The sequence below is a fragment of the Amphiura filiformis genome, chromosome 4 (assembly GCF_039555335.1).
Source record: "Amphiura filiformis chromosome 4, Afil_fr2py, whole genome shotgun sequence".
Classification (NCBI taxonomy): Eukaryota; Metazoa; Echinodermata; class Ophiuroidea; order Amphilepidida; family Amphiuridae; genus Amphiura; species Amphiura filiformis.
Window position 1 is genome coordinate 23116568 of NC_092631.1, and position 72089 is coordinate 23188656.

Here is a 72089-nt window from a genome sequence, read left to right on the forward strand (position 1 = left end):
ACTTTGAATTTGTGTGTAAAAAAAAAAATAATAAAATAAATAAATAAATAAATAAATAAATAAATAAATAAATAAATAAATAAATAAATAAATAAATAAATAAATAAATAAATAAATAACCGATCAGGAATTGTGCATATTTGAACGTGTTCCTAATGTTCCTAAAATATCTGAGCCAAACTTTCCTTGCCCTTCCCCACCCAACTTTCGACCTGCAAAAAAATGCTTGCCCTCCCCTTTGACCTGCCAACCAATCTTTGACCCCCCTATAATACTTCACCACCTCGGGGATACACAAAGATATTGCACCACCCTCAGCAGTACAAAAAACACATGATATTTTGACTATAACATTCGTAGTGAAACACTCGTTCTCTACGTTTCCTTTACCTAGACTCGAGGTAAAATCAGCCTATTTCCACGTGGAACCAAGGTGGAACGTACGTTTTAATGCTACGTTGAGCCCAAAATGTCAAATCGCAAGGTAATTTTTTATACGCAAAGTATCACACACATTTCAATAGACAATCTCTGCGTGTGAATATTGCGTTTAAATTTAGTCCATTTTAACACATCGCTGTACCTTTATTATAATGATTTGTTACAAACAAAAAGGATCATAATAATAATTAGACTTTCCTTCGTATGTTCATTATCCTTGACTGTCTTTAACCTATTGTGAAATGGACAAATTTTGTGCATTTTCAACGATGTATCTACGTCGATTTCGCACGTGGAATATCTTCAAAAATAGCTAAATACGTGACCTCGCTTCGATACAGGAGAGTGGTTTTGAATAGATCAACGTACGTCCGATGTCTACGTTTGGAAATCGCAACCTCTCTATTATATCCGTATATTTGTAGCTCAACCAGAGTTCCTTGTAACGCTGTCACTTGAAGAATACATGTGTAATCAACGCTCCCGTTGAAGAAAACTCCTTCGGTCTCGACATGGTTATCAACAAAACATGGGTTTGTTTCATTGAGAGGCACATCCCAAAGTGGTTCAATTAACAACTGAGCTGCAACGATGATTCCATTCATCACTGTGTTGTTGATAAAAGACAGTGTCATGATAATGACAGAACGTTTAAGGACGAGACAGAACCAATCACGTTTACTAGCCATTTCGATCTGGTTGCCTTCAGATCGCTATGTAAGAAATGATATCAGTCATATCCCAAATATCGAACATCGAATTAATCTTCAGAAAAATGCAGATTTTGAAGTTTATCAGTGTTCGTGTCCATTTGTTTGCTGTTCAAGTAAATGCAGATTATGAGATCATAAAAGTTTGTTTTTTTCAAGAATTACGGAAGAAAATCATAGCTTGTCATAGAGAACATGACAATGGCCCATAGAAGTATTTATTCAGAGCAAATCCGGAATATCAAATACACTGTATACTTATTTTCGTTCTTACAATGCTTAACATACCACGAGTACCTGAGTACGAGTTCTGTAACCACACGTTCGGAGACGATAAACTTTACTTAATTTAATAAACAACCAGAAAATTCAAAACAAAATATGATTCAGTTCATTTCAGCACTCTTGCATCGGTGTACTTCATCCTCAACTGCTCGGTAGAAAGTTGGTTAAGTTCGTTGAACTGCTAAGAGAAGTAACCGATACCGTTCTGTTCATGCAGGACAAGTGCTCTTCTGCCCACAATTGGCAATGCAAATGGCGAAAAGATGGTAATCGTATAAACGGTAACGCTGATACAAAAACGATATTCTGTCGGTAGTTGAAATCAATGTAGATAGATGGTTGTTCACTGGAAATGGAACTCAACAATTATCCAAGAAAAAACCTTTTTCAGCACAAGCATGCTATGTGCTCTTCCGCCAATTTTTTCCATATAATATCAATATAACTGAAACGGTGAAAAGATGGAAATAACGAGAAGGCTGTCGCAGGCTATCGCTAGTTAAATCAATATACATCAATGTTCACTGGAAATAGAACTCAACAACCAAGAAAATAGTTTTGAAATCCATCTTATTTAGGCGGTTTGTCTATAACTTCATCTAGAAATTCACAATCAGATCATCTAAAATATATCGAGTCATCTGTCCGACATGTCGGTGGTATTTTACGACAAGCTAGGTACTTTTCAACTAACGAGTCATTGAAGTACAGTGTTTTATGAGGCTGGTATTTGACAGAAAGTATTTGGACGGAACGAATCATAAACGTGCACATCGACATAACAAAACGAATTTACATCCTCTATCACTAACGTTTGATATATATCCCGGTCGTAATTCTGATTGGGCGAGCGTGAGTTGGGCGAGTCTATTTTTCACCTACTCTAAATTTCTGATTTTTAAAAATTTGATTTAAATAAATACGTTTGTTTCTTGCATTATTACTAAATTGCTGTTAAATATAATACACATCACAATATGTGACCTTACACTACGAATGAGCCGTAAATGTCCTAAATTAAATTCTGAGTTACAGTGTAAAATGTGCATGAAGGTCGTATTATAGGTACCTCAAGTTAGTGCTATAATTGTATCTCATTTTGACAGCGTTAGTCAAACACATTTTAAACCAATCAATAATCCTATTGTTGAAGAGGCTAATATTGGCTTCTATCTAGCTCTATAGAATTTTTAAATATCTCTAGTCTTTGTTTGCTTTGGCTAAATCCTGTTCAAGTGGTGGGTTTACTTACAAAGCATTGTATTTTGTCTAGGTATGTATAACCAACAATATTAACAATGAGAGGACATTCCTGAAACTCGTTAGCTTGGGGTTGATTCGAAATGACCGCCAATTATGACTGACTGTTTGATATTTATTACCAGCAATGTGGGAAAAGAGACACATGTAGAACCGAAAAAGGTATACCATTTTGGAAAAGAAGTACAATTCAACAATATCGTTGAAGTCAAAGGATATACCATTTTAAAGCTTATGATATATCACAGATGCAGTTATAAAAGCCTTTGCAAGTCCATACTTTGACCCAGTACTTCTTAAACACACCAGAGCAACTGGCCTTATTATACTCTAATCCCACATGGCTTACATTCTTGGTTACATTTTGACTATACATTGAAAATGTCCTAATATTCTTTAGACTAATGTCTTTTGCACTTTTCCATTGACATTAGTGTAGTGTGTGTTTTAATCAATTGCTCAAAATTAGCTCACAGACATAAAGATATGATATTAGTAGGTTACCCCCTTTACCTACCAATATTAACCCATTAGCTTAGCCATTGAATTCAATACTAATCTAATTTAGTATAAACTGTGTTGCCTTTTTTTAAAAGACAATTTTTGTTTTTTTAAAATTTTACTTACAATTTATTATAAATATTATGATTTATGACACTAAATAGCATTTAGCATGATTTTAGATAGTAAATTGTGTATGAAGTGAAAAATATCATGGAACAAAAGAATAGAAGTCTTAAAACTTGCTGATAACAGATACTACGTGATCCTAATTGGATTTTACCTTGCACTTGGAATAGAAAAGTTGTGTTAAGTTGTTTTAAAATAGCTTATAAATCAATAATACTTGATGCTATTTCTCAAAAATTCGTTATTTCTGAGGTTGTTTTAAAGCCACGTGCTGCTCAAAATGCATTAAATCTAAAAGCTTTGGTAAGAAAGAGATAATTCACATATCGGAAAAGGACTAACATAATGAAAGGTTTCTATACAAAAACGATTCTTTTATAAACCATCATGCGCAGTTTCCACCTCGATACACCTGAGCACACATTTTCGTCCCAAGAGCTTCCAAGCAAAGAACAACACGCAGAGAATGTCTCCACCACAGTCTTTGATTACACTACACGGTTGAGTGCAGAGCAATGTAGGAGCTGTGAAGCTTCTAGCTAAAAAATGGGCCTCTTTGATTGGTTTTTGTCAATCTGAATTTTATTTATATCAAACGAAAGCTAACACTTCCCCCTAAAAACACTTTTAGTCACTAGGTCAACAGATAACACAATATTCAATGTTATAGCAAGGCGATTGTGGAAAATCTGTTGAAAACTACCTATCCAAGCACATCTTTTGACGAAAATGTAGGTGTTAAAAGTCAAAACCTTACATGTTCCTTACAATATTTTTCAAATTTTATGTCATTAAATGAAAAAGCACACTTATATTGTCCATATACTAGAGTCACTAGAATGAACAATGGTCAATTTTCTTTGTATTGCAAATCTTGTGCAAAAAGTTACTATTTTCGCCTGTTTTGTCATACGGTTGTAAATTCAATGAACTATGACTTTTAAAAAAGAGCGCTTACAAATTGATATGGTATGGAAGCTTAACTGGCGTTTTTTGATTTTCTTGTAAGTGTCTATTTTGATTGACACAGTGGACGTGAGTGTCGAAATTCTTTGTCTGCAACAATTACTTACAGTTTACTTGTAAAACCTTTACTTTCTAAAAGTGCCTATTTTGATTGACACGGTTGATGTGAGAGTCGAAATTCTTTATCTGCAACCATTTAAAGCTATTTTTAAAATCAAGCATTGCCCTTTATTTAACGAAAATCTTATTCATTAATGCTCTGCGTGCTAGCCATGCGCTTCAACGGAAAAAGTTGAAGTTTTGAAATATTTTCTCAAAATATCAAGGGCTATCTTAAAATCTACTGGACCAATACTAGGCTTGTTTGTACTCATTTTAATGCATTTTTCATGCTTATTCCAAATATGGGCATGAAAATTTACATTTCTGAAATATTTGAATTTTGAAATTTTTTTGAAACATGTCGTCTGCAGTCGACACCCGCGTGAAGAGAGTTAAGGGGTCGGCCAAGGTTTGAACAATTTTAACAACAATGGAAGAGGAGTATCCCCTGTTAACTGTGAATTTTTGCCTAGAAATATTGGATCACAGGTACAAAATTGATGGGGGGAAACGTGAAACGTAGAGGAGGCGTTACAGAAATGCATCTCCTTCAGGTTTATCGTCATTGTCAACACCACTTAGGGCCTACCTCCTGGTACATATTTTTTGTGTGGCATGAGACCACTTCGGACATACCAAAAGGCTTTCTGAAAACGAGGAATATCCTTTTGATATGAAATAATTTTGATTTTTTTTTGTTGAAATTCGGTGTATAATACAAATTTTATGTCAAATTTTTAAAAATTGATATTTTCGATATTTTTTATTTACAGTTCTCGAAGTAAATTTTATAAATCCAATGTTATGTACTTAAACTGCACGTTACCTAGGAAACATCACAGCATAGGTTGTGGTCAATAGGCTGTAATAGAGATTAAATCGTTTAAATCGGAACATTTTTAATCTTGTACCTGTGTGGCTAAACAAAATGACCACGACCCAAAATGTGACCTTTTTGCTTGTAACTCAAGAACGGTATGTCACAGGTAGGTCAAACTATACCTTTTCTGAATCCTTGCAATGAGAGAAATAATTTGGTCTGCTTGTCAACCAGATTTGAGCAACTTTGAAATTTGACCACTGTGTTGACCTTAATCCTTGAATATGGCCGGAGTGCCGGTAATTATTTTTTGTTAACATCTTGAATGTGTTATAGGACCATAAAAGGAAGCTAAAATATTTGGTTTGGTAGTGTCCTGGGAGGTCATCATTAAATTCAGTTTTGTAATTATCATCATAAATCTAGTGTTAATTATGACTCATTTATACATTTCTCTTGACAATTTCTCAGTCCTATAATCCAAGTATTGTTTTAGCTTGTTCAGCAATCTTCCTTCTGTTAAACTGGAAAAAACGCACAGATAGATAATAATCATTTTTAGTCAAATTATTGTGTTCCAGTTGAGGGTCTATAAAAATATGATATTTAATTATTGTCGGTTTTGACAATCACACTTGTCTTTGCACGGAGCAACCATTTAAACAAAGACATGCGTATTTCAATATAGATGAGTTGACTTCTGACGTCATTGTCTGGTAGTATGCGCGCGCATTATCACAATTTGCATTGTTCCTTGACTGGCAGTATGCAAGAACATCATATTTTGTTCAGGGCTCTTGCTTATAATTAAAACTCCCGCCACGTCACAATAAGGCTATTGAACAGTGTAGTATAGTTGTATGCACTTCGCTCAAGCATATCGATATACCAGTCCCTTGTCTTTGTTGATAAAAATTGAGATCAATTCATATATACGTTGAGTATAAAGATTACTTACTTTGCCCGTCTCCGTTGTTGGAAAGGCATCCTCCATGAAGAGTATGTACTTTGGAACAAGAAAATCGGATACCTAAAAACAAGAAGATGATTACATCAAAAAATAGAATTATCATTTTAAACATCATCACGCTCCATTGTTCATACATTTAAATATTACTATTTTAAAAGCAGGAGATTAAAAGCATGCGCACATTTCCAGTTTTTAGTGTTTATATTTGTTTTAGTATATTTTTGTCTAAAACTGACCCACCTTGCCTCTGCAAAATTCCTTCAACTCATCTGAGGTAACTTTGGCAAGAGGATGACGTCTGAAAAAAAATGATGAAATATATACTATTTAAAAAAAAGTAAATAAAGCAAACAAATTATAACATGAACATTTATTATTGATATCCATAGCAAGAAAATGATCATGGATGTTCATCGGTTTAAATACATGTATAATTTATAATAAATATGATTGAGCAATTCTTAAACGTCTTTTTTTACCTGATACAGGCACACACTTCTTCAGAAGTCCGCTCATCAGGAACTCCTACAACCTAATTGAACAAAATTCGACATTAAAATATAGCTCAAATGCAGGACAAAAGATGATGGGGGTTGTTATAAAGGAGTGAAATTCGGGGGAGGGAGGAAATTGTGTGAGTTTATAGTCAAGAGACAAAATTTTGGGAATCTTGAATTACTTTCAACCAGATTTACTGAATTATTGCATTACTATAGGAGGTTTAACATTAGGCGTAATCATCGTGATTTACGCATAGAGACGAAAACCAGATTATACCACAAAGCACTCTTATTATACCTGTAACATGACTGACGTGATTCGCCGAGAGCTTTGCACTGAAAATACAGCGACAACGTCGCCCTCTACCGTTAGTACAATACAAAGGGCAGTTTATAGTTATGTGATGTTCGTAGGTATGCACCTTCTTACCATGACATTACTGACTGCAGGATGTTCGTCTAAGACTTTCTCCAAGTTACCAGGCGCTATGTTGATCCCTTCTTTGATGATGCGTTCCTGTATAAAGATATAATGATCTCGAATTCTGAACTGGTTTTAAAGGCTACACACCTATACACACACTTCCAAACACCTACCAACATATGGGTGGTAAGTTGCCATTTGGTCTAATACCATTTAGTCTAATACCCATTTCGTCTACATCCGTTTGATCTAAACCCACAATAATCATTTGAACCAATAACCATTTTGTCTGATAAACTTTTCGACCAAAAATCATTTAATCTAATAATCAATAAGTCTAAAATCATTAATCCAATAACCATTTGGTCTAATAACCATCTGGTCTATGAAGTCTAATAGCCATTTGGTCTAATACCCATTTGATGTACAAACTATTTGGTCTAACAAGCATTTAGTCTACGAACCAATTGGCCTACAAACCGATTTGTCTAATAGCACGTGTGAGGCTATGTAGGGGCAGGGGTTACCCTGGTTTTAAGGAGGGCGCAACTGCCCTAGGGGTTCCATAGACAATATAATAGGCTTTTGTGGTATTCCACATAACTCTTATATGCATATGACAAAACCAGGAAAACCAACTTTGTTTTAATGTTAGAATTGTAAAGAAGAACAAATGGCCCGGCAAAATACCCACAGGCCGCATGTCTTATTCTTCTTCATTATAAACAATAAAATAAATACTAATTCAACTGAAAATGTCGGGGAAATTATGCATAAGATTTGATAAATGTAGTACGTACGTCCCAGTGGGCACAGGTTAGGATTTCGACGTTGTATCAACGTTGATACAACGTCGAAATCTAACCTAACCAGATTTCAACCTGATTTCAACCTAGAGATTGGTTGAAATCAGGTTGAAATTTCAACGTCGATACAACGTTGAAATTTCAACCTGATTTCAACCAACTTTCAATGCAAAATGGTTTAAAATTTAGCACAGGTTTCAATGGGAATATGTCGAATCATGCTATGGCATGCCATGATTAGGAGGTGAACAAACTTTTTGTGATCCAAAAAATTGCAATTGCCAATGCAAATTTTGGCAATAAAAATGCGACATACTTTTGGTCATAACTTTGTAATTATTTAACCTGCAGACATGGTTGAACCATCATATTTTAAAGAAAATTGCCATCTTTCATTTAATTGCATTTGTAAGGAGATATTCTAAAGTTCAAAATTTTATGATTCTACCTAGCTTGGTAGGCCTACTGCTGGGAGCATAGATAGGTGAACCCTAGGCCCTAGACTACGTCCTAGTCATGTTCATGTCATGTGCATGATGTGCTAGGTCGTGTATTAAATGATTTTATATTAAACATTACGTTACCGGCAGGGGAGTCTAGGTTGTAACTCCGTCAAGTTTTTTGATGATTTAACATAAATTTCAATGTCAATAACAATAATTTATGAAGAAAAAGATGCAGGGCCCAGGGGCCTATATATATGGCTAGGCGTATTAGTAGTACCAGTAATATTTAGTTAGTAATGTTAGGGCTAGGCTAGTGGAATTTGTTGAATAAAGTTCTTTTCAAATAAATAGGGCTTTGGGCTCAGATAGCGACGTTTTCACGTAGGCCCCCTATTTTGTGTGGGACCTGAGAGCACTAGTACGAGGAACCCACCGTAATACCGTACTTAGCTCTGCTAGTACGGTATGGGTTGATGTGTATGCAGAAAGCGAGTGCAACGTAATTTCAATTAGAGCCATCAATAAACAGTACAAGGCTCCAGAAGCTTAAATATCTGCATGTTAATTACACGGGTTGTTGTACTTCTTACCTAAACGTGCATGGCTGAAATTGTAATTAATACTCCATTATGAATCCAGAAAAAAATAAGTTTCCAGAGCACACAATTTCAATGCAACTTCAACTTTTAAGGGTTCATACCACTAAATCCGCCTGTGAAGCGGTTTCCGGTAAAAGTTTATCACGACTATAGTCCCAACTTTGCATAAAAATTGAAGAAAATCGGTACAATATTAACAATTTTAGTGTTAAAAATCGTGTTTTACTAGATTTTGTGAATGTGATCTCTGAAAATTTGAAAAGAAAATGCAAAAAATTGAGTGATGTTTACGATTATGGGCGCATGAACACACGAGGTCAAAACGCGGTTAGCAGTCGGATGTAAACACGGGAAAATCTGGCCTTTTTATATAACGCTAATTTTCTCAAAAAGTAGACGGAAAATGTTGTGTCATTTTCAGATATGTTATGCAGAATTTTGTCCTGATTAAAATGATATCAAATATGTATTTTAAAGTAAGAGGTAACTCGACTTATGGCCTAAAACGCAACCCCTATTTTGCACGTAAAGTCTATGGAAAGCTATTTTGTGTTATGTACCCTTTAAGGAGCAATTCCATGCGTTTTTCGCGCGTCTTTATCTATTTAAAATGCACGCGAAGAAATGAGGAAGGACATCAACAAGCGCGTGCATGGACGCCGCCATGTTTTTCGCTGTACGTGCGTTTTCCGCGAATAGGCTTACTTTTATTTCCAATTTAATAAAAGTTCCGATTTTGGTAGAAGTTTGAAACCTTTTGATATGAATAATGAAGAGTTTCAAAATATTGAAAACATTGTTTATTGGTGTTTAAATTACAAAGAGGTTTTTCAAATTCATTGTTCTTTTTTTAGCTAAATTTTGTCATTTAAACTCAAGTTTTGGCCTTCATATTTAATAAAATTGCATAAAAAATTCGATTTTAAGATATTTAAGTTTCTAGTTTACTTTATTTATACCACTGTTCAGTATTGTAAATTGTTATAACACTCAAAGTTAAATTCATATTCATATTTAATTTGAAATAGCCATTCATTGCATATGGTTTTTGGACAAAACGGGTTAAAACGGACGCTGGAGGGGAGGGGGGAGGTAGGCCTATTTGATTGTCATTGTTTGACTTGTTAAATAGTCAGCATGTATAATATAATGTTTTAATTTTGAAGTTATGTACTTGTAGAAGATGTTCAAGTGACTTTTATTCTTAACATCAATTGTTATCTTCATGAAAATTACAAATCTGCAACTATAGTGCGTTCATGTGCGTCAAAATGACGAAAAATGGCAATTGTCGGTTATCATGCTTGTATTTGAAATCGCCAGTGTATCTAAAGTATAAAAGAAAATAACCTAAATTTTTTTAAATTAATTCAAAACTTAGTGAAAAAGATAACAAAATCATTTTCAAGGCCTAAAACGATGTTTTAGCCTCTTCAAGGGTTCATACCACTAAATCCGCCTGTGAAGCGGTTTCCGGTAAAAGTTTATCACGACTATAGTCCCAACTTTGCATAAAAATTGAAGAAAATCGGTACAATATTAAAAATTTTAGTGTTAAAAATCGTGTTTTACTAGATTTTGTGAATGTGATCTCTGAAAATTTGAAAAGAAAATGCAAAAATTTGAGTGATGTTTACGATTATGGGCGCATGAACACACGAGGTCAAAACGCGGTTAGCAGTCGGATGTAAACACGGGAAAATCTGGCCTTTTTATATAACGCTAATTTTCTCAAAAAGTAGACGGAAAATGTTGTGTCATTTTCAGATATGTTATGCAGAATTTTGTCCTGATTAAAATGATATCAAATATATATTTTAAAGTAAGAGGTAACTCGACTTATGGCCTAAAACGCAACCCCTATTTTGCACGTAAAGTCTATGGAAAGCTATTTTGTGTTATGTACCCTTAATGCCGTAAATATGAAATATCACATGATCAGATGTCACGTGGTACATGTCAGCGCTACGTCATTGGCTCTGTGGCAAAGCGATGACGTCACTTTGTTTATAGGCTGTTTTGTTACTTGGATTTTAGTCCCGTAAGCTTGCACGTACCGAATTTTTTAGATGCGTTTTTCATCTTTTTTGGTGATTGTACATACAATGCAGCATATGGTTCTTTTAATAAGTAACGCAGGATTAGTTTGATGAACAATTTAGAGTGAGTATATGTGCATTTTACTGACAATCGACGCACTAAATCTGAGATGCCTCTTCTGTGCAAACTTAAAATAGGGCAGCGTCAATAACGAAAATGTCATACCGATAAATGACACGTCTGTTTTGCCCGGTTTTTTTAAGTTTGCCTTGCGAACTACTGAGAGCACATCAGATATCTAATTGCATTTTGAATACGAGGAATGTCCTTCTAATATCAAATAATATTTATTTTGTGAAATTCGATATAGGGCCTACTAATATTTTATATACATATACATAATATTTTATGGCAAATGATTATCATTAAATATCGATATTTTTGAAACAGTCCTCGAAGTAAATTGTATAAATTTAATGATATGTGGGAAAAATCTATATCTTCAATATGAAAGGTCAAAACTTTCAATTGATGGTCGGCTTTTCATCCATCCCAGGTACATACACTTAAATTAGGATTTCGTGATCCTATCATCCTCTTTTTATGATATTTATCAATACCGGTAGTTAATAATCCACGAAAAAAGCGTATTCCCAAAATTTCAGTTGATTCCGATTTTGCGTTAGCGAGTTATGCATGATTATGTGTAGGCCTATGATACTGGTCTATATAGGCCATTGTTGTAATTTAAATTTGACGATATTTTTGCTAAACAAATTAATCTGCAAGAAAATTTTGGTACATAAACAGTATGTAGCCAGAGGTTTCCAGTGGTATAAAAATCTCAACTTTTTCGGAGAAAAGTGGGGATGACCGGATTAGGCTTTGAATCACGAAATGCCCTTTTAGTACCGGTACCGTATTCATTCCAATAAGCGCCCAGGGCGCTTAACAAAGTCATTTTGGGTGGGCGCTTATTTTTTACCTAGTTTACCTAATTTTTTCGTAAGGGGTGTTGAATAGAGACAAATTTATGTATGTTTTATTCCTGAGACGTTCTAGTAGCAATTCTGATGTAGAAAATGTATTGCAAGTTTACACAGGACTTGTAGTCCTCATCAGCTATTTCACCGTATCGACGTCTATCTGTCACTTCAACACTGATGGTATAGCAAATTGGAAATTTCATGGGTGGGCGCTTATTAGGGCACGGGCGCTTATTGGAACGAATACGGTACATGTCATTCGATTTATTAAGTTTACTTTGAGGACTGTTAAATGTCAAAAGTTGCAATTTTTAATAATTTGCCCTAATTTGTTTTATTGTATCGCGACTAAATCGAATTTATAAATATCAGAAGGACATCCTCCGTATTCAAAATTTTCGATATGCCTGATGTGCTTTCAGGTCTCACAAAAAATCTGTGCAAAGGTATAGAGCCATTTGAACAGGGGCATTTTGTATACAAAGTGTAGGAATTTTTTTTAGTATTGTGCACCCGGAAGAAGACCTTAAAAACCTTTTCTATATGGCCTATATTACTGAGATGTCATACAGGTTTATACCAGCCGGATGGATCCCGGTTCCTAAGCTAAAGACGTTTGGAATTTTTAACTTTTTCACGTAATCTCTGTATTAATTAAGGACTGAAATTTCATTTGAGTTTCAATTTTGGGGAACTTAAGGGAAGTAGAATGGGCTAGGTCCAAGACCCCTCCAATAATTTTTCCAAAAAAATTTTTTGCATTATTTTGTTTAAGTGGATCATAAACTATCAGGTCAGCCAGATAAAATTATAAATTTCCTTTTTGAAATACGAATTTGAGGGGAATTTCATCTCTTTCAATTAAAAAACGAAATTTATGGCAGCATTGGCTTTCTATACATAGTCTCCTCTGCAACCAGTTTGGTTACGCTCCCTCTGCTTGTCGCTGATTCAGCTGTGCCAGGACCGCGACACTCCGGAGGACAGAAAAATGTGACTCTCGTGCTAGTCTCCTACACAACCAGTTAATTATGTGGTTGTTTATACCGCATACAGTCTGGCCCGCGCCCGAGACTAGCACGAGAGTCACATTTTCTGTCCTCACATCGGTATAGGCCGTCTGCACGTTAATTGTACGGAGTGTCGCTTCTCTATCTTTTTTTCTCGGGCTGTGCTGTGGCTGTACGTACTGATACCCATAAAGCATCTTCTTCTTCTTCCTTGTAAGTGCCTACCTCATATGTATGAGTATTATCGCACTGCGTACAGACAAGCTGTACTTATTTTTACTCTGGAACCTAGAGTAGATTGAGTGTATTTTGAAGTACAGTCAACAGTACCGGGATGATCCCCTGCTCTTTTCGAATAGCCTGTGACGTTCTTTTACGTGCACACTACATTAATGTGAGAAAATATGCATGTACACGGGACCGACAGCTTAAAGTGCCCTCCGAAGCACTAAGCAAGTAGAGTGAAGTGCCTTGCTCAAGGACACAAAGAGCCGGACCTGGGATTCGAACCCTTGACCCTTGGATTCACAGTCCTACGCCTTAACCGCTAGGCCACGCTCTCCTCATCATCGGCTATTCTGTCTAAATTCTAGTGAAATTCATCCACCAATATTACTTTTCGATCACGGAGAAAGAAAGAGGCGTCTTTAGCAGCTATATCCTTTTGAAGTAAGTACTTCTACAAATATCAAAGTGTGACGTGTTTTCAGTTAAGCTTATCCCAGCCCGGCCCCAGGCAAACCTAGTCACGATTATCGCACTTTCAGTTTCCCACGCGTTTGAACGGGAATTGGATTGCGTACTTTTTCGATGTCTAGTGAGCAAATTTTTTTTTTTTTTTGAGAAAATGATGTCAAATTTTCTATTCTGTATTGTTTGGTAATAATGTCTTTTGCCAATAGTATGTTTAAAATTGTAATTTTGTGTTTTTGATCGCAAAGATCGGATATTTTCGTTCCCGATTCGAATTCTGAACCCTTCGCAAGGGTGCCGATTTCGGCACAACTTTGACGATAATTTTGCCTTTTTGGACACTAAAATGCTTTCGATCCTTAATTTTGTTTCAACCGAGTCTTAAATTAGCAAGCACCATAAGGTTGGTACCACTTTTATATACATTGATAAAATTTTAAAGATTTTTTTTCAAGTTTCTAACCGGCGCAAATCGTTAAGTGTGTATTTCCCATTGACATCCAAAATGGGAAATACGAGTCTGATGGACATAGGAACGGCGTCCATGAGACTCAGCGAGTCTAGGCAAACCTTAGTTAACACATTTGCTAGTCAGCCAAATTCGCCGAAAATGTCAATGCAAATTTACATAGAAATTTAAAACAACTGGCCGAAGAAGGAAACCTACATAAATATGTTTTCTATACTTCACTTGACCCAAATATATGATTTTTTATGGTGATAAGACAATCGCACATGGAATTTTAGAGGGATTTTGATAGCAGTTCCATTAAAAAAAGCTGCTATAATTATAAATAAAGACTAAAGCCTCCAGCATACTTTCCTGCCGCTTGCCGCAGCGGCAAGCGGCAGGACGTTTCAACCAATGACAAGCCTTTATTGTGTCCGTTTGTCTGCAATGTGCGTGCGCCACGCCGCTCAGCGGCAAGCGGCAGGGTAGTATGAAACCAGCATATTAAGACTTCCATGACTAAGATCTAGAAACACCCCGAAATGCCGTTATGGGAATTTTGCTAGCTGAATCTTTTGATGAAAGTCAATCTTTGACAAGATGTAATTTTGCTACGGAAAGTGCTATGAAAAAAGGGTTTCATTTTGGCTTTGTTTACTCAAGGGCTTTAATTTGATATATAAAATGATGCAGTTTGATGGCAAATTTGAATTCACCTAGCATACCTATAACTTATAGTACATGTATTTATAGCATCATAGCATGCTAATTTAATATACATGTATGATGTAGTAGGTATGAAAGGTGAATTAAAATTTGCCATCAAACTGCATCATTTTATATATCAAATTAAAGCCATTGAGTAAAGAAAGCCAAAACTGAAACCTTTTTGTCATAGCACTTTCCGTAGCAAAGTTACATATTGTCAAAGATTGACTTTCATCAAAAAGATTCAGCTAACAAAACAGCGTTTCTGTGGTGTTTCTAGATCTTAGTCTCATGATGATAGCAGCTTTTCTATGTGGAACTGCTATCAAAATCCTCTAAAATTACATGTGTGAGTGTCTCATCACCATAAAAAATCATTTGGGTCAAGTGAAGTATAGACAACATATTTATGTAGGTTTCCTTGACCTAGCTGTTCTAAAATACATTTCTAAGTAAATATCTATTGTGTTTGGGCCCTGGTCTAGGCGAATTTGGCTGACAAGCAAATGTGTTAACTAAGGTTTGCCTCTCATACCTACAGTACTTATAGGGAGCGATCATTATTTACGACAGGGGATGGTCATTTTGAGGATCGAGGTACCCAAAATTTTTTGGGATCTTGAGGGGAACACAAATTTTTTTGTTGAACCAGGAGAGGAAATGTTGTTAAAGACCCATTCAGTGATCCCAGCGTTTACAAAAATGAAAATGATTTATAAATTGCTTAAAAGTCAAGGATAAGTCATTCAAATTAGGGGGCTGGCATTTTCTTTGGAACGGGCTCCGCACACTTTCTCCGTGTCATAGTTCCAGCGACAAATAATTTTTCTTGAGTCTGTGTAGTTGGAAGGTGGGGGTCATAAAAAATTTTGACCCGCGATAGGGGGGGGTCATTAAAAAAATTTGCCCGCGATAGGGGGGTCATAAAAAAATTGACTCTGGTCACCGACATATTTGGGCCCCCCCCTTCCGAAGAATGCCAGCCCCCTTATCATGTGGTATTTTTGAAATGACAAATTTGGCAAAAAATGAAGAAAACGGCATTGCTGGAAGGCTGTGGAAGCCCCATTCAAATACATGTCGCTATAATTTAGAATTACAGATCTGTGTAAAATGTATATATTGTCTTAAAATACATGGCTTTCGGCTGAACCACTGCAGGCTATGTTTACATTTTTATCTATGACAATTAACAAAGGTACCAAAATCTGAATTAAGATTTTTTTACGATCGTCCGGATGAGCAAATCACTGAATGGAGAAATTCGGGAAAACAAGGGGAAACTGGTTTAATTCCCATTCATGTAAGCTGCCAGTTCGAGGCTATCCCCGCACATAGTGCATGGCCGAACCATGTACATGTAAGTAGCGTAACATTGGTTTGTACAGGGCTTTTCAGTTCAAGCTCGAGTTCAAGTCAATTTTCACAGAAAATACCAATTTGCTTAAGAAATCCCCCTGCAAGAAATCAAACGTTAATTGTTTGATCAATAGGTACCGTATTTATCTAATAAATTATGGCATGTATTGTTTTGTGATTTCCCTATTGATTAGAAAGCCTAAGGTCATCGTCCCCCTTCGTGTCCGAGGGGTGAGATGGAACAGCTAAATATCGCCAATTAAGCAACCAATGGGAAGAATGGATCTAAGTGAGAAATATCCCACCGTCAGGCCTTGTTCCGGGCCTTTATCATATGGGTGTCTATCGTGCTACAGTGGGAATTTATTGTGTACATTTTACAATAAGCCCAATCAGCATTGGAAGTTTGCAATGCATTGCGGGACAGTTTTTGCATTGTTATGACACTTTGGAAATGGGGGCCCCACATTTACAAAAAGTCGGCATCAATACAATTGCAACCCCTCTATCTCGGCAACAAAATTTTATGACCCCCACTACCAATACACCTTACCCCCCGAAAAAGGCTAAAATTTTTGCCCCCCGTATATTTGAGCCCCCCTTCTGAAGAAAATGACAGCCCACAATTTTGGCAGTAAGTGTTATAATTATACAGAATTGTTTTACTGTTTTACTACTTCCAGATGGCAGAGCTTACTCCAGGCATGGCAGTGGTCAATGTGTTTCCAAGTATACTGGATATGGAGAAGACATAAATAGTTTGCAAAACTATGTAGAATGGATGATTTTTACAGTGGGGCAGAACAGGTTTAGATGTGATCAAACAAGACCATGAATGGCACACACCACTGACACTAGAAAGCCATTGTAGGTAAGAACAGTTATTCCAGTATATATTTCTTTTTATGTTGCATGTCCAGTGGCGTGAGCTACATGTATGGGGTTGTGGTGCCCAGGGCAAGGATACAAACTTTTCACAGCTTGTACCTCAATAGATACACTACAAAAAGAAACATTAATAACAGGTACCGGTATTTCATTTGGTTTATGTAATTTGAGAAAGTTTATATTTTCATCAACACCTTTTTAATCTATCATCATTTCAAAACCTGGCGCCCAGGGCATGTGTCACCCTGCCCCTAGCTATGCCACTGCATGTCTCTGATTGCCATGGTTGCATGCTTATCAAAACTGAGATAAATTTTGGCCCTTACTGGGATATGGCTTTTTTCTCTTGTGTGCAAAATATTACATCCCAAGTTCACGATGAGTGCAAGCATGGTGTACATACGGACAGGGTAAAACGTGGAATTATATAGGTAAATACCATAATTAACACTTGGTAATTTTGTGGATTGCAGTTAATACAAATAACTAGAAGCAAAATCAGTTTTCCGGAACTAGGAAAGGTGGGGCTGGGGTGGCACCCCCCAATTAAAGCGCCACAGTATCTTAACTCCATTTGTGGTGAAAATGAGATTTTGATAATGATATGAAAATTAAGCTGTCAGTGCCTACTTTTAATGGACACAAAATCATATGTACATCATGGTTTGTATTTACACAGTACACTCAAACTAGTTATTTCATACCTGCCAACTGTCCCTATTTAATAGGGACTGTCCCTATTTTTACAGAAACAAATAGCATAAAAGAGAGCAATTTTACCATGTGTCCCTATTTTTGCAAAAATATGACTGCAGTAAGGTATAGAAAATTCAGGAATGTCCCTATTTTCAGATTTTTTTCTCACATTTGTCCCTATTTGTGAGGTCTTAGGGTTGGCAGGTATGCTATTTTGAGTTAAGATGTTGTGTTGCTGAGCCCTTGATTTCTTGTTGACAATTTACACATTGATTTGGAAATAGTGTTTTAGGAATTTCACAGAGGTATATGTCAATAATAATTGTATTTTTGTTCTGTCCACAGCACGCACACTTCACACTTGCTTCAAAACTGGATGTGGCTACTGTTACAAAAGCCTGCATCTTAAAAATAAGGAATACATTTACAGGTTTTTCTATCCCACAAAACTTGGAGCTACTTTCCTCAAGCCACACCAAGCTTCACCACTTTCTTCTTCTTCTTCTTCTTGGATACCGCTTTACAATGACTAAGTTTTGATTTGTCAAATGAGCTACTAGGAGCAGCTTGAACTATTAAAAGCATTCATATGATCAAGGTTAAACTTGGCTTTTGCTTTCATCAGGCATCATTGTGAACTGATGGTGGTGACAAATTGAACGCATGAATAGTGAGACAATGGAAAACCTTTTTGATGCATGTTTTATAAAGTGAAAGTTGACTTTACATTTGTGAGCAAAAGGTGAAAGTAAGCTGAGGTGAAGCTTGACCTCCAATAATGACAATATAAGTGGTTGAGGTGAACAAGGTTGAATGCTTCAGGTTGGCTTAAACATGCTGAATGACCTTTACATTAAAGGCAACTGTTTTGTGAATTTATGGGCTGTCATTTTCTTCAGAAAGGTTCATGAATATACTTGGGGTCATAACAATTGTATACCAAAGAATAGTGAGGGTCAAATTTTTTTTTATACCAAAAATAGGGAGATACCAAAAATAGGAAGGTTATAAAATTACTACAGTTTCTGTGAAAGAAGAACAGCACTTGTTTACATTTTGAGAGTGTGCACGGTGTAAACACAGAAATAGGGTTCTGATTAGCTGATTCAATCATCTGACAATCATAACAACAACAGATGCGGTAATCTGATTGGCCAATTACGCATCAAAACGTTGGTTGGCACAAACAAAGCTCTGCATTATGTCCCTCATTAACGGGTGCTCGCATCAATCTGAGCAAGCTGCCATACTTCTCTGAAACCAAGTGTAAGGGCATGTGACTATTAAACATTTTGGGTGCCGGACTGCCCTACATGCATATTTACACTCTCCACCACACATTTTGCACCATCTTTAGTTACAACGACAAATGTTTCCGTACTGTGGTCACCTTTCCATCAAGCACACATTTCCTAATTTTTTTTGGACAATTTGTTTCTGGTATGCGTGCAGAAGGGTGGTCATAAAAATATTCTGCCTAAAATTGGGGAGGGGGGGTGCCACAAAATGTTCAGCCCACGATGGAGGGGGTTCATAAAAATTGACTCTGGTCACCAACATAATCATGACCCGTCCCTGCCCAAGAAAATAACAGCCCTTAGCAGCCACATATATCTGGCTACACACCTGGTCAACTTAACAACCAAAAGTTAATGGTAAACTTATTTTGTTATACCTTGTATATATCCCTTTTGTAGGCATTCTGTATTATCATTAGTAGTTATATCAATGCTATTGTTGATAGTCAAGTAATTGCCATATTAATGAGTGTATTTTTGTATTGCACAGAGCATAGTCAGCACAGTGCATGTTCCTCTGTGCGTGTAGCATGCTGACAAGGGCATTCTGTGTGTATTGCATGGTTTGAATTAACCATTTTATTTTAGGAGCTTCAACAAACATGTATTTATAATAAAAGTCAGAAATTAATCAACTATTTGGCATGTGACGATCATTAAACTCACCACAGCCTTTGATAAGGTTTAAAAACAGACCAAAGTGAGGTTGATTCATCTGGTGCCCGGAGAAATGGAATTACAGACACTTCACCCAAGCAAAAGAAGTTTCTAGTTACTAATGCACAAATCCCGCTATTGCCAGGCCCCTGGATGGCCGGGACTTGGCCGGGGATGTAACAGCTCAATGTGTCCCCGCAGTCCGAGGACATAGTGGGGGAGTGTACGGGGATGTAATGCCTCGAAAACAGGCCGGGATCTACACTGGGAGTGTACCCGGGACGTAATAGAAGAGTACTCACAACTGTGCCGGGTCGTATGCGGGGGAAACACTCGTGGGGACTTCGAACATGGTGCCCGGGGCTAGGGGCGGGGACTTGGCCAGGGATGTACCCCAGAATGTACACAGAAATAGTGCCCGCCCTCGGGGGACAAAGCCGGACTGTAACATGTTTGTAACAGTTTCCAAAATTACATCCCGGGTAGGTCCCGCTATCCCGCCCCCAGGACTACAATTGATTTGTGCATAAAACCTAACTTTGAAGATGAACTTATATGTGTGAAAGTGAAACACTAAACTATATGATGACAAATCATAAACTGTTTCTGAGTTTGATTGACAGTAAGTTTAATTCCAACTTTGCTGTTTTGTAATGTTGGCATATTTTATCAATGATGATCCCAGTAAAGCTATCTACTATAAAAATGAGTATATCCCTTGTTTGTTCCTATGCAGTATGAAACAATATAGCAATGCTCACAGGTGTATGGGTATGTATCACATTCACAGCCTTTGGTCTCTGCAAATCCAATTTAAACCAAATGTTGATAGTTTTTCATATTACATGAACAAGCAAGTGATAACTGATAATTGAGATAATGTGTCTGTAATCAGTTTAAAGGCCCTCTTTTTCTTCATTCAGATTGGAGATTTTGGTACTAGTATCAGTGAGAAGCCCATACATGTATTTCACAGTATTTTAGGTGACCTCAAGGATGAACAGATGATTTATTGTGGTATTTAACTGATTACATGTAATTGTGTCCCAGTTTAAAGAAGAAATAATACAAACAGTTTTAGCTCTTATATTAATTCACAGGGAGCAACTGCAGTTTCAAAATATACACAAGTGCCCAGAAAGATGCGAATTTTAATGATCCCGCTATTCACAAAGCGAGTTTCCATGGCATGTTTTGCATAAGGAACATAACCCTAACATAAATATTAGAAAATTATAAACAAAAACATGTACTAGGGTTTATTTTATCATAAACCTGTAAGGGTGATATCTTTACTGAACAAATACTCCTAAGGGTATCTTTCAGGTACAATCTCACTGGTTTAGGGGAAAATTTGTTGCACAACCGAGTTAAATTCCTGTAAAGGGGTGTATTTTGCTCAAAAGGACAAATCCTGTTTTTATAGGGTATGTTTTGAAAATCTTTGGTAATGGATGTGTACACTGTGGAACTTGAGTGGCCCCTGGGTATTAATCAGAGAGAGGTTCTATTGGGGTTATTAACATTAGGCTGTCAGTTAGAAAAGGTTTGGGTGGGACTGCAGTGGTTCTTGGCAAGACTCCTTATTGAATATGAGTCTTGTTCACCACATTCATCTTGCAGTGCGCATTTCTTTTCACAAAAACGTAGGTCAAAATGTTTGAAGCATTTGTTGGAAAATATGTTGTGAACTTCTAAAATGACACTTTCAATTATCGAAAATATTTTATGCATTATAAGAATTCATGTAACTTATTCTGATTAGTTTGAGTTGGGGGGAATAGCACTCTTCACTTGATTTCTAGATCTGTGCAAGCTTTGAGACATAAAATGATATTTCCCCCCGATATATAAGGAAACAGTCTCTTCAAAATGGTGTCAAGCGAAGTGATGTGTAATCCGATTATCACTATGCCAACTTGATCACACTTGAGTTCTGCACCACGATCGAAATTATCAAAACACAAAGTCTATGGCATGTACTACCAATTCCAAAAGGTGTGTGATCCAGTTACCAAAAATGTAACCACTTTGCTGGCAAATTGGATTTTGTTTTGGTATCCATGCTAGTCCCGTGATGACTCCTAAGGGTTATCAGAATCAAACTGTCTTATAATCTTGAATAGGTTTCTGGAAAGGGCATGTGTACCAAGCATTATCTGAGAACCCCTACTCATGGGATATGTACATTAGGGACGCACCATTAGATTCGCAGGGTGGGGGTAGGAAGTTTTTCTTCCCCCGACTCCAACTTCCTACTCCCCCCCCCCTGAGTATCAAATGGTGTGTCCCTTTACAAACATGTAACCATTAGGGATGAAAAAAACCTCATGTTTTACTGGTGGATGGACTTCTCAAGTATGAAAGGTTTGGTCAGGATTTTTATTTTTGTTAATTAATTCATTAATTAGGCCTATATTTTTTTTAAGCTTTATTTATTTCATACAACATTCAGTGTCTAGCACTGCTTTTCCAAAAGGCTAAAATGACCCAAATATCACCAAAAGCTTGGAACATTTGGCAAGAATTAATTTGTTCTATTTCTTTGGCAAACATATTTTGAAAATGTTCTGAATACTTTCAAAAATTGTCAGTGAAAATCAATAAATTTTGGCCCCCAAATAAAAAAAATATCCTCCCAAAATGGAAAATCTGGGTCGTTCGGGCCCATAATTTTTTTTTTTTGCCTTACAGGAATCTGTTTCCAATTTTAATTCACATGTTAAAGGGGGGACAATTTATATTATGATGAACTGTCATTTGGCACTCTGCCGTGTTCATAAGGATATGATATGTACAGAAATAATGTCAGTAATTTTAATAATATCAGTAATCATGTTCAACAAATGTATATTTATTACAAATGGTGATGAATTATATTAAAAGATTATGATAAGTTCAAGGTTGTGATCAAGTGTCTTCATTGTATTATTCCCAGTTTATGCTATGTGTACACCCAAATGACCAAGAGGTTAGCGGCATTATACACAGGCCTGGAAAAAAATTATTTCCCTCCAAAATATCAGGATTTCCCACCATTATATATGTATTTTTTTATCCAAAAAAAAGCACAGTTTCCCTCTAGATTACCAAATTCCTTAGGAATGTGATTCCTGAATTCCCCATTGTTTCCAGGCCTGATTATAGTACAAATACAATCTATTAGTTGCTCATGATAGAAATTGTACAGACTATTGCCCCAAGGTGGTCTGGAGAGTTTGGGCCTCGAGGTAGATTTCCCACAACTGATGTCCAAGGGAAAATTGTATGCCTGTATTCTACAGTGAAACTTGGGGGTAATGGAATTCACTGTTTCCTAATATAGATCAATCAATATTTATTGTATAACCAGTAACTATTCCGTTCCATATGGTCCATTGTAACAATTCCAGTGCTCCTCCCCTAATCATGGACCATCAGTACGTACATCGAGTGTCCAAGTCAAAATTATTTTAAGTCAAAAAAAAAATCACAATTTTGTGTGTACCTAGTGTGGTGATGGACTATTGATATATAAATGTTACATCAAATCAAGGGCTTGCATGTATGAACTATGCAGCCAGCCATGTAGGAAGACTGTGTTTAAATTTGAAAATACACACCCAGTTTTTGCCCACGCGTGGTCTATACTTTGTACACAAATCTTAAATTTACACACCCAGGTTTTTGAATTTTACACACCCAAACTTTACCTAAGACCTAGTGTTAAATGCATGTTGCTAGTGGCATGTTTGTAACTCATATCCTGATTAGAAAGGTAAATTTCCTGGGGGAAAATTTGGTATCCCCTCCCATAGCCGGTTGCATTGCAAAGGCTGTGCCCCCACTGTTCTGATTAACCTACAGCTACACGTCTGATAACAATGATGTTAATTCATTGACGTGATAAAATGAACTCAAACAATACATTTAAGGAGGGTCAGAGTGGTGTTTGCACTCACAATTTGCACTCAAATATTGAGACAAATAGAGTAGTATGGGTTAAAAGGCAATCCCAATGATTGATAATATAAAGGAGCATCATTTCTGCAGCATGTGCATGTGTTTTCTTAGAAGTGGTTATAAAATACCCTGTTGGTGTTCTATAGCTGGGCTATGAAAAGAAGATAGCACATACAGCAATACAATAATTTCAGACATTTTTGTTTAGGTCATGTTTAACTTTTAATCCCACTCTTACTAAGCAAACAAAACTCATGCTCAAACATTTCAAATTACAAAATTATATTTGCAGATAGCAGCTGCAGACCTTTAAAAATCTGCATATGAACATTCATGAGATTATTATTGGGCACTTGGAATTAATTAACATCCATGTGTTCTATAGGCCTATATTGAGCTATATATTGCAGACATGAATGGTGGATGACCAATGCAGATGGTGTATCTAATTGTTTAAGGACATGTCGTGATCCACAGCCTCATCCCCCACTTGTTTCCAAAAAAGTTGAGATTTTTATACCACTATAATGTTTATGTACCAAAAATTTCTGGCAGATTAATTCGTTTAACAAAAATATCGTCAAATTTGATTTTCCATCTGGTATACCAGAACGAAATTACAACAGTGGCCTATGGAACAGTGTAATTCACATAATCATGCATAACTCGCAAATAAATCCGAATCAACTGAATTTTTTTTCGTGGATATATACTGAAAAATGTCAAATGCTAGGATCACGAAATCCTCCTTTAAAGACATATTATAACATTTACTGAGAATGACGCCCTCGCTGATTTAAAAAAAAAATTTTTTTACACAATTATATTGTACTTTATTAAGGGGGTACTACACCCCTGCCCAATTTTGTGCCTATTTTTGCATTTTTCTCAAAAATTATAGCGCATTGGTGACAAGTAAGATATGTATATTATAGGGGCAAGGAGTACAACTATTGCACTGTAAATTTTATTTCTGCACAGACAACAGTTGTGGAGTTACAGTCAAAAATGAGGGAAACCAATATTTGATCAATAAATCAATAACTACTTGTCTTGAGTTGCTGAATTTTCAGTGCAGTAGTTGTAGTCCTTGCCCCTATAATATACATCTTACTTCTCACCAATGCGCTATTATTTTTGAGAAAAATGCAAAAATAGGCACAAAATTGGCCAAGGGTGTAGTACCCCCTTAAACCAATATACCCTGCAAAAATCAAGACTCTAGGTGCTGTGTAGTTTTGTCAAAAATCCAAGATTTTGAATAAAACGAAGGAACCTGCGTTTTTTATTATTACGATGGAAATATTAGTTGAACGCATACGATGGTCATTACTCATTACACATAGTAATGCGTACACGGCGTGCGGGATGGTGATCTACACAAAGGGTCGTACCATAACATGACCGAACGAGTGGAGCGTATTGGCGACATATGCGCTGGAAGTAAATTTAAATTTTCTTTGCTTTGTCGTGAGTTGTTCGGATCACAAATAAAAGGGGATATATGTGCCCATCCACCACAAACTGGTCGTAAAGTCAGCATTTTCCATTTTGAGATACAATCAAAAACAGTTTATGGATTTCTATGTAAAATATAGTAGGAATTTGACCTTTGATGAACCATAACATCACTTCCAGATGTCAGATAAAGCTGGTTGAGGTGTCATTTTAAAGCTGAAAGTGAATTCTTTCAAAATCTGCAATAAACAGAAAATGATCTAGAGCCGTGGCACTTCGTGGTGGATGGCCACATATCTGACAGTAAAAAGTAACATTTATGGCCAAGAAATGCTAATCTATTTTGTATGAAAATGTTATAATATGGCTTTAACTGTGAAGCCTTGTTTGTTGTAAAATGTTGACACTCATGCAATATCCAATACAGGGCATGTGAAATGAGTCATGCCCATGTCTGAATCGATATACAATTACAAAACCAGGAAGTTGCAGTTTACTAATTTTTAGAAAGCTTACAATATAACAACATGCATGACGTAGTTTATACTAGGTTCAAAAAAGGTAAAATATCATGTCACTTCACATCACAACTGCATAGAAGTTATAATTTTCACTGAACGAACATCTCATCTGATATCTGATCGGAGCAGAAGTAAACAAACCAACAGCTGATCCAACCTCGTTACAGTATATAAATTTCACACAGACATTCGATTTTACAATGCACTTTTTCTTCAGTTGATTTGTACGGGTAGAAACAGTGTATATGAGACTACGAGACTAAATTGTAAATTGGATCAGCTGACCAAACATCTGACCGGTCAGGTACAGGGCGCACACCACTAAATAATTGTCCCATTGAAATACGTGTAAAAACACCAGTTTTATTTGCTCGTTTTGAGGCCTTTTCGGCACATTCTGAGAAATTTAAGGATAACCAGTCGATTGCAAATCGATGAAAGTTTAACATATGTTTCAATGTATGGGTAGTCTTCCGTCTCGTTTTCCCGGTAGGAGCCGCTAAACAGCGCCCTCACTGTTTTTGACATGCTCTCATGACTGTAAACCCGTTTCTGCCCATTTTTTAATACGCGGACCTATTTTCTCGATAATTATAAAATGCGACTTTTTAGTGATTCAAATTCATGCACAGGCTTTACACTTTTATTTAAGCTATCATTCGCTACTCTTTCTGATTATTAGTCCAAAGAGCAGCCCATTATACCTCAAAAACTTTCTGTATTTTACCGGAACTCAGTAGGGTTGCACAAATGGCGCATTGATTTAGTGGTGTGCTCCCTTGGGTTTCTGATGTTCATAAAATTTAATTCTTTTATCTTTTTCTTGAAATATAAAATGTTTTGAGTAAAACGCTCGAAACAGAATTGCTCTGTGACATTCACTTCAAGAGAAATTCCCTTTCAAAGTTACATGGTGGATTCCGAAAATAGGCAAATTTTCAACATTTTGACCATTCATGCTTATTCTTCTATATTTGCATTAAATTCCAATTCTCTAGATAGTTTTTAACCTTCCATCTGATGAAATTCGGTTTTAAATGAGAGTAAATCACGTTTCACAATTGCATGGGTCTACTGTTAATGATTTATAACAATCACCCCCCCGCCCATATAAAACCAAGATTTGGCAGCTTTAAACGGCACGCACCGATTTGTCACCTTAAGCCCAAATTGCTTTAAATCCAAGAAATCTTGTTTTCACACAATTTGTGGCAATTTCTTGAACTTTGAAGGCCTCTGGGGAATAATCTTAGCGCAATTTGCATCTAAAACGCATTAAATATATTCACTAACATATAAACTATCTATTTAAATCGAAAAACTGCAATTGAATCAAAAGCCATTTCAATTTTGGCTGAATCTCTGAAAAGCACGGTTTTACTCCTAGGCCCTTCGAAGGGCGCACACCACTAAATAATTGTCCCATTGAAATACGTGTAAAAACACCAGTTTTATTTGCTCGTTTTGAGGCCTTTTCGGCACATTCTGAGAAATTTAAGGATAACCAGTCGATTGCAAATCGATGAAAGTTTAACATATGTTTCAATGTATGGGTAGTCTTCCGTCTCGTTTTCCCGGTAGGAGCCGCTAAACAGCGCCCTCACTGTTTTTGACATGCTCTCATGACTGTAAACCCGTTTCTGCCCATTTTTTAATACGCGGACCTATTTTCTCGATAATTATAAAAATGCGACTTTTTTTTGATTTTTTATTCATGCACAGGCTTTACACTTTTATTTAAGCTATCATTCGCTACTCTTTCTGATTATTAGTCCAAAGAGCAGCCCATTATACCTCAAAAACTTTCTGTATTTTACCGGAACTCAGTAGGGTTGCACAAATGGCGCATTGATTTAGTGTTGTGCTCCCTTCAAGGGTTTCTGATGTTCATAAAATTTAATTCTTTTATCTGTTTCTTGAAATGTAAAATGTTTTGAGTAAAACGCTCGAAACAGAATTGCTCTGTGACATTCACTTCAAGAGAAATTCCCTTTCAAAGTTACATGGTGGATTCCGAAAATAGGCAAATTTTCAACATTTTGACCATTCATGCTTATTCTTCTATATTTGCATTAAATTCCAATTCTCTAGATAGTTTTTAACCTTCCATCTGATGAAATTCGGTTTTAAATGAGAGTAAATCACGTTTCACAATTGCATGGGTCTACTGTTAATGATTTATAACAATCACCCCCCGCCCATATAAAACCAAGATTTGGCAGCTTTAAACGGCACGCACCGATTTGTCACCTTAAGCCCAAATTGCTTTAAATCCAAGAAATCTTGTTTTCACACAATTTGTGGCAATTTCTTGAACTTTGAAGGCCTCTGGGGAATAATCTTAGCGCAATTTGCATCTAAAACGCATTAAATATATTCACTAACATATAAACTATCTATTTAAATCGAAAAAACTGCAATTGAATCAAAAGCCATTTCAATTTTGGCTGAATCTCTGAAAAGCACGGTTTGGGTTTCTGATGTTCATAAAATTTAATTCTTTTATCTTTTTCTTGAAATATAAAATGTTTTGAGTAAAACGCTCGAAACAGAATTGCTCTGTGACATTCACTTCAAGAGAAATTCCTTTTCAAAGTTACATGGTGGATTCCGAAAATAGGCAAATTTTCAACATTTTGACCATTCATGCTTATTCTTCTATATTTGCATTAAATTCCAATTCTCTAGATAGTTTTTAACCTTCCATCTGATGAAATTCGGTTTTAAATGAGAGTAAATCACGTTTCACAATTGCATGGGTCTACTGTTAATGATTTATAACAATCACCCCCCGCCCATATAAAACCAAGATTTGGCAGCTTTAAACGGCACGCACCGATTTGTCACCTTAAGCCCAAATTGCTTTAAATCCAAGAAATCTTGTTTTCACACAATTTGTGGCAATTTCTTGAACTTTGAAGGCCTCTGGGGGGAATAATCTTAGCGCAATTTGCATCTAAAACGCATTAAATATATTCACTAACATATAAACTATCTATTTAAATCGAAAAAACTGCAATTGAATCAAAAGCCATTTCAATTTTGGCTGAATCTCTGAAAAGCACGGTTTTACTCCTAGGCCCTTCGAAGGGCGCACACCACTAAATAATTGTCCCATTGAAATACGTGTAAAAACACCAGTTTTATTTGCTCGTTTTGAGGCCTTTTCGGCACATTCTGAGAAATTTAAGGATAACCAGTCGATTGCAAATCGATGAAAGTTTAACATATGTTTCAATGTATGGGTAGTCTTCCGTCTCGTTTTCCCGGTAGGAGCCGCTAAACAGCGCCCTCACTGTTTTTGACATGCTCTCATGACTGTAAACCCGTTTCTGCCCATTTTTTATTTCGCGGACCTATTTTCTCGATAATTATAAAAATGCGACTTTTTTAGTGATTCAAATTCATGCACAGGCTTTACACTTTTATTTAAGTTATCATTCGCTACTCTTTCTGATTATTAGTCCAAAGAGCAGCCCATTATACCTCAAAAACTTTCTGTATTTTACCGGAACTCAGTAGGGTTGCACAAATGGCGCATTGATTTAGTGGTGTGCTCCCTACAGATCAGCTGTTTAGGTTTGATCTACCAGGCCTTGAACTGCTTACGCATGGTCATCGGGTTGTGCTTGCAGGTGTTTTTGAATTGTTTCGACAGGCTGTTCGAGGTCGGGCCGAGGGACTCAGGCTAGTCAGCTATTAAAATGGATGGTTAGCCAAAATCGTGCAAATTCAAAGGAAATGTTTGGTAATTTTCAATAAAGATTAGTTCCAAAATGGGACGTTGTGGCAGTATGCTAAAGAAGAAGAAATGTGCGTCAAGTTTCATAGGTGCAGCACGGTGAGTAAGAAAATGTGAATTTACAAAAAAAAAAAAAAAAACCGACATTTGTCACCCAAATAATTACGAAGAAGATTTACGAAGAACTAAATAAGTCCAAGTTGTCCCTTGTACCAGTTGTTTTTATCACTTGCAAACTTCGGTAGCAACCAAAATATACACGGAGAGTGACTTGAATAAAATTCGGTTGTAATGTGCATAATGTTTGCACGAAATGCCGACGGTCAAAACAAAATTTTGAGCATGCCATTGTGAAAAATGATTCTTAATGCGAGTACATACATAAAACCGACAGAAAACACTAAAATGGGAAGACAAATTCAACTGTAATATTTAAATGGAAAATTCGCAGATGCTAAAACCATACTGAAATTTTGTGTGTATGTATGTATAACAACTGTCCAACAGCGATTGTTTCTGACATTTCTCTTTAATGAAAAATGTGCAAAAAACCGCTTTTTCACTAATTTGCCCCAAAAATCTGACCAGATATAAAAGTTAGTAAAAAAAGAGTATACATGGCATGTACTGACCCATGGTAGTTATCACACATGATAATGAGTGTAGGTCATCTTTACTTTTCGACAGGGGCTACCCTGACCAACGTCGCTACCCCAGTAACAGATTCAGTTTTTTATTAAAAAAAATGTTGAAAGGCGACGCCACTATTTTCAACGGCAAAACTAGCATTAAAACTTGTTCCGTTAGCAGTAATTCGGTCAGGGTCTACTTTTCCTCTGAAATCGATTTGTATAATTTCATATCTATTTTAGTCATTAATAGGTTAGCATCTTTCATTTAAATCAGAACATGCCGACCTCACGAAGAACATGGTCCATAAGGACACCACGTATCCATATATTTTTAACCGGAACTCATCACAATTGCACCTTTCGCGCAGTGATTTGGTGTAATGCGCCCTAGTGTGACTTGCCATTCAATGTAAATCAGCTCAGCGAACTCACTTTTGTTTTTCTGCCGAAAGCAGTATGTATTGGAATTGGAACTAGAGCAAAAATAAGTAACAATTTCCCTCTTTTTGGTCCGAAGAATGGCCCTAAGAAATGTATAGCAGAATGACCCTATAAACAGTCAGGAGTAACTGGTCTACCTTTAGTAGGGCTATCTTACATTACGCATAATTATTTAATCATACTGCATATCTATGCCAAATATAATGTTTCTGTGTAAAATATGGAAATAGTTGTGTTTTTATTTTAAATGATAATCCCTAAATTGTTATTTTTGTCGTTACAGCCTACGTGTCGTTGCGCCACATGATAAAGGAATCAAAACAAGATCAGTGAAGATTGGCCATCAATAGACAGACTATAGTCCATGACAATGTACAATGTATAAAGCATCAAGAAAATTGACTTAACATCAGAAAGGTTAGATGCAGCCAAAGATTTCGGATGAACTGGCCACTTGAGAGAGCCATAATTGTAAAAGAATGGCATGGAGCAACTCCTAGATCAACCCTCCTTCTTCCTGCAAATTCTGCCTTTGGGTCCATCGTAGAGGAGTTGGCACCACATACTACTCATCAGTTCCAGTTCTAACCTTGTTAGTCATGAAGGGTCAAAGGGTCCTTCATTCCATCTATATCCCGCAGATGGAATGTACTCCCGCCTCAAATTCCAGGAATTGTGAAACGGACCAGCTTCAAAACGGAGGTTAACAGCTATCTAGGCGCCAACCCATCAGCTTAATGATAACAGCTGTTATTGCCTTGATATGTGTCTTAACATACAAAGAAAGAAGGTGAACAACTAAGCAAGCAATACAGATTCTGGTCTAGATTTTCTTGATATTGGTAGTGATGACATCATCAATGCGAAATAAGCCTACTTCGATGCTTATCTCCTTCAGCTAAAACTTATCACGACAAGGATCCTTTGAACATGTGTCGAAGGGTGGAGTGCAAGCGCAGAACAGTTCCAAAACTATTGATCACATTCTCTGTATGATCTGATCATCAGTCTAAGAAAGTTAGTGTGAAGTTCTTCCATGAGAAAAATAAAAGTATTTAGTTGTATAATCTGTCAACAATTTCCAGTTTAGTTAGCGTATCAAAAGTCAAGACTTGGAAACCATATGTTAAAGATACCTTGCATGGTATCAGAAGTTTTAAGTAAGTTGTAACGTGAAAAGAAGATTTGTACGCGTTTTCTTTAAGTTAATATTGAATGGATATTCCAAATGCGCAAGCCAGGGAAACCCCTTATTAACATTAAATACGAGGTTCATTCAAAAAGTTCTACATGTACCTCCATCGTCACCTCTCTATCTTACGTGTCAGGCAATTGAAATTAAACATCCCAGCAAACACAAAATGTTTTCGAGATCATTCGTAAAAGGTTATAAAAGGTTGTCAGAAAACGTTTAAATGTCGGGTTATATAAAGGTTATATTAAGGGTATAAAACATTTTCATAGCATTAAAAACCATTTTGATAATCTTCTGCCCAGCAAACACAAAATGTTTTACAGAAACGTTTAAATGTCGGGTTATATAAAGGGTATAAAAACGTTTAAATAACATTCCAAAAACATTTTTGAAAACTTGATACAAAACATTCTGAACAGAATGTTATTTTGAGGTTGAAAAAATATTTTGCGAAAAATGTTTGCCCAAAATATTTGCAATAACATTTTAAAAACGTTTTCATGACATTTATATAACCCGAAATGTAAATGTTATTAAAACGTTTTGAAAAAAAAAAAAAAAATGAAAAACATTTCTGTGTTTGCTGGACGCAAATATTTTAACATAATTAGTTATTTAAGTGTTGACAAAATATTTGGCAAAATGTTTGCATTGATAGTTTACAATAGCATTTTGAAAACATTGTTAAAATATTGTTGTAGTGTTTTTTTATACAAAATGTTTTAAAACGTTTTCATGACCTTTATATAACCCGACATTTTAATGTTATAAATACGTTTTTACCTAAGCCAAAAGCCAAATTATGATTATACCCGTACATCTTGGCTACAAAATAAAAGTTATTAAATGTAATGTTTGGTTTTTAAGATGTGTTTGTTGAAGCGAATACAGATTTGGTGCGCCGGAAACGGTCTGGAAAAAAAAGGCAAGTTTGATTTAAAAGGTGGCCTACATCTATGTGGAAGTCATTACAGATTTATTTCTGAAAATAATTAAATTGCTGTATTTTTGTCCAAATACTTTAATCAATATCTAATGCTTGCATGTAGTGCAATTTAACTGGGTATCGTGTATCTTGCACCCTCAATTCAGCATGATCAGTGCTGTAATTAGAGCTGATAAATTTGGCGGCCATTTAGGATTTGAAGGTTAAAAGCAGGTCCAATAATCAAATTGAGGCTTATTACGGTAAACTGATATGAAAAGGTGAGAAATTAGCACAAGGTTGCAGGTTTACTCAGTGGTGGCCATCTTGAAAAAACAAATTGGTCAAAAATTTGATTTTTGGACAAAATGTGATTTTTGGTCAAAATGAGATTTTTGATCAAAATGAGATTTTTGGTCAAAAATGAGATTTTTGGTCAAAAATGAGATTTTTGGTCAAAAATGAGATTTTTTGGTCAAAAATGAGATTTTTGGTCAAAAAGATTTTTGGTCAAAAAGAGATTTTTGGTCAAAAAGTAGATTTTTGGTCAAAAAGTAGATTTTTGGTCAAAAAGTAGATTTTTGGTCAAAAAGTAGATTTTTGGTTAAAAAGTAAATTTTTGGTCAAAAAGTAGATTTTTAGTCAAAAATGAGATTTTTGGCAAAAATGAGATTTTTGGGCAAAAATGAGTTTTTTGGTCAAAAATTAGATTTTTGGTCAAAAATTAGATTTTTGGTCAAAAATTAGATTTTTGGTCAAAAATTAGATTTTTGGTCAAAAATGTGATTTTTAGTCAAAAATGTGATTTTTGGTCAAAAATGTGACCGCTGCACACGGCACCCCACACCCGGTTGCCTGCCGCGTATGGGTGCCTACTGCACGGGGCCCTCTGCACCGACCACAACGCATGACCGCTGCGCACGACCTACCAACTCCACACCGGGTTGCCTCCCGCGCGGTGCTGCCGCGTATGAATTCCAACTGTGCATTCTGCACCGACTACGATGCGGGCGATATACCCGTGGCAATTCTCCATGGCGATACCAGGCCTATAATCATGATATAGTACACCTGCCGGCCGATTGTGAAACTCTACACGGGTAAGTATCAATTTATTACTATCATTTAGTAATTAGGCCCTATATTTGAATGATAATTTACAAAATAATATACAACGTCAGAAACTGACCCGTGTGCCCACTGGGACGGTTCTTTTACAAGCGTTCGTCTCATTACACATGCTTGTCTCATTGCAACTCGTTATTAGACTATACGATTGTTACACCAAACAGTTATTAGACCAAATGGTTATTAGACCAAATGGTAACTAGTCTATATGGTTAGTCATGTTAGTAGACATACTGGTTATTGGACCAAACAACATTAGACTAAATGTACATTAGACTATATGATTATCAGTTTATTAGTTGTAATTAGCCTCTCGAATAGCCCAATTGTACATGTTGTATACAGACCAAAATGGGTACTAAAAGAAATGGCAATAGACCCCAACATACACACCCCTACGCACCCCTATATACATAACTATTATAGTCAGATGATAGATTTCTAATGCTTAAAGATTCAAGGGGCAACTTCTACCTAGGGCATACCAAACACAAAATGAAAATTAGCAATCATAATAAAAACACTCTATATTTAAGTCAACAACTTGTTTGTGAAGGTAACTATGAACGGGCTTCGGATGGAAAGCGGGAGGTTGTTCCAAACCATACAAAGTTAGTCCTGCTACAGATAAATCCTATACAACGATTTATTTTACAGCTTAGTATCATGTCATTGGAAGTCTATTGGATGAACGAAGGTTACCTATGGAATGAGCATTGTACAATGTTATATGGAATGGTATCTGATGGAAAGATAAAGACCACAAAAGAATTAAGGTACCGGTTATTGTCACCCTATATCCTAAACAAAGACGGATATGTCATAATCAAAACTTGCATCCAATAGCTGCAACTTTTAGCTCGAATTTAGGACCTCATTCGTTGAAATCGGTTAAGAAATAAAGACACGGTGATCCCAAATGCCAAGGAAGATGCAAATTCAAAAAAGATGCAGATCCATTAGATGCCATATTGATTTGTACAAAGAGCGTTCTCTAACAACAGAACGAGCGCCGTGCTTTCCATTGAAAAACAGAGCAACTTTGATTTCGTCCCTTAATTGGGTTCTCGACCACCATTTCATTAATTATCAACCGATTCCGATGTCATCAATAATTGTGGTCTTAAAGTAGAGCTAAAGGGTGCACGTAATGCGACGTAATGGCTGCTGGTTTTAATTTTGTCTTTGTTTAGGATATACAGGGGTGAACATAACTGGTACCTTTTTTCTTTTGTGGTCTGTATTGTGTTAAACTTGTGCATTACCGCTTTTCTTCCGACAACCCGAAGGTACCCACTTTCATCTAATGTTCCCAAGTCCCTAAAATGTTAAATGAATAAAATATTAATAGAATTAGACTTATCATTATTAGATTCATTAGAGAATGAAATCTAAAGACAACAAAAAACATCTTTTATGATCTTGATTTTGACACAATTTGACGTTTGTCTAAGAACTTGAAATACTTTTTCCAAACACGCTTTTTAAGCACCATTCAACTTGTTCTAGTTTATCATCGACTTGCCTCATTTTGCTACCCACTATCATTGATATAGCATGTGACAGTGAGTTCATGCAGCCAATTTCAGATCCTGCTATGTTTTCTTTTAAAAATACGTAATTTACGATATTTACAATACGATAATATTCAAACATCGATTGCAAAGTCTGATAACGAATAATGTACAGAGCATAAGGAAAAGCACACAAATCCCGCCGACATATCGACCGATTTGTGGCATGCTAAGTCGCGACCTGGGTTGTTGACTTGAGCTGGTGGGCTGATACACACACATTAACTGTTACTGTTACTGTTTTACCATCCGAGCTCACTATTTTTGTATCGCCCTAAGAGGTATCGGCTTTACCCATGTGATAGGCAATGTTTATCCAGCTATTGTATTCATGTTTGTAACCTTCTAGGCAGGAACTTCTTTGTTGATTTGCCTTTTGCTAAAGTTTCTATTGGAGGAATGTGAGTAAACACAAGTCAAGGACTTGTAATTTGCAAGATTTGCATGTGTGCCAACATTCACATCTTCAATTCAAAATTTATTCACCAATCTCCAAGAGAATAAAAACACGGTACATATAATTATTGATAATTGCAAAGATATTTAGGAACTCAAAACTGGTCGGTCGATATATGGGCGACATTTGCTTCGGTCCCCCTAACTGACGTCGAGATTCCAACTGAAAATTATCCCGTGGACGAGCATATTAAAATCATATGTATCTTACCCTGTGTGGTACCATCCATTCGGTTTCTTGGCTGCTTTTGTCTTCTCTACTTCTCCCCAGTAATGTAAAAATAAAGATCGACCTCTAAAGCAGATTTCTCCAATCTCATTAATTGGTAGGATCTGACCATCATCATCAATAACCTTCATCTGTTTATGGTATAGTTAGAATCATTTAGGCCACTTGTTAAAAATCAATTACGTTTTAGCAAAAAAACATTTAAATGTGTTACCATTAGACTTCAACACGTGAGCATTGCTCCGGCGTGAATTTTCTTTCACCTTTCAGTTAGGACGCTGGACAACCAATTCTTTAGAAATGCATAGTCGCGCTAAAAGTCGATCGATACATGTTAAAATAGCACCAGAGATACACCGTTTTGCTATGAAATTTATTTTCTCGGTCAAATATAAAGCAATATTTTTTTTTTCTTCAGTAATGTCAGTTAAAGACATAGTGCTTGGATATCATTTTTTTAAATCCTGGTGTTAAAATTCAAGCATCATATTTTGTCTTTTAGTGTGATATTTTTGATTTTTATAGGCCTTTAGTTCGCCCGCGAGCTTTTTACGGAATTCATTTTTTAGCGTCTCAAACTAATACAGTTTGCTAAAGAAAGATATTTCCCACCTCTGTAAAGCACATCGTGTGGGTCTATATATTATAGTTTTGTCAGAATTTCCGTTTTTATTTTACCCTTTTTCCCTTCATGATCCGAAAATGTCAAACTCAGTACTTTATCTCAAGAGCAACCAGCAGAAATAATCGATATTTCAATTGTTGTCAACAAGGTCCCTTTTCCATTGAAAACCAGGATTGCCTGACCAGCGATTTGGTAGCCCAAATCCCCAATTCTGGTAAATGAGGTGAATTTTGGAAATTTGCTCCCGTGATAGCCTGCAATTTCAATTTATAGGGGCTATGGATTCCATGATTATGAAAACCATTTTGTCTGTTTGTTTGTTTGTTTTTTCTGTCCCTCCTATCTCCAGGTGAATTTTGAATGACCCCCCCCCATCGCGGGTTGGCATTTTCATTACACCCTTCAGACTTGCGTTCGGGTTTGTATAGGCCTATTTGTCATAAGTTAGCGCTATAGGACCTACTTTCTAAATGTATAGCTATAGCCGTGCTATATAAATATTATAAGGTACCGGTATGTAATATTATGTAGCCCTATGGGGGTGGGGTGGGTACTCAACACATTTTAACCATGACTTACAATGCAAGGCTCATTGTTGCCATAAATGATTTTTCCTTTAGGTCATTATAATAGGTTGTTATAAACTTCCATGTTTAACCTTGTATTGTTTTGGCTGCTTCATTATGACTTTCGGTGGGTTTAAGCAATTTCAAACAAACACAAACAAAAGGCACTATACACAGTCACCTTCATGACAATTGAAACACTAGGTAATTTCTTTGCTATATTGAAGTTCTGGCAACACTGTATCCAGGCCGGGCACCCAGAGATATCGATCCACAATGCTAGTATTAGCCTAAGATTTCACGCGTGGATTTGAAAAATTTTCAGCTGGTAGTCAAAAATTATGGAATCAAAACGGAAATTCTGACCAAATTATGATATATCGCTCACGGTGATGTGCGTTAGAAAGTTGGGAAAAATCCTTCTTTAGCGAGCTATATTACTTTGAAAAGCTAAAAGGTAGATCCAAAAAAAGGCTCGCGGGCAGAGTTGAAGCCTATCAAAATCGAAAATCTTACACTAAATGACTGAATTTCACGACTAAGTTTAACACTAAGAATTGAAAAAAAATACAGTATCAAGCATTACAGTTTTTCCTGACATTTACTGAAAAAATGAAAATTATTGCTTTTCATTTGGCCGAGAAAAAAATTTTACACTGAAAAGGTGTAACTCAAAATTTTGTTCATTTGAATACCAAATTCGATCGTTTGTATTGCCTTATTAAATGACTGAGTGAGCCTTGCAGAACAATAACAATCGGTTGTCCAGCGTCCTAACTGCTTTTCTACTGTTATACCACAGATCATACCTTGAGAGGACACTTGGCTCATTTGCATGGCAGTCGGACTCTCCATTGTATTTGTTCATTTGTGTATGGAGAGCAATGGCGACCCGTCATTGTATTTGTTCATTTGTGTATGGAGAGCCATTCTTGGAGCTCATGGGACTCAGGCTAGGTCCTCAGGTAGAGTCAGACACTGTATGTACTAGAAACGCATATTCTTAATTCCGCGTTTATTCAATGTTAGCCTAAATTTGTATTGCCCGGCGGCCCCGCACTGATACGTTACGCGGTACCTCTGCATTGAACCATATCATGTTGATCACTTGCACCTGTAAGATAAGTATCTTTGAAAAGACCGGTATTGTATTCTATGATTATAGACATACACAGGTGATTAGTGCAACCTGCTTGTAGTGCGGCGCGGTATATTCAAAATTGTTTTCACCTATTGCTATGGTAGTTAATCCGATTTATTACGTAACTTCGCCAGCGTATAAACTTGTCTTGTGCGATTGCCCGAACGCGACTATAATAAACGAGTTTTGTTACCAATTTTGGGATCTAATAAACGAGTTTTGTTACCAATTTTGGGATCTGTGTATCTTGTGGTGACATTATAGGCATCATATCCATTGTTATGTGTGCATTCAGAGCTTGCTGGACGACAGCTCGGCAGTTATAATTCTGGGTTTTTTTCTGTTGGTATTTAATATGTTGATGCATTTGCCGAATAATTAAATAGATTAAAAAAAAAAGGGTTTTTGACTACCAAAAGTCGATACCGGATAAAAGGGACTGGTTTATATTCAGTTGGGATTCGTCATTATCGTATGCGGTACATAATAATGACGAGTTATCACTCCTTGTCAACTAAGGCGGTAAGTTATAGCATATTTTCATTATATACCGTGTGTCATAAGTCTGTTCCTCCCCCCATAAGAAAACCATTTTAACATGCTTTAAATTAAACTTACACAATTAATTTGATATTAATTTGTTACTGGTTATTGTTTTAGATTAATTAAAATGTCACTTAGCAATTTATTTGAAGTTGTTGTCTCTTTATGGTCGATAACCTCCGAAGGTATGCAAACCTCTGTTATTGTTGTTTTTCTATTGAAATCCGAGGTTTGGTGACCTTTGAATCTGTCAAAACATACAAAATTAGCTCTAAAAATCTAGAACAACAGCCGACATATTTTTTTCTTTGCAATGCGCCTTTGGATTCATTGCAGCTAGTAGCCCAAATGCAAATAAACAGAGGGGGTACTTCCATATTGATGCTACGGTCCATGGGAAGTCGGAATATAGGCGGAACGGACTTTCGACACACGGTATATAATATGAAAAAAAATAACTTACCTCCGAACCATCCACAGGAAAATATCCAGGGCTGTGTAGAATTTCAGTGGGATCTGTGGGTGATTGTATGGCTGCAAATCCCTCTGTACCACCATATCCTAGCTACACGTTCGTAAACAAAAATATTTAGTGTTTAATTATATTGAAACGAGTAAAATAAAATACAAACACACAAGTATTGTTGATAAATTTATGATACCCTAGAACTTTTTGTATTGTTCCTTGGACAAATACGAGAATCCCTTTCACAAGTATCATTGCACCAATTGTATGATAGGATTGGCGGGTGCAGTAGTTCTAAAAGTTGATCATGTTTCTGAAAACAAAAACACCGATTGACATAATTATAAAAACAGGGGGGACTTAATGCATAGTATTTACATTATGCACATAGTTCAGATAATACATAGGGCCAATACAGTCCACAACTTATAAGTTCACTCCTAACACTTTTTAAAATAATTCGAAAAATATACAAAATATAGAAATGTAAAAAGATATGTATAGCCCTATTTGTTTTACCCCTGTGGACCAATTAATAGCGTCACACATCATTGCGTTCAGTCACAATGGTTAATTGTGTAAGAAAAGAGGCCGTTTTAAAAGTTGCCCCTGATTCCATAGCAATCCGGTTTTCTTTAACAAACACATGAATAGGCCTGTTGTCTACGTGAATAGGCCTTTTGTCTACGTGTAACACGGGTGATAGAATGCAGTTTAAAATACCCTCTAATGCCGCATTATTTCACATTTTAGGTGAAATTGAGCCGACGGGGACCCAACTTTGGCAGCCATTGAGGTATAGGAATGCGTGAAATTGGATTCGCCTATTGAACATTAATTATCATTTATATACATAGTTGTGGGAATTAACATACCAATACATGTTTAGTGATCTTTGTAGCTCTTTGGCGTAATGAATGAGGAATGATGCTGCCACCTGATATACCTGTAAATGAAAAACAAAATAATTTAGAACGACATTCGACCTCTCTCAATGAGAGTGGCACCTTCGGGAGTGGGGATGACGTACCATCAAAGAACATTTTGCAAATAAGAGAGGAGGACTTAGGGACGCACCATTAGATATTATTGGGGAGGCTAGGGAGTTTTGTGAGTAAAAAAAAAAATTAGAAACAAAATGTGTTGTAGGGTTACCTTTATAGTATGTTTTTATTTTTATATTTTCATTACTGATTATAACCCACAGTAATGCCGACACTGGATTTGTGGTTGTGCATTGTGATCACAGTTGCAAGAAGGGGGTGGGGCTAATTTTAAAAAGGTGATAGTCCAAAAAGGTGATCTCAAGGAAATATTACGAGGAGGGAGCCTATTATAATACATATTATCGGTATGCAGTTTTTACAGTTAGTGGCGCTTTTCTCCCACTCTCCCCTTTCTCTGCCTGTCTCTCTCAATTCTCACCACTTCTGTTTACATGCTTATGAATTAAGAGCCAGTCTCCCTTATTATGTACCCAAATCAGGGGGGTTGTGATAAAAAAAAAAAAATTTCTCTAAAAATAATTTTGGTACATATTAGCACCAACACGGTTGTTTGATGGGATCATTTATTAGTTTTTCAAACAAAACATCATGTACAACCAACTTTTAGGCTTAAACAGCTAAAAGTGATATCATGCTAATGTATACAGATGCTTTTGAGTCATTCTCAACTTTAATTTCCCCTCTTTTACAAAATTATTCACTTTTATAGTATTTTTTAAAGCTTTTTCGGATATAAAATGTATCTATTAATGACAAAATTGGTGGCGCTATTTAGTTACTGGAAATTGCTCTTTGAAGCTTTTAATACAAATAATTCCTTTTATTGTTTGATGAAATTATGTTTGTAAAATTTCGTTGTTGCTTGTTTCACCTATTCCAGCTGTTTTAATGGCAGTATTATTCACCTAACCCTTGCAAATAAAGAAATATGATTTAGAATAAATAGCGCCATCTATAGTTTGCATTTAGTTAATAATGAAGCCAATTCTATATACATCAAACAACCGTGCCAACAACTCACATGTAAAATATGAGCGTGCACAGCGCCCTCGTTCAGCTTGAAAAAATTCTTGAAATTTCAGCCTCTCTGAGCCTTACTTGCAAATGGTAAACTTTGGAGGTGCATAACATCGTGCGCCATCATCATCCCAACCTGCATTTTGCATTTTTTAAAGTACCAAATGGTTACATTACAAAAACCAAGAAAAAAAATTGGGATCTTGATGGCGCACAAAATCAGCAAATCCAATGATTTGATGAAAAGCGCCCTCGTGCAAACTTCAAAGCATCATAACGGGCTGCGCCATCAAGATCCCAAGTCCGAACAAATTTGAAATTAAAGACCTCCATGGCAAGTTTCATTTTTCAGCAAAAATTTGTTGGGATTTCGTTGGCGCACAGAGTTAACAGAGGTCAAAGGTCAAAATTTCCTATTTTCGCACATTTTTGCACGCCTGTATTATTGCGCGCCAACGTCACCTGACTCTCCGAATAAACGATTTCATCAAAGAAGAGGCCGAATTCTCTGCAAGAACTGAAAAAAATTAGCTTGGGATCTCTTGATCTTCATATTTTTCTGATTTTTTGAAAATGGACTTAGCCTCATTTGGAGGCACTCAATAATATTTGACCTCTTTTCCCCATCGCTGCACAATGTGGGAACTTTTTACTGCATCATTGAATGCGCCAGTGCAAGATCCCAATTTTATTTTTTCATCGTCTAGCTTCTTTTTTACTTGACCAGTAGACAAAAATAAGCAACAGCTTTATCCAATGGGCCAAAAAAAGATGGTCAAAGATCTTTGTGCCAAAGTGATGCATATTTGCCTATATGCAGGTGGAACTTTGACCCGCAAAAAATTTTGTGCTGCCATAGGCAAAATCCCATCTTACTTTTGGATGATTGGATAAAGGGGCTATGTAAACTGATAACCTAAAAAAAGTGGGATCCACATGATCCACTAATTTTTTCAAAGTTCATACTTTTATCAGTATACAATTGGCCCCTTTATCCAATTATCCAAAAAAGTAAAAGTGGGATCTTGAACTTTGACAAAGTTCCACTTTGTGCTGCACAACAAATATGCATCACTTTGGCATCTTACTTTTGGATGATTGGATAAAGGGGATCCCATGTATAACTGATAAAAAGTTTAGAAAAAAATAAAATTGGATCATGTGGGCGCACTAATTCATTAGAGGTCAAAGTTCATATTCATGCAAAATTAAACGAGGTTTTAATTGAGTTGCCAATTCAGCAACCATTTCAAAAAATCAGAATTTTGAAGATTTTGACAAGCTAATTTTTTTACTCAGTTCTACCATGAGAATCACTTCATCTGATGAATGCATTCGAGAGTCAAGTTTCTATGAGACATGTACAGGCGTGCAATATGTGCGAAAATAGGAAATTTTGACCTTTGACCTCTGTTAACTCGGTGCGCCAACGAAATCCCAAAAAATTTTTGCTGAAAAGTTCCATGAAACTTGCCATGGAGGTCTCTTAATTTCAAACTTGTTCGGACTTGGGATCTTGATGGCGCAGCCCGTTATGATGCTTTGACCTCTTTTTAGTTTGCACGAGGCGCTTTTTTTATCATCAAATCATTGGATTTGTTGGCGCATCTTTTGTGATGATTTTGTGCGCCATCAAGATCCCAATTTTTTTTCTTGGTTTCTTCTTTGTAATGTAAGGTGACCATTTGGTACTTTAAAAAAAATCAAAATGCAGGTTGGGATGATGATGGCGCACGATGTTATGCACGAGGGCTTTTCATCAAATCATCCAAAGTTTAAAGTTTACCATTTGCAAGTAAGGCTCAGAGAGGCTGAAATTTCAAGAATTTTTTAAAGCTGAACGAGGGCGCTGTGCACGCTCATATTTTACATGTGAGTTGTTGGTGTACCAAAATTATTTTTTAGAGAAAATTCTATTTTTTTTTGTATCACAGATGGGTACATAATAAGGGAGATTGGCTCTTAACATGTTATTGGCACGATTGAATACTCACCACGGCTGTTTGATGTATATAGAATTGGCTTCATTATTAACTAAATGCAGACAATAGATGGCGCTATTTATCCTAAATCATATTTCTTTATTTGCAAGGGTTAGGTGAATAATTCTGTCATTAAAACAGCTGGAATAAGTGAAACAAGCAACAAGAAAATTTTATAAACATATTTTATCAAACAATAAAAGGAATTATTTGTATTAAAAGCTTGAAAGGGTAATGTCCAGTAACTAAATAGCGCCACCAATTTTGGCAGTAATACATACATTTTATATCCAAAAAAGCTTTAAAAAATACTATAAAAGTGAATAATTTTGTAAAAGAGCGGAAATTAAAGTTGAGAACGTCTCAAAAGCATCTGTATGCATTAGCACGATATCAATTTTAGCTGTTTAAGCCTAAAATTTGGTTATACATGATGTTTTGTTTGAAAAACTAATAAATGATCCCATCAAACAACCGTGTCACAAGCTTGAAAAGATGAAAAATCATAATCGTCGAAATTTGGCAAACTCAAAATGTCGTTCAAATGGTGAATGAGCATCGCGGATCCAGTAACTCTATAAAACAACGAAAACAATAATCGTCCTGACGAATCCTGAATAACTTTGAACGAGTCCGTTCGTATTATAATGATTTATTATATAGGTCAATCCGCGTAGAGCGCTTCATCATGTTCATGGGTTATAATTATAAGGGACGGTGTTATAACGTATGTTTTCGTCAAATGCATAATTCACGAAGATTTGATGTGAGATCCCATTATAATTTAAGAGATTTCCGTTCGCATACACTACATTAGTACAAATCAAATTGGGCAGAGTAACAGTAAGTATAGAGCGAATCTAGACTACCCCAATTTAGTGAGAAAAGGTCATTGGACTTTGCTCAGAATGTCAAGTTCAACATTACACAGACTATCAAGATCCTTTGGCCAATAGCAATTCGTATGGTCAGTGGCGGCGCCAGGAAATTTTTTTCGGGGGGCATTAGGGGGCAAAGTGAATTTCAGGGGGCAAAATCAACAAGTTTGCGCAAAATTACCGTAAAAAGTGGAAATTTTCGTAATTTTGGGTTTTTACTGGGGGAAACGGGGGGGCAAGAGTTCTGACTGGGGGCATTTGCCTCCCCATGCCCCCCGTGGCGCCGCCACTGCGTATGGTATCAATCGCCATACACACAATATTGAGTGATTCGTCTACTTTTAGTGATATCTTCCATGATCCATCAAGATCCTTTGGCCAATAGCAATTCGTATGGTATCAATCGCCATACACACAATGTTTAGTGATTCTTCCCGTTTTAGTGATATCTTCCATTTTGACAGTGTTGTTACCTTTCATCGTGGATAACATTTGCCAATATTTGTGCATCGTAAGTAGGTCCCACAATGATAGTAGTATCTCCTTTAACCATGGGCAGTGTGGCTCCCGTCTGTGCACCCATGCCCCCAAACGACATGATCAAGGCATACCTGGATGACTGAGTATAAAGATATATGTACATTTTGTATGGGGATTTCTGTATGGCATTCCCTGGACAAGGAACTAGCTGCCCAATTGTCTATTATTTTTATAGCTGACCCTGGTTGCGATGGTTATTTGGGTAGACTAGGAGACAGCTCATATATTGGGCTGCATCCATGATTGTTGTATAATGGTTGACAAAGTGTGTCTTGGGCCGCAGTACTCAGCGAAAATCTGTAAAGGTGTGCAGAGGTTGGGGTCGTGCACTATAAAACTATATGAAATTGCAGGACAGATTGGTTGACATATTTTATAGCTAATTCGATAGGGTCTATACCCTAAGTTCAGAATGGACCGTCCCACTCGATTTGTGAACTCAAGGTCTCGAACCCTTTTGGTGGACCCAAGTAACTGCCTAAAATGAGGCAAAATAATATTGAAAAGAAATGGGGTTTTAAATTGAACTTCGGAATTTGAAAAGTGTAAATCACGTTGGGTCTAAGGCTGTGCTAACACTTTTGTTTGATGAGTTTGACCACAATTTTTTTTATTTTTTCAAATATCTTAAAAATACAAGAATCTAAGCTAATTGAACAGACAGTAACACTGTCACAGTAGTGGCATTCTGTGAGAGTAAATTGTAAAAAATACGAGGTCAATTGTGGGGGCATTGGGTGAGAAAATTATAGCCCATAGAACATAGTCTCGAAAACACTAAGGGGTGTTTATGCGACAGAATAGTTACTACTACTCACAAAATGTATGGGATTTCCGTCTGCATCTTCCTCAAATCGCGAGACCGCTTCTGGAATCATCAGCAATGATCTATGTGTATGGGTCACACCTTTAGGAAATCCAGTTGAGCCCTGGGGGATTAGAAATAATGGTTTGCCATTTGTGTGAGAAATGAGCAACAGACATTAGAGTCGCAATGTCCGTCAAGAATGATGCATCCTCGGCAGGCCGTCAAACCGAGCATCCGAAGCAAAGACGAGGATGCCGATGCTCAGATTGGGTACTCGGTTGGACCTCCCCGGCCGAGGATCCTTCTTGCCGTTGACAGACCATCGAAGTTGTGACTTTTCCGTTAAAATATGGAATGGACGATTAGGCATTAAGTTAACACTATCCTCTGTGGTGTTAACGAACTTTCTTAATTGAGGGGCAGCAACTGGGGTTAGGGGGCCAAACTTAATTTTCTCCATACACTCTATACATTCTCTTTAGAATATCAGTATAGTTTGGGGCGGAGGGGCGTCGGGGCAAAGTTATGTAAGCCTATAATGGATGATACTGATGCAGGCGCAGACACCGACCTCAGGTACGTCCCGCTTTTCACTTCTGTTTTAATGATATAATCATAATAGTGTAAAATGTTCAACACATGTTCATTTTAAATAACTTCTGACGCGAGAGCATTTCCCTCAGACATCCCTCTGTGTATGGATAAAGAAGTGTTCGTAAATTCTTACATCTTAGACACCCGTACACTTTTGGTTTAGAGCAATAACTAGTGAAAAATGGTCCACGAAATACCTGCAATTGATCTTTTATTTCAACAATTTTTCAAAAATTTCCAACAAAGATTGTATACAATAGAAACGCAAAAGGCGTCCACCAAGTGGCTTTAATTGGACCTTCTCAAGAGGGCACATCCACCTCAAACAAACCCTTGCGTCGCGAAAGCGTGACGCGATGGCCGTTTTGCGGCTATTTGTTGAGCCCTGGGGGATTAGAAATAATGGTTTGCCATTTGTGTGAGAAATGAGCAACAGACATTAGAGTCGCAATGTCCGTCAAGAATGATGCATCCTCGGCAGGCCGTCAAACCGAGCATCCGAAGCAAAGACGAGGATGCCGATGCTCAGATTGGGTACTCGGTTGGACCTCCCCGGCCGAGGATCCTTCTTGCCGTTGACAGACCATCGAAGTTGTGACTTTTCCGTTAAAATATGGAATGGACGATTAGGCATTAAGTTAACACTATCCTCTGTGGTGTTAACGAACTTTCTTAATTGAGGGGCAGCAACTGGGGTTAGGGGGCCAAACTTAATTTTCTCCATACACTCTATACATTCTCTTTAGAATATCAGTATAGTTTGGGGCGGAGGGGCGTCGGGGCAAAGTTATGTAAGCCTATAATGGATGATACTGATGCAGGCGCAGACACCGACCTCAGGTACGTCCCGCTTTTCACTTCTGTTTTAATGATATAATCATAATAGTGTAAAAATGTTCAACACATGTTCATTTTAAATAACTTCTGACGCGAGAGCATTTCCCTCAGACATCCCTCTGTGTATGGATAAAGAAGTGTTCGTAAATTCTTACATCTTAGACACCCGTACACTTTTGGTTTAGAGCAATAACTAGTGAAAAATGGTCCACGAAATACCTGCAATTGATCTTTTATTTCAACAATTTTTCAAAAATTTCCAACAAAGATTGTATACAATAGAAACGCAAAAGGCGTCCACCAAGTGGCTTTAATTGGACCTTCTCAAGAGGGCACATCCACCTCAAACAAACCCTTGCGTCGCGAAAGCGTGACGCGATGGCCGTTTTGCGGCTATTTGTAAGAATTTCGGAACTCTATCTAGTCGCCCTCCCTCTGACTCGTATAGATCCGCGTCTGATCCGTGATCAGGGTTGGACGGGTCAATTACCAATCTAATAGTAGCACCCTTTTGTCCGAAATAAAAGGTACCACTGGATGAATAGCTTGTCGGTAAATCAAATCAGCATCAAAAGAACAATGCGTTACGTAATCTGTTATGTGTCCATGATTATTAAAACCTCCTTGGGCTCAAGTGACTCCTTCTCAGCTGCGAGTGCTATTCAAGGGCGTCGCAATCCAAGGAACTAGATAATTCAGATAATATTGCTGCTATAAGGAAAAGCCTGTGACTTTTGGAAAGTAAGTTGAGTAAGTTCTTTATAATTCTTACCGAAGTGAATGTAACACTTATAGGGTCGTCAAAATCAACTCGGTCAATAGCGTTAGTGACTGTACTCCTGTCAAATCCTTTGCCCATTTCCATGAAATCCGTCAATGAAATCGTCCCTCTTGAAATCAAAAACAGATGACAGAGCATAATAAAGCGAAATCATCCACCGATATTTCACTTAACTATGTTAGTCCAGCAAAATACCACAGTTCGCTGATGGAGATATTTCAGTGTGCCGCTTCTTTGAGTTGACATACAATCGAGCACTATTGGCTCTACTGCCGCCTTTGGCGTATTTTATATTCTCCAACACACAACAACCCGGAACCGAAGCTTGAATAATTTATACAATAGAGGTTATCCACTTCACTCATGTGTGACTTCTAACAAAAGGCGCTGGTTCCCGTAGTATTCCTCATTCAAACCAATTCAATGCACGACCTCGGAGTTACCTGCATGACTTTGGCGGGTTATTTTGAAACAGTCATGGTTGCACATGCAGGTACATCAGGTATAGCAGTCGCTTATAGGATATGCAGCTTATAGAGCACGAATAACCTCTATCATGGTAACTTTTGTACCACCATTAGCTAACAAAAGTTTCACAGAGTTCCCTATTAGAACTATAAACTGCTTCCCCTAATCATTCACTCTCCAGGCCTTACATCTAATTTTGAACCATTCTAGAATAATCTTAACTATTTATGGTATATTACACAGCATTTACCAACCTCATTCACCTGTGTAATGTACTGTGCCATGATTACTCTAATAGCGCCGCCACTTACTACTGTGGCAATCATGATTACTCTAGTAGATTCCATTATGTTCGATTGTTAATTACCATTTTCCATTGACTTTCTAGAATAGTCTATGTACAAGTAAATGGGGGAAAATATCCAAACAAATGAAAACTAATGTCTGATGACAAAATATATAACTTTTAATGAATATTATGGATGATTTTGAGGGCACATAACACGATGGACAACGGAAAATCACTGCGGAGAACGGAAAACGACACGTCTCACGCAACGGAAAACGCCCGCAAAACTATGTTTTAGCCTTGGACGTCTTGAAGGCGTTTTAACGTTGTGACAGGCCTAACGGCTAACTTCCCGCCAACGTCTTCCGCATTGGCTAAAATTCCGTTGCGTCTGCCGCTGCTGATACGTCGGCAGAACGCCGTTCCACTAACACTGCTGATTTGACGAGGAACAATATTATTATGGTTCACAAACTCATTCAGAATACTTCTCTTTCGGCGATGGTATGTTCATGCATTTGATCGCACAAGAAATCAGGAATGAATTTATATACAGCACATACTATTTATGTGATAGGTCTATATCTTAATCCTTATAATGCCGATAGGGTTTTATTTGACATTTAATTTATTACTAAATTTTATTTTCAATTTTATTTTACAGCTTGACACTGGAAAACAAATCATAACTGAATACTCACTTGCAATGATTGGTTCCTGCGTTTATAACATACTTCAAGCTTGGTGTACTAGAGATATAGTAAACAGAAGGAACAGTAGAATATCAAACTTTATTTCACGTCAAAGAGTAACTTGCTAGTATTCAGCAATTGATATACTGCATGATAAGTTATAATTATGTATAATATGAACCGAGCTTCATCATCGTCGTAATTCAGCATTAAAACAGATCACCATAACTTAACTCTTGGAGTGCCTTGTGCGAAAACAAATCATATTGTCGCAAAGGGCGGGCGGTTTAGGGTTATTTTGTTTCGGCAAAAAACTCCATTTATTATCATCATAAAGAGCATGTTTATCGAATTAGACGAAATGTTGGTATTCTGAGTTAAAGTGTAAAATGTATGTGAAGGTCGTATTCATAGGTGTATCAATTCGTTGCGACAAGTATCTTATCAAACGCTGTTTAAATCAATCAATAATGCTACTGCTGAAGAGGATAATAAGCTTCTACCTATTTCTATAGAATAGTTCTTGTCTTTGTTTGCTTTGGCTAAATCCTGTTCAAGTGGTAGATAACAAAGCATTGTATTTTGTCTAGGTATCTATAATCAACAATGAACAATGAGAGGATATTTCTGAACCTCGTTGACTTGGGGATGATTTGAAATGACCGCCAATTATGACTGTTGGATATTTATTACCAGAAATGTAGAAAAAGAGACACATGTAGAACCGATAAAAATACAATTTTGTCGAAGGAACAGAGTTCAACAAATCATAACCCCGCTTTTGGATATCGTTTGAAGTCAAATGATAACATTTTAAAGCTTATGGTATATATTTTCTAAACACGAAATAAAACAAAATTGACCGGGCCGACTTTACGGCTAATTCGCCGCGTCCAGTCACAAATATATTAATGTTTCTGCTCATGACAGGTGGCCGCGTGAGTTTTATCAGCGAATGCAACAAGTTTTCGAGTTAATATTGACTTTGCATCTAGGCCTAATTGTTACGTTTGAAAAAATAGGGAACGGAGGAAAAGACAATGAGTCGGATTAGGAGGAAGAGGAGGGGGAAGGTTTTTTTGTGTAATCTTACATTTGGCAATTGAGATTATCGGCAGAATTTGTCAGTAACTCTGGTATAATTTGGCTGGCTCTGTCACACATGTCAGACGGTGATCTCATTAAGACGACGACTTTCATTCCGAGCTATAAAGAGAGAGAACAGAGGAATTTATTCACGACGAATATTCGATGGTTGTTCTCTGTCGGTATGTTTGTTTGTCTTCTTCTATGCTTCTGTACTAGTTGGCAGTTAATGGATGTGGGAGTTAATGTTGTATCCGTGAACATGATTTTGCCTTCACTTAAGGGCTGGGGTATGAACGTTTGGACAGTATTTATTTTGGGACATTAGAGCACATCAGACATATCGAATTGCATTCTGAATACGAAGAATGTCATTCTGATATCAAATAATTTTGATTTTTGAAATTCGCAATTTAATACACATTTTATGGCAAATCATTAAAATTGATATTTTTGATATTTAACAGTACTTGAAGTAAACTTTATAAATCTGATGATTTATACTTAAAGTGTATGTAGGTGGGATGAAAAGCCGACGATCAATTGAAAATTTTAACCTTTCGTATTGAAGATATGGATTTTTTTCCAAAACAAAAAAAAAATTAGGTCATTTTGGGAAAAAATCAATATCTTCAATATGAAAGGTCAAAATTTACAATTGACCGTCGGCTTTTCCTTCCTGCTACATACACTTTAAGAATATATCATTATATTTATATTTATATAATTTACTTCGAGGACTGTTATATATCAAACATTTGAAAAATATCAAATTTTCATAATTTGTCATAAAATTTGTATTATATTGTAATTTTCAAAAAATGAAAATTATTGGATATCAGAAAGACATGCTTCGTATTCAGAATGCAATTCGATAGGTCTGAGGTGCTCTCATGTCCCACAAAAAATACTGTCGAAACGCAATAAACGCTCATTTTAGATCCCTTAAACACATCCTTAGTTTCAATTGAAGTTGTTTTGATTATTTTGTGTTCTTGTGATTTGTTATCTATTTGCGCCTGTAATACGTTACCCTTTGAATGACTTCTTGCTGAACACTCAATGGAAAGTCGATCCTCATATTAACCTTTAGGAGAAAAAGAAAAGAGGAATTTTGTATTTGTGTACCAGATATTTTCACTGACGAACATTTCAACCAATGTGTGGATGCAATGGACATTGTACATCATCCGAACGGCATAATTCACACCCTATCGAAAAGTGTTTTACACCATGTACACAAAGATACATTCCTCTACGAACACGATGTTGTGTGAAACATACAACGGTCATATGAATTTCTACTAAACAGTATGATTCGACTATTTTATAAATATGTATTTATAAATACGCGCGCGACCACCCCAGGGCTGCTATAACAACTTGTAGACAGTTGGTCTCGAAGTGACCTTCTACCGGGTGGTCTTCTTGTACATTTGAATGCAAAGATAGTAAACAACACGAGTATGGAAATTGTCTATCTTATTCAACTTCGTGATTATATTGTAAACGTTTCTGTCGACAAATATTTTACCGTTGGCAAATACTTGTTGTTTTTAATAACATATTATAAATTCGGAATCTCCTATGTGTAATAATTTTGCTAAAAATACTTAAATTTGATGATATTCATCTCAAGAGTTCTTATCCTTTTCTGTATAGTGATCAATTGCATGAGAATTAGACCATCCTTGCTGGTCTTGATATGTCGTGCCCATGGGTCACGTGCGTTTTTATAAATACGTATATATAAATATAGTCGAAGCGTACTGGTAAAGGCCGAGATATAGTTTGACGTTTTAGGTGCGACAAACGCAACAGCAATAATCCCACTTTACGTTTTCCTGAACAAAACTAATCACACTGGCTGTAAATCGCAGCCGAGAATCGTACATCTTTGTCATGTTTGTGGAGAATAAAAAACAAACATACTCTGACTTGATTTGAAAAACGCATGCAAAAACTTCGGACTATAATTATACCCCGGGAATTATACTGGCCTTTCGGAATCTCAAAGTTTCCGTCGAGAGCCGTTACACAACTGATGGTTGTGTTTTGACGTGGTTATGGCCAGATAGCACTACACACACGTCTACCAACCCCTACACCCTACGCCATGCACACCCTTACACACCCCAACATCATCTCCACATACCATGCATCCCCACACACCCCGACACACTCACAAACACCACACCCACCTACTCACCGTGGTGACACCAATTTGCAGTGAGGCCAAGTAAGCCAGTAGCCACTCGTAATGGTTGCCACCCCAAATTCCTAGCGTGTCTCCTTTCTTCAAACCCAACTTCAGCAAACCGCCAGCAAACTGCTGACTCTGTTATGATTTTTTAAAGCAAAATACGAGCGATAATTAATGGTCTAGTGTACCTGTTTTAGAAATTTGGGTGTATGATTTATCACTGGTAGAATTTTTTTCACATTTGATATCGGATCGTTATGTAAATATTTAGAAATAAATGTCTTTGGGTAACAGCTCATTCACGTGTGCACGTACACATTTAATATGTGAGTGCTCGACCCACTAAAATTATAACATACGTTAGGACATAGAATTAGTCAATTCATGATTAAGTAAACGACGTTCAGTAGCAAGCCAGCACTCTTCATGTTGAGACGCTTTATTTTTGGCTCAGTAGGTTTGATAGTTCCCCGGGGATAGTTCGCTTGCTACCTTGGTTTAATTATTTGCTATGATTTGATTAATTGTTATGCTTGCTACCCATTTGTAACTAGATTTAATTCTTTGCTGTATATATATTTTTGTTGTTTGTCCCTGAGGAAGGACAGTTTATCTGCTCGAGACGTCGGTTGTATTTTTGCTAACTTTTTCTACTATCCCTGTGGTTTTGGATTTTTACTAGTGCAGTAATAGTGTACACCATTCTGGTTTACATACTGCATTAGTTTTTATCATGTCTTTGTCTTCCCACACCAAGTTGGTATACCTGACTCGAATCTTCCTAAACAACGTTTACCATAATATTTCTCACACAATTAAAAGTTAATCTCGCTGCACATCATCTTTAAATGACGTTTTTAATGTCAAGGCCCTATCAATTTTAATCAGATGTCGGGTTGGCGCCAAGCTAGCTAATAACTTCCCGCCTGTAACTCTGCAAATCTGTCCTGATTTTAAACTGCATGTGATGGTAATAAATTCAAATAAATTGCCGGCAGAATATAGGTCAAATGATCTTCTGTAGAAAACGGGTAAACGGAAACAGTATAAGCAGTGAGATCTTTGTCCAAGAGACAAGCTCATTTAATTTTTTATATCTTAGTATTGTGAGAACAAATTAACATTATACTTACTTCTTCTTGCATTTGTCTAAACGTTTTTCGTTCTTTATCTGCATAAAATACATACATCTCTTTGTCCGGGTTCCGATTAGCCACTTCGTTGAATATCTTCCCAACGCTCTTGCCCGAAAACGGTGCTTTATCTAGCACATGCATGTAACTTTTTGTTAGCTTCTGCGACATAGTGACACTAAAATGATTGGAATAAAAACAATGTCAATATTTAACATATGTTTACATATATCATATTCAATATTCAATAATAATGACAAATATATGACTGGCAGTTAAAGCCATAATCTCTACAGCAACGCCCTCAATTTTTGTTTTTCGAATTTCTACTTTTTGCACCATTGTAATGGCCATTGGTGTACATAAATGCCTTGTGAAAGACTAAGCGTGAAGTGCTTTAATTACAGTAAAATTATTATGTGATCACCGATCGAGTGCTGAATAAATACATAGCCTGCTTGTGTATTGAATCATCATAATTAGTGACGTACCGTATAAACTGTATGCATATCGCTATTCGTAGTACGTCTCGTTTGTACATCCCATCAGCTGCGCGTGTAGCTCCGCTAATCATGATAAATAATACGATTGGCGAGATTATACACGCATTGTAGGCGCTGTACGTTGACTTGACGCATAAACTGTGTGTATATCCCTATATTCGCTGTCGTAGTACACGTCAGTAACCATTGGTTACAGCTCCAAGCCTCGGCTCGTACAACTGTTCCGAATTTTGATATGGCATATGCTTTGTGTTGTGATCATTTTGATCTGTGGTTCGTAACAAAGAAAGCGTGATCCAGTTGACCTATCAACGGTCATATTCTAACGTGCACTACAACAGCGAATTCGTCTTATACGTCTTGTTTGAATCGTAATCTGCGAGCTAAATACACGCATTATATGCGCTGGAATGAAATACCAATTTTCTTTGTTTTACCTCATCAATCAATCAATCAATCAATCAATCCACTGAGATGTTTCAGCAGAAATTATGAAATTTGATGAGCAGTTTTAGGAATGTGTCGACAGGAATGATCTTACAGGCTTATTATATAGCATGTATTGTATAGGCATAAAGGGAAAATGGTTTCATTGAAAAATATTTTCGCTATGCGCCTTGTGTATGGGAGTGTAAGTATAACAGTGTAAAAAAATTATGATACATAAGGATTTCTTTTTTATTCCGTTTTGCCCGCAAACAATGCATACTATTAATACGCCTCACGAATTTACGCTTACTATACTTTGATCAGCTCGTAATCGGCGGGCCTTATAACATCGCGGATTAATATCAATATATTTTATTTGGAGAGATGTCTTGTGACATCTCGCCAGAAGTATTACAAATTATTAATTTAAGTCCTATACTTTGTTTACTTTCTTTAACACGCAAATTATAGACAAGGCAGATCAACTATATTACTCTTTACGTGGGTCTACTTTTCAGTGGTATAGCCTGGTAATTCCCGCCGATTACGAGCTGATCAAAGTATATTTTTGAAAATCACTACCGTGACTGAATCAGAGGAACTGGAATTCAAGAAGAAATTTCGAGGTGTAGACATGAGCAGTATATTGCCGAACTCGAAGCCTAGTCGCCGTAGTAGTGATGTAACAGGATTAATTACCATAGTGATAGTTAAAAACAATATTTAAATGTTTTGCCCTGCACTATAAGTAGGCTGCACTCATCACCTGTCAAGGCTGTCATATATGTGTGCAATCACACATTGAATACAATACCGCTCTTTTCAAAGACATTAATCTTGACACGTACATGGACTGTGCATAATGTGAAATTTCCATAGAATTGCGAACCAATTTGTACAGGCCACAGTGGCGCAGCGGTACAGGCTCTGCCTTGTAATCGATAGATTGCGAGTTCGAACCCCGGCGGTGCCATTGTGTTGTGCTCAGCCTCTTAGGCAAGGCGCATTATATTACTTGCCTCTCTCTAAGCAGGGGTGAAATGGGGAGCTGTTAGGAATATTGTCCATTGAGCGCCTCACAAATGTATGAGCATGCCTTGGGTATTGTATGGCAGCTGACATATTCTTACTACAACGGAATAAATGTAAAGCTCTTTGATACATGTGCACATGTGAAAGGCGCTGTATAAATACACCCGTTATTAAACATTTTATGCCTCAGGCTATTCTTTGATTGATAATTATCAATGGTGCAATGGAGAATTACAGCCTACGTCTAGTGCAGGGTAATACATCAGTTCAAAAATTGTTTTCACCTATTGCTATGGTAATTGCTATGTTACATCACTCCTTCTGCAGCGAATTGGCGAATATCAATCTAACAATTGTCTATTAAACTAACATACTAAATTTACACAAACAAACAACTATAATATGTTTACTTACAATTTTTATAGATTGATACCAAATTTTAAATAAAGCTTTCAGAAGCAATCCTTGCTGTAATCTCGAATCAGATGATTTCTGATCGTAAAATTAAGCAAGCCGGTTAGTCCGGGTCACGGTTAGTAGCTTTTATTGTAGTTACATCGTATAAGGCCAAAAAAAAGAAACAGGTTGTGTTTCCGGTACCAGGTCTGAAAAGTGCACTGCGCAATGCGTTTTTCGGGTTTGAATACATAAAACTACATGTAGCGCGTAATGTTTTTAAATAATACAAGAAGAAAATTGGTATTTATTAAGAACATTTATTAAGAAAAGAAAACATAAAAACGTTGTTCACCAAAGCTATCCATAATTCCCACTACATTTTCAAGTTCAAATTGAAATGTCAACATTTAACATTTCTCTGGGGTGGTGAGTCAGCTCAGGTGTATATGGCGGATTGACCAATTTTTAGCTATGGGCCTCCCAAATCAGCCATTGTCTAGTTGCCTCCCCTCAAAATACACACCCTGTACAAATCTTCAATTTATGATTGAGAACCATTGCATTGTGTTTATGTTTTGCATGCGTGATTTTTTCTAGTATCTCAATAAGTCTGCAATAAAATTGCTTTTTATTCATGAGAAAAAAAACTGATGTAAAATTTGCTTAACTTCTCTTTGTAGTAAATCTACAATATATGCACTATCATGTCCCAGACCCGCTTTCTCCTTCAACAAAAATTATTTTCTTGAAGACAGTTCGAAAGGTACACTGGCTGCTAATAGATAATACCCAAGGATTAAATTAAATTGGTATTAAAACAGACATGATGAAAAATTAAAGAAACAAAATGCAAACAAGAGTACAACCAAATAACGCATACCGTAAACGTTCGCCTAATGGCGCTATGGAGAGCATGGAAATGAGAGAGCGCCATCCCTGTAAAAGCCGACTATTATCACTAATCATTAAGGGTACGTGTAGTTAAAGAGTGAAACCTATCGACACATACAATTATGAACAAGATCGAACAAACTTGTTCATGATAATGCGGTAATCATTCACCTGATACGTTGTGGCCCAGTGAGCAGAGCATTAGACTATAGTGCGAGGATAAAGAGAACTTGTGAAGAAGATTGATTGTTCGAATCTCATGCAGTAATTTCTGACAGATTATGATGTCTGTCAATGTTTTTTTTCTGATTTGAGGAAATTTTATTCTCTATTTTATCTTTAACATTGTTTATATAATTTTATTATTTTATCTTGTATGTGTCTTTTTTCGTGCTTTGTTTTTATCGTTTCATTTTAATCAAATGTTGTAATGAACCTATTTGATTGTATAAACATTTGTTATGTGTGTGAGACGAACTGTCGTGTGCGACAAGTCTTTCAATTCGCGCGAGTGTCCTTGCCTATGCATCAGTGGTCATAAGAGGTATATCATTTTATTCGAAGGGGGGGGGGGGGTCCCAAATATACGGGGGTCATAAAGTCTTGGGAAGAATAATAGGAGGGGGGTCATAAAATGTTTTATGACCAAAATGTAGGGAGTCACACGATGACCACAGAAAGTGTGTTATTTTATTCAAAAAGACTGATTTCAATACAATTTTGGGGTTTGGGATCATAAAATTTTTGTTGCCGAAATAGGGGGTGCGCAATTTTATTGACGCAGACTTTTTATAAATTTAAAAAAAAAAAAAAAAAAAAAAAATGATAGCCCTCTAAGAGGATTCAAAAGATAACCTCTGCCCCAATAATCCCTAGCTATATTTGTTTGAAACTGTTCCACGGAGGATGTATCATAATAGGCTCAGTCTTCAAATGATATAAATAAAATTTGAATGAGTGAACGAACAAAATCATACAACGACCAACTGAATAGAGGCTGTGCATATGACGTATCATCCCGTAAATATGGCGGACTACTCAAATGCATTCAACAAAAGCATGATTGCATCTACCGCGACAGTTTGTCTCACACACATAACAAAATGCACTACGATCAAATAGGTTGATGACAACATTTGATTGAATGGACTGCACTGCGCCATGATTACGGGGAAGAAACCGGTTCAAATCCTTTGTTTGGAGCCAATCGATAAACGCAAGGCCTCTATAGCTATCATTGAATACTGGCTAGGATTCCACAACACAATGAGAACATGTTATAAGGCGCTTTGGAAGGCACACAATACCCCAATGGCTTTCCATAGTATGTGCACTCAACAACTATTCAGTATCGAAGCCCGGTATCGAAGTTACGTAATGTTAGTATGTCAACGGGATCACGCGCTTAAGTAATGAACCACGATCGAAACAATCAGTACACAAAAAAGGCATACCAAAATAGCGTGATCGTAATGATCGCCATACAAACAGTGCTTGGTTCCGATACCATCACGGAGTTACGTAACTACTTCGTGGTCTGATAGTTATATGATCAATGGTCTGATCTACTTGGGTTCGATCCTTTTAATAAAAGAAAAATAGCTGATCATTTATAATGCATAAATGAATAAAGTAATGTAGTTACACAATTTGAAACATTGAGGCCGTTCTATTTTTCAAAGGTCATTTAACTGTTAAATGTAGTGGAATATATCACGCATTGATAGCAGGTGGAGCAAATTTTGTCAGCGGTTTATGTTGCCGTTTGTTCGCAGTGCCTATTTATCTAAAAAAATAAAAATTAAATTTAAAAAAAATCACAATATTCATTCGTAAAATGGGGACAAAATCCAAAAACATTTCTTGACCCTTCTTCACATAAAAGTGGGAGCAGAAATCAAGATTCGAACAAGAACCATTCACCATTCAAGGCGCACCCTCTACCGACTGAGCTAACGGGTCAGACAATAGCAGGGTGTAATTTTCAACTGAAGAATATTAAAAAATATGAAGAAATTACAATGTTATAAAAAGATTTACCAAAATGAGTTAGGTATAACGTATGAATCGATTTACAAATTAAGTCAAATGGCACTTTGAGAAAGAATACCTGAAGAAACCCCAAAACATATGCTGCTCTAGCAACTGACCTAGTGACCTAAAGTATTGGGTCATGTCACGATATTTTTTTCTGAGGCATTATGTCCAGGTTGCTCAATTTAACATACACGTGTCCTTAATGCTGTTGAGATTTTACAAGGATGGCGCTCTCACATTTCTAAGAATCCAAAAGCGCCATTAGGCGAACGTTTACGGTATGGGATTTTGGATTTTTCCATGAATTCCATGAAATCATAGATTGAGCTCATGTAGTAATGTGTTAAAACACCAGGAACTATCACAATTCGTTTGTTCATTACTGTCAGACTTGTTTACGCCAGTGATTTATTTAAAAAAAAGTAAATTAGTTCCTGGTTGAATTGCTGATTGTAAATTATTTCTATCTTGTTTCTCTTCTTTTCTTTTCCTTTTTTTTTTTCTGGTTTTAATGATTTTTATTTAAAAAGGCAACTCGCAAAAAAAAAAACGGCCGTCAGAAAGCAATGCGTGCTACTTGAAACAAACTTGTAAATTGTTTTGGCCTAATGCATAGACGTGTTGTGTTGAATTAGTGATAAAATTATCGATCAGATATAGATACTGGACCGCTTTACAGTAAACAGGCCTAATCTTTCAATTCATTGATAAATTCACCAAAATGAGTTTAATTTAAGCAAAAAAGTAATAATAATTTAATAATGAATCAACTTTTCAATTATCATATAATAAGGATGTCAGAATGAATAATGATTACTGTTTGTTTGTTTGTTTGTTTGTGGTGTTGATTTTTTTTTCAAATTGAAAATTACTGCAATAACTGAAACAGCTACAACTTTACGAACTTCGTACCTTGAGGCAAAGATCTTTGTTTGGTTGTTGATGTGTACATTAAAAACTTCGGTCGAAGTTTTGCCACAAGTTTAAAAAAATAACGGTTAGTTCATGAAAAAGAAGAAGTAAAATTTAGCAAAACGCGACGAGGTTTATTTGCCCGTAAGAGAGCTCTATTGTTCCGCTATTGTATCCGCTATTGTATCCACTATTGTATTCTATTCATAAAAGCTACTGCAAGAATCGCGGCAATCCCTGATATTGCTGATGTCTACCGCCGGCGTTTCGCATTTATTAACAATCAAAATTATCCCATACTCTTACATTTATAGTCTTATTCTCACCTTTTATATAATATTCAGAAATTGCAATTCGGAAAACTACAAACTTTGAAAGTGAAATATATTTACCATCGAAAATATATCATACTTAAATTCTATACAATCTATAGATACCCATCCCAGAAGTACCCATTTATTTTCTAAATTTTTGAGTGAACACGATAATGCGATTGATTTTCTTACACGTAAATTCGGCCAATTCAGAGAGAAAATCTTGTTTCACGTATAGGGCCAGCTAAGGGCCTACTATAGACATTTTCTTTTTGTTGGCTGGCCGCTGAGCTACATCTTTTTACTAATTATAGATACGTCAAAACGTGTTCCCATGTTGAAAGTGTACAAGCTATTTCTACTTGCTTTAGAGAGCACAATTGAATGAAGACGATTTATTTATGCCAGGATTTCATTTAATATAACTATTTTTTATTTTAATAATACCCCATACCTAACAAGAACATAAGGAAATATTGTAAAGGCCATAAATATACGCACTCATGCATAGGGAGACAAACATGATAAAGTTAATCTGTACTTTTCATTCTCGTTCATTAACCTTTGGAACATCGTGTTGTTCAACGATGTTTTAATATAAAATTATACACTGACATTTCGTACAAAAGTACTTTATCAAAGTAAGCAAAATAGAGAATGTCTGCGAGCGCGGAAAATAAAAATGAGAAACGCGATGTTAAAAGGTGCGTACTAGAAATGGCGCAACACGCAAATTAAAGCAGCGCGAGCGAAAGCAGTTGCAGACAAACTCTAGATATTAAATGAAATGCAAAGAAGAGATACTGATGAAAATAAAGGAAGAAAGTACAGAATGAACAAAAAAGAGAAAATAGAAAGAAAGAAAAAAAAAGAAAGGAGGAAAGAAAGAAAGGAAGGAAAAGAAATGAGAAGAAAGAAATAAAGAAAGGAAAAAGGAAAGGAAAGAATGAAAGTAGGCCTATGAAAGAAAGGAAGAAAGAAAATAAGAAAGAAAGAAAGAGAGAAAGAAAGAACGAAAGAAAAAAGAAAGAAAAAAGAGGAAGAAAGAAAGAAAGAAAGAAAGAAAGAAAGAAAGAAAGAAGGAGAGAAAGAAAGGAAGGAAGAAAGAAAGAATGAAAGAAAGGAAAAAAAAGCAAGGAAGGAAAATGAAAAGAGAAGAAAGAAATAAAGAAAAGAAAAAGAACTAAAAAGGAAAGGAATAATGAAAGTAGGCCTATGATAGAAAGAAAGAAAAACGAAAGAAAGGAGGTAAGAAAGAAAGAGAGAAAGAAAGAAGGGAGAAAGAAAGGAAATTAAAGTTTGAATGCAGAAAATTGGACATTAAGTCCAATGCTATCAGGGCCAACAAGGGTGCCGTAATGGCATATAGTATGTATAAATTGATTGATTGATTGTATGTTGTTCCTTCAACCAACGCTAGTGATCTGAACCTGAGGTTTGGAGAAAGCCAGTGACTTTATATATTTTCTAAGACATTAGATCTGTTTCATAATTTATTTTATTCAAAAAGAAAAACGTCAAGTGTTCAAACTTTAAAACTCTTTTTCTCGAAACAGCGATTTTAATTTCAAGTTAGATCATTTTACCAAATCAGGGCCGAATTAGGCTGTTTAGCTTAATCATGTGAAGTGACCTCTTGAAATGATATCACACTGATCAGACTGATCTTCATGTTATTACAGTGAGGCCCAACAAAAAGTGAACGATGTTATAGCTTTGAGGGCTAACAAACCAACACCGCCAAATTCGACTGACGTGTGTACAACGTGGGAAGCTATGAGGAAATTGAACACTCGTTGTCTGATCATGCATGTGTTTATGGTTATGGATAACGGTTACTTAGCAGCTCTCGTTCTGCTTGGGTTTATTGAATACACTCTATATATAATCATCAATATGTCGTTTCCAGTCCCTCGCTGAACTATTGGGTTCAGCTATTAATTTTTTTAATAATTCTTACCCCATGCAGCTGATTGGGGTGGTTATGGGTCGTCAAAACCACTAACCGCGAAATGAAGATATCGAACTAGTTTGCCCCGCAGGGTTAAAAAGAACCACGAACCGCGAAATATGGATATCCAATTAGTTTGCCCCTCGAAGCTTCAAAAAACCACTCATCCCGAAATATGGATATCCAACTAGTTTGCCCCGCAGGGCTAAAAGAACCATTAACCATTTACTTCAAAAAAGAATTAATATCTACCAAAAAAGGTTTCAAAACGTAAAAAGGGGCCAAAGTTTAAAAATCTTTCCTGTGTGGCTTTTCACCCTTTTTTAAACTTGGTCCCATTTATGAAATTTATGAAAGACCCATATGAAGTCACCTTTAGGCTACTTGTTTGTTTTCTTAGTTGTCATTGTTAATTTTGTAGAGTAAATGAATTAATGTTCGTGCGTGATTGAAGTTTTTCCGTAAAGACGTTATAATGTATTTTGATTTAAGCATAAGTAGCAAATACTCACTTTGTTAAATTCTTCATCGTCTTGTGCGATTCTGCGCCTCATGTACAGATGTAGGGCCTATATGCAAGTTGACAGACAGTCAATTTGCTAAGTATATATAATAATCTACTACTCTCTATGAACACGCAATATAATAAAACATAAACCTTCAAATGATTTTCAAATAATACATAGCCTATGCTTTTGAACAGTCTTAAACCTAATTGTAGAAATTACTATACTGAATGGGACCAAGTTTAAAAAAGGGTGAAAAGCCACACAGGAAAGATTTTTTAAACTTTGGCCCCTTTTTACGTTTTGAAACGTTTTTTGGTAGATATAGCACACAGTGTCATCGACCCTATATCTTCATGGCAGGAATCGCCATGGTAGGTTAAATCCACAGCCACGATTAGCCATTTGGTTCAAACCTTTAAAGCTCTTTTAAACTAATAATTAGTCGAGGGACATAACTAAGGCTACTCACAATAGCCGGGTAATCGATCTTGGTTGTGCGTGATTAAGCTTGTATACCCCCATTGAGGTTAATGGTCATCGACTTTTATACTGCCTACAGTGAGTGCAGCTGTACTACACGCTGCACGCTGTAGTCCATAACAGGACCAACGCAATATAAAATGGTCAAATTTTGAGTTCAAAGCGCACTTCCAATTTTCAAAGCGCATTCTAGCGACTATCATATCTGTTCAACACGTATTTCCAAGTTTATGAGACCAAATCTGGTTTCTTGAGAAAAAAATCATGACGGGAGATATTCATCATTTTCTAACCCGGTATCAGAAGATTTTCGTCTGATATCAAAATCGTGCATAGCAATTCACGTGTATCGATCCCGTGTATTCATTTTAGTGTCCCTTCTGCACCAAATAATTATTATTAGCCAGGCGGTGTCGGTGTGTAGCATGATTTGGTATATAATACTATCCCAGCAAACGCAACATGTGTTACAGAAAACGTTTAAATGTCGGGTATAAATACGTTTTTACCAATAGAAAGCAAAATTAAACTTCTTACGCTATTCAAATTTGGTACACTCACCGGAGCGCTTTCACCGGGTTAACCGGCGTCTTCAGCGGAAGTTATTGCTTTGAAGATTTTTTGTTGCTAGTGATGTTGATAAACTAAACTCCAGTTTCTTCCATGAAAGCCATGATTAAATGTACTTGTAATTTGGAGAGTGAATTTGGGCCTTTCTTTCACACACAAGGAAGAACAGTCTGCTGACAATAAAATCATTTTTTTATAACTCATTTTTTATTTAAAAAAAATAAAGCGGAGTTGGGCCCTTCTTCCACTTAGGTATTCCATTGAATATTTTAAGTTGTAAACCGTATTAAGCCACATTGAAAGATTTCCACAAAAGTAGATTTGTATTTCATTAGTAATTACTGTAAGATATATATTGTCCCCTTGAGCAGTGTTGAGCCGAACAACTGGCCGTAAAGAAAAGAAAATCGCAATTTAATTTCACCACCGATGACGCCAAATGCGTGTCAGTCCGTCGATCTTGACTGAAGACGGTCATGTTGATGAATTATGACCATCATGTACACCATGCACATACAGTTGATATCATGTGTTCAATTAATATTTCGATCATATGAATAAATTAAATTTAAATTAAAAATTAATTAATTGACAGACTAGGCTTGGAATTTGACATCAAAACGTTAAGTATATATTAGTATCTTCATATGTTCAGACCCTACATGTGTGTCTATTGAAAACCCTTTTTAAAAAAATGATGCAAGCCTCCAGCTGGTTGGATGGTGCACTCTACTTCAACACGGGCCGCGATCTCATTTCGCTCATTAAAGGCGGTGACATTGACGATTTTATGTCCCTGTTGGATTTAAGAAGAAAACAAAAATCAGAAAATACGATATTGGTATAGTGAACATGAGCTTCACACTTAAAGCCATGTTATAACATTTCCATACAAAAATAGATTAGTATTTCTTTTCCATAAAATGTTAGCTTTTACTGTCAGATATGCCCTTTTAATTTTAAGCTGAACAACTGCGTTAAAGCTAAGAAAATTGGAATTTACTACCAGCGCCGATGTCGCCAATGCGTGTCACTCCATTCGGTTGTGCTACGACACGACCCTTTATGTGTCGCCATGTACGTACTGTTTTATGAAAATATCAGTACGCGTTCGACAAATGAAGAGCTTATTTCCAAACCGTGTTAAATCCACAAACCCATGTTTCTGATTTACCTGTGCGATATTGCAATGGGTTTTGATGCTATAGGTATTATAATTTCAGGTGGATGCACCATTACAAAGCAAACAGTGGATGGATGCACAGTAACAATACTGTGTGAGGCCTTTGTTTCCCAAATGAGAATAGTCTGCATATTGTTATACAACATTGTTATGTTAAATATAATGGCTTGTTGTTGGTACAACTCATTGTTGCTAATGTCAACCTTGTCAAAGTAATTGTGATTGTATCACACAAGTAAATGAGAGACATGGGGTTGTGGACTTAACACGGTTTGGAAATAAGCTCTTCAAATATTTCCATCGTAATAATATAACGACGCACACCGACATCGCCTGGTTAATAATTACTTGGTACAGCAGAGAAACTAAAATAAATACCCGGATCAATACACGTGAATGTGCTATGCACGATTTGATATTCAGACGATAAATCTTTGGATACCGGGGTAGAAAATGTTGAATATATCCCGTATTTTTTTAATTCTAAAGATGCCATATTTTTTTTTTGCTTGCACTTGAATATATGTGTTGAAAGGATATGATAGTCGTTAGCTTGCGTATTGCGAAAGAACCGTGCGTATTGAGCTCAAACACTGACACAAATTCTGATTTTATACGTGCCGAACTATAGCGCAGGGTATTCTCGTGGAGGCAGTCTAAAAGCAGATGACCTCATGGTTTAACAAGGGTGTTGCAGTGGCGTAGTTTGGGGAGCACAGGAGGGCACGTGTCCAGCGCCGTTGGGGTGGGTGGGGTGTGATAAACGACAAATTCATCGCCACCTAGATCGATTGTCGAACGGTTTGCGCGCATTTTGACATAAATAGTCATTTGACAGACCGTTTTAAGACCGATATCCATCTTAATTATAACCAAATATATGTTTAAAACATATTAATCCAGAATAACATTATTTGTTTCGACCAATAAAAATTGTTACTCACCGGTAATATAAAATACGAATAGCAGAACTTCTCGAATGGAGATGAGATTTCAACTAGGAAAGGACAAATAAGTATATAACTTTTAGCATGTCATGAAACTCGTGTTTTGATGATGATGAATGATTATATATAATTTACTTCGAGGACTGTTAAATTTAAGAAATATCAATTTTTATTCATTTGCCATAATGTGTATTATATCGCGCTAATTTCAAAAAATCAAAATTATTTGATATCAGAAGAACATTGCTCGTATATTCAAAATGATATTTGATATGTCTGTTGTGCTCCTAGATAAAAACAAAACAAAAAAACCAAAAAAAAAAAAACCCGTGAAAACGTTACTATCCGAGCCCTTACCACTATCACTAATCAGAATTATCAAGAGCTCCTGAATGTATAGATGGTTGAATTCAGACGTCAATGCCTGGCAGTATGCGCACGCATCATCACATTTTCAATTGTGTTTTGCCTGGCAGTATGCGAGCGCATCATATTTTGTTCAGGGCCCATGCTTTTAAAACTCTCGCCACATCACAATAAGGCTATTGAACAGTGTAGTGGTTGCATGGGGTTCACTCAAGCATATCGATATACCAGTCCCTTGCCTTTGTTGATAAACATTGAGGTCAACTCATCTATAATACTTACCATCTTTCTTGATCGGACACATATCCTCAGTGTGACCGAGATCGCAATATGGAAAGCGAAGTTGGTATGGCCAGAAGTTCATGTCTACCTTAACCATCCCACTAAATATATCCATAGCTGTTGTAGTAAACAAATACAGTAAGCCAAAGAATTAAGGTACCAGTTGTGTTCACCCCTGTATATCCTAAATAAAGACAAATATGCCCAAATTAAATATCAAAGCCAATACCGACACTCTTTAGCTCTGATTTAAGACCTTATTTATTGAAATTGGTTGAAAATTAAAGAAACGGTGATCTAACACCTAATGAAGAAACAAAATCAAACGTTGAACTTTTGTGTTCTAATCAATGACAGTACGACGCTAGTATTAACGTGCTAAGCAATGGAAGCACGACGCTAGTTTTCTTGTTCGCGAACGCTTTCTGTACAAATCAATAGGGCATGCAATGGAGCCAACTGCAACTTTTAAATTGGCACCTCTTGAGTTTTTTGATCGTCGTATCTTAATTTCTTGAACAATTTCAACGAATTAGGTCTTAAATTCGAGTTAAAAGATGCGGCTATTAGCTGCTGGTTCCAATTATGACATATCCGTCTTTTGTTAGGATATACACTGGTGAAAGTAATTGGTACCTTAATTTTTTGGCTTACTGTATTTTAAGGATATACGATGTATTGTTGGTCGAAGCAGCAGAAAGTAGTTCAAAGCATCTTGTGAATAGTAGTGAGCTTTAGCAAAAATTGCATTGCTCAATTCATAGCGAGCGTGTAGAAGAATTCAAATATTACAGATATACTTTTGTAGGTCCTGCGGTTCTTGAGTTATGTTGTAAAAAGGGCTGAAACAACAACACTTTTGTAAAACGTACATAACTCATTAACAACAATAAATTAAGCACGTTTTCAAAGTATATGATTTGTAGAATGAACTTTTGCAAAACACCAAAGTGTTATTTTTCAATAATATATTGATTCAGATAATGAAAATCGATTATGTTGGCTGCTTCGACCAACAATACCTTGTATACCCTTAATTAGATATTACTGTTGCTTGCCTCGCCACTCCGCCGAGGTATATTTTGAAGCTATGAGGAGTTTATTATACAAACAAAAGGCTACGAAAATTATTGACCAACAATAATAGGCCTACTTTTACGTATTAATACTATTATTCATGTGCTTAATTAAGCACAATTACCAATGAATAATACTTAAGCACAAAATTTAGCACGATTAGTGCATGAGCGTGATTGTAATGCCCAATGGTGTACTAAAATACCATGTGAAAGACTAAGCCCGAGTTTTAAAATAAACCCGGGGATCCCCGCTTTTATTTACAGTGTATATCGCTATTCTTCTTTAGTTATAATATATTATGTCTTATTTATACATCCCAGCTTGCGGAAGGGGACATAATGTGATCAGTGAAAACTAACATTATGTGCAAAACATATGAGAATCTATGTTCTTTTATTTTAAACCGCACATTATTTATTGAAACTGGCTCATATAATCCATTTTCATTGGCTAAAAAAACATAACCGACTGCACACCATAGGCTACTTGCAATCGGAGACTGATCTGACGAAATGCTTACTTGGTGTGGCTTTGAGTGTTCCTTTCACCATCTGGTCTACACTAACAGGCCTGAACACCGTGTCCATTTCTAATTCAAATCGGGCAGGACCTGTAACAAACAAAAGTAATATACATGCAAGTATTTAATACGTTGGCGAACTTGGTGTTTCGAACGTTCGTGAGCCTAGTAAATATCTCAAAAAAAGTAAGCAATCCCCCTTGAATAATGGCTATTATTCAAAAACGGGCGATTGTATCACAAAAAAATACGTTGGAAGCAGAATTTATATCTTTGACACCTCATTTGTAGCAATTGACTAAATATTGACGTCACAGCGTACATTTAAATCAACGTAACCAAGATTTGAAAGTTGCAGTAATTTCTATTGATTTGTATTCAGTATAATGGAAGGAAATCTGTGTAATGATAATCTGAGTGTTTTTGTATTGTTGTAAGTACAACTTTCAAATCTGGACCTCACTACACTTAAATTGACTGGTGTTTTCTGGGCTATCGTATCAAATGAGGTGTCAAATTGCGCAGAAATACATGCTGCTTCCAACGCATTTTACAGATTTGTAATACAGTATCCCGTTTTTGAACAATGTCCGTTATTCAAAGGGGTTAGTAAATTTTTTTGAGATGTTTATAAGCCCGTTAAATTATTTCCAATTTGCACATGGATGACACTTTGTTGAAGAAAATACACGATTTTTCCTCCTTTCTTCTAGCTTCTCTTCAATTCTTACCAAATGATTGATAGCCGCACTTATCAGGACTTCCCTCTGGTACTACACTGATGAATTCACCTCCATCGCCATTCACAGACGCGCCTTGCAACAGCAAACTTGAGGTCAGCAACGAGAACAAAAGGTAAATATTCAACTTCCTGTACGGAATGAAAATCGGAATATATGTAAGTATGGTCTTGTTAAGACTAAGATCTTAATAAGACTGAAGAGCTGGTGATTAGTTTATATACAGTACATACATGTATATGGCATATCGAATGTGTTTCTTTTCTTTTATAATGGTGATAGAAAAGAATTAATTAAAAAGGAAGCTAATCATAGCATTTCCCGTTTCAACATGCTCAAGCAGGGTCACAGAGTTTGATATAATATTTTTTACGTTTACCCCACCTATTGCAAAACGAAATACAAAATACTGAGGCACATTTTACTTACCTGATTGTCTATAATATGTACCTAAATAATTACTCTCTCTTGCTACATATTAAGGTCATACTTACATTATTGCACCTTGACACGTAAAAGCTCAGCGTCTACACAATTATTCCAATCGAGAAAACTAAAGCTTCAGAAATGGAAATGCTTATTTAAGGGCTGGGGTATGGACGTTTGGACAGTATTTATTGTGGGACATTAGAGCACATCAGACATATCGAATCGCATTCTGAATATAAAGAATGTCGTTCTGATATCAAATAATTTTGATTTTTGAAATTCGCAATGTAATACACATTTTATGGCAAATCATTAAAATTGATATTTTTGATATTTAACAGTACTCGAAGTAAACTTTATAAATCTGATGATTTATACTTAATGTGTATGTAGGTGGGATGAAATGCCGACGATCAATTGAAAATTTTGACCTTTCGTATTGAAGATATGGATTTTTTTCCCAAAACACCAAAAAAAATTAGGTCTTTTTGGGAAAAAATCCATATCTTCAATATGAAAGGTCAAAATGTTCAATTGATCGTCGGCTTTTCCTCCCAGCTACATACACTTTAAGAATATATCATTAGATTTATAAAATTTACTTCGAGGACTGTTATATATCAAAATTTGAAAAATATCAAATTTTTATAATTTGTCATAAAATTTGTATTATATCGTGATTTTCAAAAATGAAAATTATTTGATATCAGAAAGACATTATTCGTATTCAGAATGCAATTCGATACGTCTGTGGTGCTCTCATGTCCCATAAAAAATACTGTCGAAACTCCATAAACGCTCATTCCAGATCCCTTAAGACAGTCAACACAAGCGCGCAATTATTGTATCTTTCAACAATTATCTATCAATCGTGTAAAGTGTTATTTATAGATGTTTATATGTCTGTGTCAATACCGTCATTGGATTTAGTGATCAGATATCAACAATTAGGCGTCATCAAATCATTTACTAGTATTTACTGTCAGATATGACCCCTAGAGTAGCGTTGAGCCGTACGAACAACTGCTGTAAAGCAAAACCAAATCGCAGTTTAATTCCAGCGCCGATGTCGCCTATGCGTATCGCTTCGTCGGTCATGACTTCGGTCTCTCCTGTTGATGAATTACGACATTACGGTGCACACCATGTGTTCTGAAAACCTATGTAACACTTTCTTTTTACCAAAAAATAATTCCCGTCCTTCCTGCTGAATACACTAAAGCCAAACTAATTACATGTCGTTTCTGTATGCAAAATAATTGAAAAGGGCTTTAATCCCAGATATTTAGCAGGTGTGCGTCCGCTATGTCGAAGGTTCGCTATGTCAAAAATTTGCCATATCGAACTGGTATTTTCCTACACTGTAAATTTTCCCGAACACATGACGCTTCTCAGACGCGTCCGGGGTGTTCATAATTGTCTCTTTAGAACACTAATGTTTTTGAAAATATGATAAGCCTAGCACATTAGTGTTCTTTTAGTATAATGTAGAACACAAGGTATTGACCAGACGTGTCACAAGTGTTCTGAATGATTATATTGAATACTGGTGTTCAAAAATGGAACGCATGAGGTAATGATAACGATGTGGATAAGCAGATAGAGGCGTTGGAGAGCTGCGACGTGTCAGCGAGAAATACACGCTGCTCCTTTGAAGGAGGGATATAAGTGACTACAACAGCAATGGCGATGAAACGTGGAGACGCCGGGGGAAACGCTATTCCAAACTGCCTTTGTCAATACAAATGGGATGATAGTGAGAGTAAATTCGAAGGATTTAGGGAAGAATGAAATTCAGGGCAACATTGGGAGTCCGTATATCTGTTGACAGCGATGAACAAGCATCGGAGAGACACAAGAGGGTGAGATGCCGAGCGGACATAGGCATTGCGCTGTCAGCCGGGAGATACGATCGGCGAGGGTTCGAGCCTTGGGCTTGCCTTAGGTGAAAACTCTCGGATTTCATCGGAATTCTTCTGAACACCGCCATTATTTTGTTTATACTACCATGCGTTTGTTTATTGTCGAGTACTGAGATTTTGAAAATGTATAAATAAAAGTTGAACACCAGCATTCTGAAAATCAATGTTTGAACACGTGTCATGTGTTAAAAAACCGTTACATTTCTTTCATGTGTCCGAGGTGTTCATAGATAGTAATTTTGAACACTAGTGTTTAAAGGATTAGAACACGTTACACTAGTGTTCTGAGGTAATAACACCGGTGTTCTCTAAATACGTTGAACACGTGTCATGTGTTAAAAAACCGTTACATTAATGAACGCGTTCCATGTGTTCTGGCCAATTTACAGTGTAGGGGGTTCGCTATATGTCGAATATGAAATAAGTTTTCGCTATGTCAAATATGGAATAAGGTTCGCTCTGTCGAATATGAAATAGTGTTATAACTATAGGGTTCGGGTATATTTAGGGTTAGGGGTATAGCTAGGTTTATTGTTAGAGTTAGGGCCGGTTAGGGTATAAGAATCGACACAAAGCGAACCTTACTTATCATATAATTATATTCGACATAGCGGACCTTTGACGTAGCGAACCTTCGACATAGTGAGCTGTAACCGATTTAACATGCTTAGAAAAACATCTTACCTATTCAACGATCACTACCCGCAACTGCCAGTGTCTTGGCACCCTTGTCGACGTTGCCTGGCTTGGGCACCGTCAAATTGTACATGTGACATCCGCTTCATAATTTGGAGAGGCGCTTCTTCCGCACGATTGTCGGCAAGTGGGTCACGCCGTATTCTTGCTTCGACCGCGTCATCATTTATCTCCAAGATGTTTAGATCTTGTAGAGGCGCAGCATGATCTAGGTTTGCACAATGCGTAAATGATGCCAAAGCAACAATCACAC

At 36.5% G+C, this 72089-nt stretch overlaps 1 protein-coding gene and 2 long non-coding RNA genes across 3 annotated transcripts; 1 reads left to right on the forward strand and 2 right to left on the reverse strand.

Moving 5' to 3' along the window:
- Positions 1 to 4792: 4792 nt before the first annotated feature.
- LOC140149739 (medium-chain acyl-CoA ligase ACSF2, mitochondrial-like) lies at positions 4793 to 53817 on the reverse strand. The gene is made up of 18 exons (XM_072171797.1): positions 53645 to 53817; positions 52518 to 52646; positions 51342 to 51395; positions 50316 to 50428; positions 49232 to 49279; positions 47765 to 47882; positions 45572 to 45682; positions 44687 to 44832; positions 43819 to 43910; positions 40205 to 40275; positions 39327 to 39428; positions 35971 to 36119; positions 34995 to 35049; positions 7115 to 7201; positions 6664 to 6716; positions 6425 to 6482; positions 6173 to 6244; positions 4793 to 5738 (listed from the first exon to the last, which is right to left on the reverse strand). Exons 1-18 carry the CDS (start codon positions 53813 to 53815, stop codon positions 5688 to 5690), a joined length of 1680 nt encoding a protein of 559 aa, XP_072027898.1. The 5' UTR covers positions 53816 to 53817; the 3' UTR covers positions 4793 to 5687.
- On the forward strand, positions 13560 to 18192 carry LOC140149738 (uncharacterized). Its single transcript, XR_011858718.1, has 3 exons — positions 13560 to 13664; positions 16890 to 17077; positions 18136 to 18192. It is a non-coding gene; the product is annotated as an uncharacterized lncRNA (long non-coding RNA).
- A 10525-nt stretch (positions 53818 to 64342) lies between the features above and the next one.
- Positions 64343 to 66563, reverse strand: LOC140149741 (uncharacterized). The gene is made up of 3 exons (XR_011858719.1): positions 66450 to 66563; positions 65799 to 65851; positions 64343 to 64467 (listed from the first exon to the last, which is right to left on the reverse strand). It is a non-coding gene; the product is annotated as an uncharacterized lncRNA (long non-coding RNA).
- Positions 66564 to 72089: the final 5526 nt, after the last annotated feature.

Coding starts and splice junctions, on each gene's coding strand:
- LOC140149739 (XM_072171797.1), bottom strand. CDS start 53,815: ATGTCGCAGAAGCTAACAAAAAGTTACATGCATGTGCTAGATAAAGCA. Junction 50,429..51,341: donor AGCAAGAAGTCATTCAAAGG/GTAACGTATTAC, acceptor CTCTCTTTATAG/CTCGGAATGAAAGTCGTCGT. Junction 47,883..49,231: donor GCAGGAACCAATCATTGCAA/GTGAGTATTCAG, acceptor TTTGATTTCAAG/AGGGACGATTTCATTGACGG.